Raw genomic sequence first — 72,089 nt, 5'->3', positions numbered from 1 at the left:
TTGAAATGAATGTCAGTGTAATGCTATCAGAGTTGCTGCATCTTTGGTCTTCAGGCACGAATGCAAGGAGGAGGGTGCAATGTTTTCCTCCCTCATTCCTTGGACAAAGGATTAAGACTAACTGACTTCTCTGTTGAAATCTAGAAAACCAAGTTATAGTGACACTTTCTGTGCATCCTAAACACAGAGATCAAGTGAATAATTGGTTCATTAAAAGTTCTCTGTATGGTTTTGTCTTTGCAAATCAAAGTTTCTAATTTATTAGAAATCGGTAATAAAAATGCAACAATGTACCTTTCACAGCAATAGAGAAGATAGGTACCAGAATACAGAATTAATTAATCATTCCATGGGGTTAATAATTCTGAAGTATTGGTGAGAAGCACAATTAGAATATGTGTTATGAAGAATAAAGTTTTGAAAATAAAGATGCTAAGAATCATTTACTTAAAAGAAGAGAAAGTCAAATTAAAAGCTTGAACCAAAGAGAAACTTTATATATAACATGCTGTTTCTTTTGCTAACAGCTGGCTTATTTCTGCAGTCATGATATAGTAAGTTACAAGCTGCTAAGCAGAGATACTGGAAACAAAACATATTCTGTGCAGCATTTCCAGAATCAGAACCAGAGGTACCTACCTATTAGCCACCTTAAAACTTTAGTTCATCTCCTTTAGAAAAATAAATATTATTTTACAGTTAGCACAGAGTTTTAACTGTGGGCTGGAGAAGGAACAATGCAAATAATCTGTAAAATGTCACATAGAAGAAATACTGCTCTATTTATCAGATGTTTTTGAAACCTGACTGAAAATTGCATTCTGGTTTCATTGACTATAGTCCTCCTTAAATATAACTACAGGTAGCACTATATGAAGAGTTATACATAAAAAACATAATGCTTCACATGAGAGCTGAGCTACAGAACAGAAACTGGTAGCTGAGTCCCAGTTACTCCTCCTCTCTGCAGGCGTGTTTGGCCCCAACGGAGAAGATGGAAATGTAGTATCTTTGCACCATTTTGTGTTATTTTTGGACTTCCATAGGGTTTATTCACCCTTGGTAAGGGTGTATGTTAATAGAAATTAATGTGGATTAGTTAGTCTATTTGCACTTTGCTAAAGGGGAAGGGTGAAAAAAGGTAATTCAGATGTTAAAGGATTTTCAGTGGGAAAAAGGGTTAATACAGGCTGAGTGATGTGAAGTGAAGAAAGGACTTTGAAAAAGAATGCAGTAAAAACACTGCAGACTGTGATTTTTTTGGCAATCACTACAACAGGAGGCATGTTCCAAAGGAAAGATTTTTCTAAAAGAGGAAACTAACAGGAAAAATGCTCCTGTCTGCCACACCACTGCCCTTCTGATGAAATATAACATTAATGGTAGTTGAAGAGATTTATTGCCCCACAGATCATGCATTGAATCAAAGCATTACTCTGTCACATTTTTTTAAAAACCCCACACAGACAATCTCATAGCGGTGTTTCAGAAAAGAAGGGAGCCCCTGAAGTAGCCCTTTAAGAGGCCTCTGGACAGGAGAGCTCTGCTTTTCCTGTCACTCCAAGAATGCCTGCCATTGGGCTCATCATCCATGACTGACTGTGTCTTGTCTGATCTGTTACTGCAGGTGCTCACAGACACTGGCGTTGAGGAGTCTCTCACAATCAGTCAAATCAATATAACATAAAACCACTGGTCTCCTGAACTCAAACAGACTTACTCTCATCAGCCTTGCTTTTTGTGTAGGATTAATTCTCTCCCTTTGTTTCCACATTGGCATGGGTCTGTGGCTGCCATGTTCAGGTGGCAGCAGTATCTAGGATCTCTGCCATGAGCACCAGACTCAGCAAGCAAAAAAGGGCAAGAGAAAACAGAGAATAGGCACTGCTTGTAGAGGTGTACAAATAGGTTAGTTTCCACTGAAACACCAGCAGTAGATCATGAGAGTTTATGTAAAGACAAATTACACACATTCTGCTGAGGGGCAAAGGCAGTCGTCACCTTAAGGTGGATGTTTCCAACAGTTGTTTACCTGCATTAAAACACTCATTATTTATTTTAAAATCTTCCTTGTGATAATTTTTCTCTGGAAATTATAAGAAATAAATTATCTCAGCTTTCAAATGTGTCTAAATATTCACTAACAACTGTCATTTCTGTTTCCTAAGGTCAGATTATTGAAAGGGGTCCTACATGGAATTACCTCACTCACATCTTCTGTAAAGGGGCAGGGATTTTTCCTTTCCTGCTTGCACAGCAACTGTTGAACCTGACCCCACACAGTTTACCTTCAATGTACTGGGCCTTGTACTGCAGTAGTTGCACATTAGCTAATGTGACTTCTTTCCAACAGGGATGAAAATGACAGCAGGCAATGTTTCAGCTTAACCACAGCTTCCTTATTTTGGAGGTGCTCACAGTCCATGTCCTGTTTCATTTTCTGAATATTGCTGGAACTTTTGGTCCTAACCCTGCCAGGAATATAAATTAAAGGAATAGTGCATCTTTTGTTCAGGCAGTCAACCTGCCCCCTGAAGTTACTTACCACTTACTTCTGCATGTTTCCTAAATGACCAACGCAGCCCTGTCTCAGACAGCCCCTACAATTACCTAGGAAATGATCATAGATGCATCATCTTTGTGTAGGACATCCCTATGAACCACAAAATATGGTCTCATATACTGAAGCAATACAAAAAGACAAATATAGCACCATTCAGCAACTTCACAATCTGTCTACTACTGCCTGTCTATGTCTGTGTGCCAGTCACTTGAATTAATATCCAGTGAAAACAGACATCTAAGAATTATCCTTCAGTCTGTGACTGAACAAGTTGCCACAAGCATCAAGTGGGCTGGAATTTTCCCATGTAGCTCTTAAATCCTTAAGCAGCAGAGGGAGGATCAATCTTTTCCAATTTACCACTCAATACTGAGTCACTCACTAAATACAAATGTTTGTAGTAACCCAGAACAATTCTAAGTTAGTCATCCATGAACTAGAATACTTGTGGCTAGAGGCTTAGCTCCTACAGTAACCCAGTCTTTAATTTTGGCTTTTCCTGTGTCTCCCTGTACTTCTGCAGATTTGCACTGATAATGCCAGACTCACTGTGCAAATAGCAGAGTGCAAGTTCTTTCTACCTTTCTTCTCAAGATGCTGCTGCAAAGACTTTAATTCTGCATTTCTTGGTTCAGCTGATATATTTTTTCAAAGTCTTATTACTCTATATAAAACAGCAGGGACCAGGTAATTATTAGAGTATTAAAGTATTCTGTTGCTTATACTGCTTCAAATGGAGTGTTGTAAAAGGAAAACTCCTCTTTGCTAGCTACTGCATCATTCAGCCCTATTAAGATCCAGTCCTGAAACTTGTTGAGAATTCTTCATTGAAAGCGAAACTCAAACTTGAGTGCAAGTGCACCACAAACTTGAATAAGCCATCAAACTCAGTGAGGAGAAAGATAAACTTTTGCTTGGTGTTGTGCATTATATATGTACATATGTATTTGTGTTTGTCTTAAACTTGGTCTTCCAGATAATGAGAATGAGAATAAAAATATGTGCACAGGGAGAGGCTGCAGGATAAGTAAACTAGTTGGTCTGTAACACACTTTTTTTTCCAAGTGGAATCACTCCTTTGCAGCACTCCTGCACATTCTGATTATTAGGTCTTATTTTTATGTATCAAATATGTCTTGTTCCTGCTCATGCTGTAAAAATCAGGAGCAATACTCCATGATGAAAAGACATCCTATGTAATCCTATTGTTGTGTAAATCAACCAGTGACTCAATTAGTAATTGCATTCAGCTAAATACAGGCCAGTATAGGATTAATTCTGACATTTGTCACTTAAACAAATAGCCTAATTTTATTCTGAGCACACAAAGCTGAGCAAATAGAGCTGATTACCTTAGTGAGGTAGGGCATCTGGCAGAGAAGGAAACTGTGCCTGTACCACTTTCATTTTGCCCTAGAAAAAAGTGAGAACAAGTTACTACAAAGGAAAACACCCCCATCCACACACACACAGACACATAATGCTGTGTGTGAAATGCCCACAGCCATTTGAATCACCATGCAGCACTGTTGCAGAAGGTTAACAATGGCTCACCCGGAGCGGGTCTTTCTAAACTAAGAGATGTTCTTGTTAATACTAGGCGAAGTTCTCCCTAGTGATAGGCAAAGCACTGCTTGAGCAACCAAATGTTTCCTGCTACTACACACACACAGCTGTCAACTCTTCCAGCCACAGTTCCAGAGAAAATTCCGGCTGTGAACACTTCTACTGGCTGAGGCCAACAGCTTCAGCCTTCTGATCCATGCAGAAACCTCTCTGGGGAAAGGCACTCTTTCTTTACAAAGAATTGCCTGAGAGGCCATCTTATAGAGCAGTTATTTTGTAGATCAAAGGGAAAAGACAGGAAATGTGCCAGCAATCAGAATTGCTATCTTATGATCTATGTGGTATTCTAATGAACAGGTCAAAGAAAAATTGTCAGAATATGTTCTAAGCTGTCTGCAGCACTTATCTGAACATTATTTGAAAAACAGTAATGAAACAGAAAAATTTAAAAAACCCAAAGCAACAAACCTACAAACAAAACAAACAAACACAAAATAAAATACAAAAAATAAAATGTTCCAAAACAAGGACATAAGCCAAGCCACTTTAAAAAATACCAATTAAAAAGTCAGGAGAAGAAGAACTCAAAACAAATTAAGAAACCTTGTTTTTTAGAATAAACATAAGGACAATCCCACCACAGTGAAATAATATCAAATACCAGCAGGACTGTCAAAAATAAACAACATGATTTATTTTTGACAAAGGAAGTCAGTTAATAATAAGTCACAGTGAAACACAGCCAATGGAGAAAGCTGTGATGCTAATGCTTGGATTAATGACTTAGGTTTATGAGGATTCTTGATGAATGAACATTTATTGGAGCATGAGAAATATAAGATAAGCATATTCAAATACACAGGATTGGGACTTAATAAAACAAATTCATATTAGTAATTAAGCTTATTAAAATAAAACTAAAACCTTACACAAAAGGATGATATGTGATTGTATGTGTATGTGATTGGATTGGAAAAAATAAGCCTACAATCAGACATAATGTGTGTTAAAAATAATTTGAAACAAGGGGAGAAAACACAACACAACCCCAAGAGAAGCTGGTAAAACAGTTTTTTGTTTTTTTTTTAACCTGACACCACAAGATTATAAAATATTACTTTTCATTAAGCCAAAGAGTATTTATATCCACTGGTTTCAGTGAGTTTTATTATAAGGAAAAGCTGACTTGGTCTGTGCAGTTATTTCCATCAGACATGGTGCAGGCCCAAAGGTCTGACCACAGCATTCTAGCTGTGAGCTGAGACTTGACAAGGATGGCCTGTGATAGTACCTGGCAGCACCCCCAAAAAGTCTGTCACCACTTTGCTGGTAAGGCACTGCACTCCTGAATCCTCAGTGTCACCTTCCAGGCTCTAATCTGGGACCTCTTCAGGTTTCTGCACATCCTCCCTAAACTACAGTTTAGTTTTTGCATAATCTTATATTGAGATTTGGATTCTGAAGTTCAGCTGTCTGTCCACTGTGTTTGGCCATGTCCAAGCTCTTTTGTTTCCCATTTGTGGTGTAAAGAAGTGAAACCCTCAGGTTCATAACTAAGCCCTTCAGAACACCTCAGTTCCACATGTGCAAACGAACTGATGGTGAATTTTCTTAGTATTTCTAGACACATAGAATCATGGAATGTTTTGGGTTGGGAGAGACCTTAAACACTATCTAGTTCCAACATCCCTGTCATGGCCATGAACAATTTCCACTAGATCAGATTGCTCACAGCCCCATCCAGCCTGGATTAAACACTTCCAGGGATGAGGCATGCACAGCTTCTTTGTTCCAGTGCCTCCCAGCCCCCACAGTAAAATATTTCTTTAAAGCATCTAACCTAAGATTACCCTCTTCACATTTGAAGCCATACACTCTTGTCCTCTCATTACATGCCCTTGCAAAAAGTCTCTGTCCAGCCTTTTTGGAGGCCCTTTAGGTACTGGAAGGTGCTATAATTTCTCCCTGGAGCTTTCTCACCTCCAGGTTGAAAAATCCCAACCCCTCAGTCTGTCTGTGTAGGAGAGGTGCTCCAGCCCCTCCTTATTGTCATGGTTCTCCTCTGGGCTCATTCCAATGGGTCAATGCCCTCATGCTGAGGAGCCAGAGCTGGATGCAGGGTTCCAGGTGGGTCTCACCAGAGCAGAGCAGAGGGGCAGAATCCCCTCCCTCCCCTACTGCCCACACTGCTTTGGATGCAGCCCAGGATACAGTTGACTTCACAGACTGCCAGCACACATTACTGGGTCATGTCCAGCCTCTCATGCACCCCAAGTCCTTCTCCTCAGGGCTGTTTTCAACCCATTCTTGGTCCAGTTTGAGTTTGTGCTTGGTATTGCAGCACCTTGCACCTGGCTTTGTTGAAGTTTATGACATTTGCATAGACCCCTCTCTCAAGTCTGTCCAGGTCCCTCTGGATGGCATCCCTTTCTCTCCAGCATGTTGACTGTACCACACAGCTTGGTGTCATCAGCAAGCTTGCTGAGGGTGCACTGCCTGTGTCACCAACAAAGACACCAATGGCCATCCCTGAGAAACACTACTCATCACTGGTCCCCACTTGGACATTGAGCCAGAGATCACAACTCTTTGAATGCAGCCATCCAACCAACTCCTTCTCCACCACGTGTTACATCCATCAACTCCAGCTTAGAGACAATGATGTCATGTGGAAGAGTGTAAAAAGCTTTGCATGAGTCCAAGATAGATGATGCCAACCATTCTTCCTTTATCCATAACTGCTGTAACTCCATGGTAGAAGGCCATCAAATTAGTGAGTTGTGATCTGCTTTTCAGGAAAGCCATACTGACTTAATTTCTTTTTCTTCAAAAAGGGAAGTGAAAAACATTAGAATTACCCTAAACTTCTTTCAGTGCAGTTTGTTTTTCCTTATAGCTCCCTGGAAGCTGAATTGCTTTCTTCTAAGAACCAGAATTCCCTTCTCTCCACCCACATTGAGATGCTAAAAATTGTCTAAGAAAGCAAATAATCTGACTCCTTCCTTTTCATAACAGTGCATTTCCCTTCTCGGGTGATTGATATGGTGTGTTTACAGACCTCTTCCACAATTTTCTGCTAGTGAACACGTGTTTTTCAGAAACAGTTAACTTGCTCTTTTCCAGCACATATTTTGTGATAGTGAACAGAAATCAACAGATTTTTATTACCAGTCTTATGCCAACAGCTCTGTGGAGTTTTACTGTGATATCACAGTGAGAAGAAAAAGCAGCTGAAATGGGACTGCAGCTGAAAAGATTTTTATAAAGCAGCATGCAGTGGTTCTCTTTGTAAAAGCAATTCAGGCCAGTACTGATGCAACTAAAAATCTTTTTTTAGTCACTGTTACCTAATTTTATACAGTGTCAAAAGGATTATTTAATTTTTTTCCCAGTACAGCTACATTTCACTGAGGTGTATTTAGCTATAGGAGTAAGTAATCTTCCACATTCCTTAATCTACATCATTCATGGCAGCAAAAGCTTTTCAGTGTTGAGCACACAAAAATAACAGACAATCTCATGATCTGGCTATTTCTATTTTGACCGTGTTTCCACTGCAGCAGTGGTAAGGACAATTCACTGTATTAATTTTGTGGATTCTTCATGCTTTAACTTATGTATGTAATATACAGAAAACCAACAGAAAAAACATAGAAGGAATAACTGTGCTATAGTCTTCATAGTAACACATCTCAAAATAAGTTGATATATGGGGAATACTGATTGTAACATCTGCACAACTAAATGCAGATGGTCAGAAAAATTTGTGACTAAGCCAAGTGTCCACTTGTAATTTCTTATTTCTGTTTGATATCTCACTGATGCAGATCTTAAAATTGTTTTTAAGAAAGCCAAGCTCACAGAAAACCAAAACAAAAAGTTGAAATAAAGTCATTACCTTCTTCAAAGTGAAGTTTTTAATAAGTCTGTAATAAATTACTGGTGAGTACAACTAGCATAAAGGCTAGGCTGACAAAAATCTCACAACATAACATATTAACTAAGGTGCAGCCTCCCCTTTGTGCATTCACATACTTGAGCATACAAAGAACCGAAGGGCCAATGTAGACTTGAAGATTAATTAAAAAGACTCCTGCAACATTCTTCCTTCATTTGATATGCTATGGGTAATTGCAGACAAGGGCAGATCACCTGTGCCAAGCACAAAACTCACTGTTTCCATTCCCTGGTGCCTTTGAAAATTAGACTTATTTCTTATTTCTACCAAAATTATTTGTACAGCTTTGAACCATGTGGGCTCTTAATAAATGTATCTTATTTTAATGCAGTCTGAAGCATCCGATTATGAGTAGCCATTTATGCAGAAGAAATTATACATTCTTTAAACATCTTGTGAGCCATCCAGTATTCCTGTTCTTGTAATTTTCTTCAGGAAGCTTTATTTACCTGGTGTTCTCATAACTATGGATCTTGACTACAGGATGGACAATGAATGCAACAAAAGAAGCATTTCTATGAGGTGAAAAACACCACGGGGAAAGTGACTGGATTTCATCATTTGTCATGCTGTCAGCAGTGGTGAGAAGTAGGGCTGTGATATAACCATGCACTTCTTTATGAAGTGTGTTTATGAATGTCAGAAAAGACATTTCAAAGCAGGCAAAAATGGGATACTTTATTTTAGTGAGACTAAGCAAAGCTGGCATGCAAGACAACCTGTAAGATGCAAAGGACACTGCTGGGTTTCAGCTCCAGCTCAGCTGTGTCACTCTGGGAAACTACTTCTATGCATCCTGTTCCTCTATGCATATGTTCCTCTGCCATATTTCATCTATTTCTATTGTGAACTCCACGAGACAGACCTTTCCCCCACTAGTTTCAAGGCAGTTATCTGCGCAAATGAGCCACATTTCTAGCACAGGATAGGAATATTCTAAAGCACCAATGATCATTAATCATACCAGCTTTAATTATGTCCATAGGAGAAGGATCTAAATCTTGGGGAAAAGTGAATATCCACCAAAGGCTGAGAAATAGTGTCTCTTTGGAAAAAGAAATTTTAAACAAAAATCAAGGTACCATTTATTAAAACCAGGTTCCTTGAGCTTTAAAAGAAGTCTTGCAGCTTCAAATAATATATTCATTCAAATGTGTTTAATTGTTAGTAATAGTCATCAGGACTGCTGTCTTGTACAAGAATTTACAGAAATTAGTTGCAGCAAGGTTTACATTGGCATGTTATTAGTGCTTACATGCACTGCACCATCAAAGAGCATACTGGAGGTTGAATGTGTCTCCAAATACCTGAGAAATACTTCATTATTCTCAGGTGCACCCTAAATTATGCAGCCTCCTCTGTTGTGTTGTAACCAGGGTAAGACTCTTCAATCTTGCAGTTTACATTCTATAACATTTATCTTGTAATTCTGACATCTGTGAAGGAGGTAGTATAATGCAGCATATCTGTCCACAGTTTACTGTTCTGCAGATCTTTCAAGACAGAATATCTGTTATTCAAATAGGTGAAATGCACTCCAGACCTTCACAAAATTATTATTTCTCTTGGTTAGTGTTTATTTAAACATTTCAGGGTTAAATAAGGTTTCTCCCTTGTTGCCATGATACCCTCAACAACTTCTGTCCCCAAATGCTACCACATTTAAAGCTTGTGGCTTGGAACCCAGCTTAGGCTTTGAACCTACAGAAAGACCTGTCACCCAGATGAAACCTCAGTTTCTCTTTTATCTTACCATCTCTGCTTAGAAGATGTAGACATGCAGATTTATATTGAATGGAAAGGAAAAAGGATAGCTGGAGGGCAGTTGTGAATCACAAGTTGCCTCTCTTCCATCCTTCAACAAGTGTGACTTTTGTAGGATAAGAATGAATACCTGATCATACCCTCAGTGTCATGCTGGAGATCAACACTCTTCATACAGATAACTGATTTAAAATAGTTTCATTCACAGCATTCTTACAAACTCTTTGAAAGGACTTCAAAACAGCACTAGTGCTGGAAACAGCCTGGACAATTTCTTTCTACGTGGCCCTGCAATGACACATATGCTCGTCTATAGTGCTCTGTCTCAAGGAACCAGTTCCCTACTGGGAACTTGACAAGAGTTAGACAAAAGAAGTAACAATTTGTGATGGTACACTCTGGATTTTGTTCTCATGCAAGGTTATGCTAACAGGAACTAACAAGGGTGCTAACTACAGAGAAGGTCTGACTTTGTTCTGAAGTCTTCTAGATGAGGTGAAGCATAGACCATTGTGACACCCTTATCATCTTGGAAGGACACAGTTTCATAGGTAAAGAACCAGGTCAGCTACATGTTCAGTCCTGTTTATGTAAGATGTGCTGGAGGTCCCACGGCGTTCAGTAATACTGAACATCAGGAAAGCCGGACTTGACCCTAAGTGTGCATTGTTTGAAAACGTTAACTCTTTGCCATGAGTTTGTTTGCTTGTTTGTTGTAAGTATGTGTGCATGTAATTCTACTGGAGATTTTAAACAAATGGCAAGGTAACAAGAAAATCACTTCAGATGAACAGTGAATCTGCTCCAGACTTGATGAAGTTACCTTGAACATATCTATGACTATTCTTGCATGCAGAAAGGTCTGAATATGTGGACTTACTGGATTTAAATTTTAAAATACTCACAAATGTGAACTGAGTAAGTTACAACCATAACGATTCTCTCAAAACCCCATGTATTAGTACTTAATATTCTTCAAAATACTATTATTGTTAAAAAAGCTCATAAGTAGTTTCCTTAATCTTATGTCCTCTGGCTGGAGTTTTTCAAGATTTTTTTTCAAGTTTTTCATTTTCAGGTCCTCCTGAACATGACAAAGTATAATAAACCATTTCCTTCTGTCTCTCTGAGTTTACAACTGAGTTACCTTGATTTTAGCCACCTTCCCTCCCCACTGCTGCCAAGTACTTCTTGGTCATTTTTACAATAATAAAACAAGAAAAACTTGCCATTAATTAACTTCTTTCTGACACAATGCCCCTTCAAGCCTTCTCAAAAATAATTTCTGTTGATACAACTGACCACATTTTATATTACATAAGTTCTGAGAACACAGTTTGAAACCAGAGGTAGAAACATAAACACACTTAAGCCCAGTGTCCCCAGCTCAGAAATAAACTCTGCAATTTTGATCCAGTATCTCATAGAGCCTGAATTAAGTCCTTGGATCTCAGTACAAAAGACTTGCAGAATTAGGCTCTGGTCCTTAAAGTACTGCCCTTACCGTAAGATTAAAATGACAGCCTTCCAGTGCATTGTATAAATTTAAGTTCTATTTATAGCAAAATACAGTAGGCCACTCTTTTATACTGCATTTTTCATTCCTTCAGACTGCAAAGCGCTTTTGATACCCCAATATATTATAACTGAAATAAGATACATCCTCTAAATCTGAAGTCTTCATACTACGGTCAAAGGATATTTGTACTTGAGAACAATGGGGAATACATATTACCAGGTATTCCTACTCAGTCCAAAAGAAGGAACACAAAAAATGCTACAAGAAACATATAAAGAGACTGTGTATGGCAACTGCTTTACAAAATGTTTCAGTTGTCAGGCAGGAAGGAGCAAAAATGAAATCTGCTGGGAGCATGATGGATTGTTTCACTAGCCTGTCTTATCCAGTCAAACACTAGAACAGGCTTCCCAAAGAGGTGGTAGATTCTCCAAGCAAGGCACTTAACAAAATACTTTAACTTTTGGTTAGCCTTGAAGGGGCCAGGCTATTCTATTCTATTCTATTCTATTCTATTCTATTCTATTCTATTCTATTCTATTCTATTCTATTCTATTCTATTCTATTCTATTCTATTCTATTCTATTCTATTCTATTCTATTCTATTCTATTCTATTCCATTCCATTCCATTCCATTCCATTCCATTCCATTCCATTCCATTCCATTCCTATTCCTATTCCTATTCCTATTCCTATTTCTATTTCTATTTCTATTATTTCTATTTCTATTTCTATTTCTATTTCTATTTCTATTTCTATTTCTATTTCTATTTCTATTTCTATTTCTATTCTCTGTTGTTGCTTACCTGTAATAAACTAAAGACTCAGTCCTGTAGGCCAGTTGCTGGGCAAATATGGAGTGTGTGACTAGCCCTGCCCTGAAGAATGTGTCAACCTAAAGAGAAGCAAGAGCTTGGGTACACAAAATAGCAGACCAACAATGCAGTCGTTAATAGAGCTGTTGCAATTCTTACAAATTAAGATTTTGACAGATGTTCACTGCCTTTTGATAGCAGGATCAGAGACACCCAACTTCCCCAAATGAGCATCTTCTCATACCTATGTTCAAGTACAGTCATAGACAAAACTGATTGGTCATTCCATATAACTGTATGAGAAAAATGAGTCATCAAGAAAGAAAAAAAAACAGAGGGGAAAAGCATTCTCCTAAAAGCTGTGCCAAATCTCTATTGCCAGTTCCTATTCCCCACGCTCACTTCATCTCCTGCTGAATTATCACCTTTTCTTTAGTCCTAGGTCAAGTATTTGTAAAACTAATCTGAGCTGGTTGAAGCAATTTTCTTAAATAAAACTAAGGACACCTTTTTCATATTATTTTCTAGTTCAGCCAAAAAGGCAAAATAACTCCATTCTCATGTTCATTTTGCAATTTTCTGTTTCCCCTGACAGTTAGTTAAAAAAGCAGAAGAGAACTATGAATGGAAATATATCTTCACATAGACAGATGTAGCCTTGTAAATCTGCCAGGATTATGGAAGGCCCCCTGAGCAGAAATAACAGGGCTTATCAAAAGATCATTCAAGACAGTTATGAACAATTTGGTATACGAAAGAAAGCCTAGGTTTAAGTCTAGGGTATACACTGTTACCAAGAGCAAGTAGAAGCTCTTCCAATGGAAGAGGCATAAAACAAAGCACAAAATTACCAGATTTGGTCTCCGTCCTTCAGCACTTTTCTAGGCATTGAGAGCATGACCTGATTACAGACACAAACAGACACTATGCTACAGCCTAAAAAGTCATGGCATAAACAGCTTAGTTTAGAAACTACGTATTATTTAGATACACAAGACTGCAAGAAGAAAGATTAATCTTCAGAAATCACCCATATGACAACTGTGGCCTGTTTGTGACTACATATGACCAAAACAACGCGCAAACTTGAGTTCAAACTCTGCAACTCTGTGAATTCTTTGGTACTAATTCCAAAGAGTGGTGGAATAAAATTGTTAACTGTAGTCAAGAAAGACGTACAAGTAACACTGTGCAGTTACAAATCCTTATTTCAGATGTCCAGAAATAAAAGATACAGCTGTTGTTTCCCTGGCTAAAGCTTCTCTGCAGTTATGTGTACGCTGGTACATTTAGCTATTTACAAAGTTCATGTGAGATAATGCTTCTGTATCTGTTTGTGAAACAAAGCTTATAGAGCAAGAAACAATAATTTGCTAAGTATAATGTGGGAATAAACTCTAAAATCACACTGGAGCACCCTAAGTGTGTATACATCTGTCTAATGGCAAAGATATAGAAATAAGAAGTTGTAAACATGATACTCTTTCAAATTAATCAAAGTCTGTAAGGGATAATATGAATACTAAGAAAATAAAAATTGGCAGTTACCTACCAAAAATAGATTCTTTGAATATTTGGAAAGGAAAAAAAAAGGATGCTAGACATGCAAAATAAAGACCTGCTTCAACTGTTAGAGCCATGCACTGATAGGAAATTGAGTCCATTAATGAAACTTACTACCATAAACCCATTTATAACGCTGGAAGAATGTCAACACATTTCTTCAGGGAGAAAAAAAAAGGTGCTGTGTGATAATGATATTCCACTATAACAGTTATAGATGCCTAATTGGCCATCTTGGAAGCTCTGCTGTTTCCCTGACACTTCCAAATATGCTACAAACAAAAAAAAAACCCCAAAAAAACCAAAAAAATACCAATAAAACAAACCAAAGCTTACCACTGGAGGGTATTTCATGCCAAGCTGTAAAAGAAAGGGCACCTGGAGGTGCTAAGAAATTTATTACACAGGTGTTATGTCAAGATGTAGCAGAAAGGCACATGAAGGAGGTAACAAACCTGTTATACCCATGTGGTGCTGTTCACATAATTAAGTAAGTACAAAGGCTTCCTTACAGAACAGATGTGATAATTTCTCCACTATGAAGTACAGCAGTAGTCTCAGTTGAATAAAAAGAGAAAATTCACTGAGTTTTACAGAAGAGAAGCTGTACTAGAAATCCACATCACAAAATGACAAGATGTAAGCACAATAAATTAGTCTGTGCCCTAAAACAGGCAAGATAGATGTTTCTCTTCAGTCAACAACCAAGTCAGCTAAGAAACCCTAACCAAAGGATCTCCAGCAATCACAGTTTCATTACCAAAATTACTACATCCTGAAGATATTCTCATTAGCCACATAAGTACTCTTAAAATACAAAGCAAATAATGCAAACAAGCCATTTCCATCTGGGGAAAAAAATGGAGTGAGAAAAACATGAGACAGAGTGTTTTGATGTTATCCAGAAGGCTTGGGGGTGGAATCTCTTTCAATAGAAGATGCTATCACTACTCTGTGTCCCATGGTGGGGGGGGAGGGCGGGGGGAAGTAGGAATATTTCTTCATTCAAAAGCAATGTCTGCTCTTCCAACAGGCATTCTGCTCAAAGGAACCTCTGACCATTAGTTTTCTCCCAAACAGCCCTCCACCACTAGCAAAGATGAAAACCTTCCTTCTGGTTTCTCCTCATCTTGATATCCCATCTTCTTTCTGCCTTTGAAATAAACAGAGTGAACAGGAAAGACCCAGTACATCTCTGTCAGGGACCTTGATGACAAATAGGCTTTGGTTGCCCTGACAAGCCTCTGCCAGAGTCTCCATCTGGCATCTGACACCATCTGACTGGAGCCTAATTTTAACCTCCTGCCTATGTCTTCAGTTCTGCTTAGCTACATCATAGGTGCACTTGCCCCTACTGTGCCTGAATTATTGTTTGGATTCACCTGCCTTCAGTGCCAGGAGACAGCATTGTGTTGCCAAAGTCACTGCCTGGCTTGCCTCGTGTCTGCTCTCCTGTGCTGGTTTTGCACATTTGACATTTGGCGAGGTGGGAAGAAGCCATCCACGGAAATGATTTTTCTGAGAGGAAAAAGGTTTTTTTCTGAAACCTTCTTGTGGGAAACAGCCTCTTCTTGCTGTTACCTGACCCTCCCACGATGAAAAGACACTTGCCTTCCTAAAAAAGTCCCACTTGTCTTTAGGACTGTAATTTCTGCCTCTGGGAGCCCTCCTTAACAACAGTCCTTAAATGCTTCTCCAGTCTGTCACATCCAGTAACATCTAATAGGTTTGTAAATGGGGGCAGTGAGTACTCAATTCAGCATAATAAAAAAGCAATGAGAAACAGATAGAATATTCCCTGACCATCTCCAAGTATGTATTATGAATTAGACTAAGAACATACCAAAATTTTTGATGCACCCTCAAAACAGCCACCTCATTGGTGATGCATTACATACATATCCAAGATTCATACTGATTGGATACTAAGAAAAGGGCAATGAAAAAGACTAAGAATTAGATCTTTGCTGCCATACTCACTGCATGGACTCCTATTAAATTTTTCTACTTTTTTTTTGTCTCAAGGGCAGAGGGTGTCTCAAAACAGTCAGATACAGCAGGAGGTGTTTGGTACTATATTACCAGCATTATCCTGAGAGTTGAAACATCAAGTACTCCTCTTGCTGTGTGCCTGTGTTTTGTCTCCAGATCCTCTGCTCTGTGATTCAAATGGCTACCTTTGAACTTAAACATGGATTTGGGGCGATATTCTGGGTTTCCTCTGAACCCAGAATTTGGCCAATGCCAAATATTTATTTTAAAAACAAAATGTATTCACCTCACTGGGGATGGGGGGCTGTATATTCCAAATTTTACAGATTCTGTCAGTTCTATGCACTAATACAGATTTTGGAGCATAATTTTACATCCCAAATTTGCTACATTTTGCATCAGTGTTTTCCTTTAAGATCTTGGTAACAATTTAAAATTTTATATCAACAGGCGCAATCAGAATACCTTTCATTTTCTGCCATTCTTAAATATTACACACCATTTCAAGGCTCTTAAAATCCAAACTCTGTCTAAGACTTTTGATGTTCTCACCGGATCTTTTGCCACCTTCTAAAGCATCCAAAGATCTTGCCAGCTCTGGACTAAATTGAACAGGCTATAGTTAACAGGTTAGTTCTGCTGTTTCCAACACTAGTAATTTAGTTAGTACTTTCCATGACACAGACATATATTGCCATTTGCCAATAAATGCTATTTAGGTTTATTGTGATTAGAATGATTTTACAGTGACATCAGGAGATAAAACATGGTCTTGAATGGTAGGTGAGTCCTAAGTAAAAAACCATTTTCCTCATGTGAGGTTGTGACAGACTTTTATAGTGAAAAAGTATAGCTAAATTTAATGGTAACTTAATGCATGACTATAGCAAGAGCACATATATTTTAACACATTCTCACACTTACCAGAACAGAAATTTTCTGAGTTTATCTCAGGAAAGAAAAACAACCACCCTCCATTCCCGTGCCCCCCATAAAAGCAAAAACAAAACCAACCAACCAAACAAACAAAAGAAAAAAAGCCCAAAAAACAAAAACCAACCAAGCAAACAAAAACTCCACTGCTGCTGAACCATGGTCATACAGTGATTTCAGTCTCAACAAAACACAGGTTTCCGATAAATACAACTTTTAGTAGATTAGCAAAACAATTTCTCCCTTTTCTTTGCTGCCAGTAAAATTCTGCTAAAATTTGCATCCAGTTTTCCTCAATGCACCAGGCCCCTTAGTAGAAGACACAGAATGGTAAACCACAATATGCAATTGTCACTTTGAGTGGTTCCCTTAAAGAGCTGGCTTAGTCAGAGAAAGCATCTACTTTCGTTTCTCTCCAAAGCGATCAGCAGAGTCAAAGCTGCTGCCTGTATTTGTGACTCTCAGTGCAGCCAGGAGCTCAGTGGAGCTGCCAAGCCCTCCCAGGGTTTGCCAGCCTGTACAGTGCATGCTAAACCTGAGAGGGGCTGGACCATGGGAGACCCTGGCTGCTCCTTCCAGATGTCTGCTCAGCTACCCTACTGTACTAATCCTTACCAAAAAGATGGAGGAAGTTACTTCTCAAATCCAGTTTGTGGAGTGACTTTGCAGTTTAGTTGTACCAAAACAGATGAGAAGCTGATTAAATTGCAGTGAATTGCAAGGTTTAATCAGGACTGTCATTTCTTAAGCTACAGTCTCTAGTTGAAAGCCTTGTGTTGTCAGGCTGGAGCAAAGCTAAATGACCTAGTCAATGAGTACCCTGCTAAGAAATCTCTTAGGTGTTTTTCCAGGAAACCAAACAAAGAAGTTCCTACTAGAAGTGGTACTGTATAGTATTCTCAGAAATATAATGAATCTGGTTGCATAAACACAACATTTTACAAAGAACTGGAATTTTAGTAGGAGAATCACCTGAAAAAAAACAATGTATCTAATTATTTGGAGTAAATAGGAGCTACATAAAATGGATAATAGGTCCTCATTCAATAGAGAGCAGCTTAGAAGACCTTTTAGCTGCCAAATACTGATTTAGGTCATAAACACTCAAAACCATGGAATTACAATTACAACTCCAAAACCAGAAATTTTTGTTTTGCTTTGTTTTCATAGTGTAAGCAAGTGTTAGCAATATGGACAACAACAATATCAGTATGAGAAAAATACAGTAGGTGTTAGTTTCTTTAAACCTGATAGAATAACATCAAAGACAAGTAATTTTTAGTAAAATATGGTGTTGCTAAAACCAGATAAACATAGTCAGTTTAAAATAGATCAGGTTGACTAATTGCATCTGTCTACTCGTATTTGTATGCTGAGCAGACAAAATATTGTGCACCCAGGCCCTGATGCTATAATTGGATCTGTGCATACAGATCTCTGTTCTTCCTCGACATTCTGTTTAATTAAATTACACTATATACTTCTCTAAAGTAAACAAGACCATCATTCAGTTTATATGTCCGTATAAAAGAGGCAGCTGGAAACAACACATCCATTCAACACTATCACACACACCAAAGTTATAGACAGTACAATTCCATGGACTTCCCCTAAGTTGCAAGAAACAAGAAATTGACATGGTTTAGGAAGAATACAGTTTAAAGTAATGAGAAAAAGAGAAAAAGCAAGAGACATAAAGAATCTGAGAAGCAAGCAGAAAATATTAAATAGAATAAGTGGACCAATTAAAAACAAACGAAACCACAAATGAAAAAAACCTCCAAACCCCAAACAAAAAACCCACTAAAAGTGTGACAGGTGAAGTAGGAATATAACTCTCAAACCCCAAGTTTGCTTTCTAGAACTGTTTTCCCTCCTATCTCTCTCTTTTCCCTTCACTCCTTGCCTCCCAGGAAGGGAATGATCAAAGTTTTCTTCCTTTCTGTTGTTCCCTGCTTGTGTTAGCAAACAGCTCACAGGCCCTATCACAAAGGATTTATTTTCTTTTTCTATTATAACAATCTATCAAAATTTCTATTGGCTTTGTGAAATGCAGTTGAAAGTTAATTTAAAAGCATTCTTCAATGGCAGCAAAGTCTAGATTACTGGCAAAACACACTTCTTTCTATTTTTATAGTGTACAGAGCAATTACAGGAGAACCCTTATAGTATTTTAAAATTACATTGTATATTTAACTTGTAACAAGAAACATGTGTGCTAAGGGATGAAACTGTATGTCATTTTTCACAATCTGACCTCTAAAGAAAAGTTCTTTCAAAGGAGTCCAAAATCCTTAATTTTTAGATTTATACATGTATAAAAATTTAATTACTAACATATATAAAATATATTCCAATACATTGGAAATATTGAATATATTAGTATATTCTCATATGTGTGTATGTATGTTCTCATAGTAGCATATCTAAAATGGATACACCTATATTCTTACTTCCTTTTCTCATAATCATAATAACTGATCCAAACATAACCATTTCTGGGTCCGCTGTTACGTCTAAAATTTATTTTTGAGCCTTATGTTAAGACTAAAATTCATTTTATTCAAACAGCTACTCCCCAAAGTACTTCTTTGATCATGGTGATTTGTCTTGTTCCTGTAGGTTGTGGGGGAACAGAAAAGCAACCTCCTAGACACTCTTGTTTCCTTAGGAGTGAAGTCCATCAGACTCACAGGACACTCAAGGATTGTCCTGTGACTGTCATCCATTTGATTGAGGCTACACTTTTGTTTAATAACACAGCCCAGAAAAGGAGTTATGTCAGGGAAGTCCATCCTACACAGGAGATAACCAGAGGAACACAATTCCTTGGAGTTACATGAAACGAAGCTGTCTCTGTTTGGTATCTCCAGGGCACCTCCTGTCTTCCGGCGCTCAGTTCTAGGGAGCAGGATGTGTAGATGCAGCTCACTTGAACTGCACACAGCCATGAGTATGTCACCAGACCTTGCACGGCATCACCCAGCTTCCTGCTCTACTCTCCAGTCAGGGGACCAGACATCTGTCCACTGTCCCTCCTATGGGCCCCGGAAGCACCAGCTTGAGCTGTTACTTTGTTGTTTAGTTATTGCACCCCGAGAATGTGGATGTCTGAAACTCTATGGGAAACCTGGGGTCAAGATGGTGAGGAAATCTGGTGTGACTGTGTGAGTGGGGAGGTGAAGCTGTAAGAGGCCTTAGTCTCAGCTCAGGTGGTGCAAGAGTGACTGCCAGAGTGGCTCCAGGTCAGGTAGGGAAGTTTCCTTTACATATGGCTTAGCAAATTTACAAAGCCACATGTCCAGCTTTAACAGGGACAGGAGCTGACAACCTTTTAACAGCGCAACAGCCAGTACTGAGGCTGTGTCCCATGGAGAGATGGCACACCCAGCATCCAGCTCAGGACTGGTACCTGAATCTTGTCTGGTGGTGCTGGGTGAGCAGCCGGCTTTCCCCCTCTCCTGGCTGCCCTGGGTGCGCTGTGGGGACCCAGAGGCCGGGAGGACACTGGGGCCCTCAAGGGATTGTGAAATCCCTGACCTGTGGCTGCCTCCTGAACCTTGTAGGGCCAGGGCCAGGGGAGGAGTGGATAGGAAGCTGCCCAGTAGAAAAGGACCCGGGGGTGCTGGTCTACAGATAATGGAACATGAGGCAGCAGTGTGCTCAGCTGACCAAAAATGACAATGTCATCTTGGCTTGTATCAGAAATAGTGTGGCCAAGAGCACCCGGACAGTGACCACCCCTCTGTACTGGGCACTGGTGAGACTGTGCTTCAAGTGCTGCTTTCAGTTCTGAGCAGGAAAGACACTGGGGGTCTGGAGAGAGCCCAGAGAAGGAAAACATCATCGAGGGAAGGTTTGGAGCACAAGTCTGATGAAGAGCAGCTGAGGGAGCTGTCTGGAAGGAGGCTATAGCCAGGTTGGGGCCGGTCCCTTCTTCCAGGCAACCAGGGATACGACAAGAGGGAACGGCCTCACGGTGTGCCAGGGGAGGACATCAGGAGGAATTTTTTCACAGAAGGGGCCATTAAAGTTTGGAATGGGCTGCGCAGGGATGTAGTAGAGTCACCGTCCCTGGAGGTGTTTAACGAAGGACTGGACACAGTGCCACGGTTTAATCGACGCAGTGTTCGGTCACAGGTCGGGCTAGATGACCTCGCAGTCTTTTCCAACTTAAACGATGCTGAGGGACCGCTGCCGCGCTCCCGTACCCGGGGCGGGCGGGCGAGCCCACGGCACAGCCCGACCGCGCCCCACAGCGGCGGGACCGCCGCACTGCGCAGGCGCCGCGCAGGGAGAGCCGGCTGGGGGGCCGGGCCCTCCGTGCGCATGCGCCGCCCTCCGCTCGGGGGCTGCCCCGCCCGCGGGCGCTCCCCGCCCGCCGGGCCGGGCCGCGCACGGGGGTCCCGCTCCGCCGCCGCGCCGGGGCCGCGCTGAGGGGCGGGCGGCCGCTGCTGGCCGCCGGGAGCGCCCTGAGGCTTCCACCTGGTGCCGCCTGGGGCGGGGCGGGGCGGGGCGGTGACCAGCACATCCCGGCTCCTTCTTCCTCGGAGCAGCGGGGTGGAGAGATAAGGGCTGGGGGAGGTCCTCTCCGCCTCCGTCGGAGGGAGCGGAGCGGAGCGGAGCGAGGGGAAAGGTGGGTGTCGGAGAGGGGCCGGGTTTCGGAGGGGCCGGGCTTGGGGTGGGAATATTCCCGAGGGCTGCTCCGCCAGGTACTTGTGGAAGGAGGAAGCCGGCGGCCGTCACCGACCTGGAGCTGAGGGGCCGGGCGCTGCCGCGGGGAACTTTGTGGTACTCGGGGCGTGCGGGTCTCGGAAGCGATTCCGTTCCCTTCCTCTTTCTCTCTTTTTCTCCCAGCGCCGCCGGAGTCGCGTGTTGCCCAGGGCCGTGGCCGGGGTGGGTTTCCCGCCCCGTGGGGGCCGTGGCCCCGCGGCCGGGATGCGCCGGGAAGCGCCGGGAAGCGCCGGGAAGCGCCGCTCCGCGGGGCGGAGGTGGCGGCCGCCGCTCGGGGCCTGCGCTTGCCCGGCTTTTAAACTTTATTACGGAGTTACCCCTATTGAGGTAGCAAAAAAGGTACTTTGGCGCGCGGGTTTCTTAGCGGTGAGTTGCGATGAGTTTTTGGGTGTTTGCGTTTCACGTGGTAGGTGAAGTTTAGTACCCCAGGTCTGGGTCGTGCTTGTCTGTAGCAGAGAAAGCGTGGAGCCTCTGCTCCTTCCCTTGTCGCTGGTGCCTGGTGGAAGTGCATATGTGGAAGCGAACTGATTGACATCTATTCTGCAGGGTTAATCAATAATCAGAATGGTTATTCATGTAATGCATTTTTATAGACGTTACTGAAAGCCTTAACTATGCAGCAGATTGTTACAGGGATGAAGTTGCTACAGGATTGTCGTCCTCAGGAGATAAAAATATTTTTAACAAGTCTGAAGTATTGTGCTCCCATTGCTAGGATAGTGTTATGGTAGCTTACTGTCGTATGTCTTGATAAAGTTTCTCAACTTGAAACTAAGTTATAAACCCAAGTTCATTGTGTGTACTGCCAACTTCCCTCACTGCTTTTTAAGTGAAAATCTAGTTGCTGTTATTTTTCCTTTACCTATACATGTTTCAAAATCCAGAGTCTAGGAAGCATGGCCATGATGGGAAATTCAACTGTCCCAGGGAGCTAACCATGCCTAATGTTTATTTTTTTTCATCATAATGATATGCAGAGGTGAAAATACAAATGTTCACTGAAATCAGCTTCCAACTTCATGCAAAGATGTAGCTATTACATACACTACCTTAAACTTGCATCCTGCATCTCAGTGACATGTAAAATCTTTGCTATTCTTAAAATCTAGGTATTCTGATACAAAAGAAGGCTTCTTTTTCCCCTTGTGATTCAAAAAACTTCCTGATGTCTTTTAACACACTTTGTAGTAGAAACCTTTATAGGGAGACATGTTGACTAGACCAGCCTTTTATAAATGCTGATTAATCAAACAGCAAATAGTTTTAAGAGGTATGTTTTTGAAGAATTTAATTTTAAAAATGTACTGAGGTAATTCTGCTATGTTCAACATTTTTTCACATTTGCTTTAAAACTTCATGTTGCAAAATTTCAAGAGAAAATTAGGGAAGTTCTCACTGGAGTGAGAATCTTTTTTTTTTATTCATTTGTCAAATGTGCTTATGGAGGAACTTGTGATTTTGTTTTTCCTTTGTTCTATTTGAGAATACAGGTCTTTGGTTTTCTTCGTAAGTTGTGGAATTGCTGTCTAATGTAGGTGTATGATTCCTATGCTGTCATACACCTAGTATGATGAGTCTCTTTTGCCAAGTATTTTTAAAAATGTTCATGAAGTTTTTATTATTTTATTCGAGAAAGTAGTGAAAAAGAGTTGTCTGTCAGTTGAAGTACTGTCCTGAAATACTAATGAAGATAACTTAATATTGACATTGTTTCTGCTTTGGTAGAAATGATGCAAGTAAAGTATTCAAAGTTCTTAAACTGTACAAATCTAACATTGCAGAGTAGAACCTCCCTAATAAACTTCTTTTTGAGAGAGTAAAACAAAACTATAGATGCATTAAAGGTGAATCAACTGAGTGTTTTTAAAGAAATTTTTGGAAGTAGAGCCTTTGTGTTTCAGTGAGGATACAGGTGGTTGGTGATAACTGCAAGTTTGAGTATGCTCTGAGATGCTAAGTGCTGCCTGTGACACTTCAGGAATACCAGGGGTGATTTGGGGGTGTTCTTTTTTTGTTAGAAGATGCTAAATACCTTCTGAGAATTAAATGTCATTGGTTGATCACCTAACTTTTAGTCGAAAATGCAGGCTGTTAAGATAGGTGTTGATTAAAACTGCCCTAGTAAACCTAAAGTAAAACAAAACTTTTCATAAGCTGTTTTGTAACTTTTTATTTTTCAAGAGCATTTAATTGTTGGATGAGAATATGTTAAAGTAAACACAGAGAAATAATTTTTATTTTGATTGGAAAACTTCTGTAGAAAGCTGTCAGAATTACAGTTTTATGGCAAAGAAATTGTCTCTTTATTTAAGCTTATTGTGTTAGCAGGAAAATATGACACAAGTTAAACTGGTAAAATTCAAAGAAACCAGACTGGTGTGAACTTTAATTTTTTGTTGGCCATCAAAAGCAGACCAGATATGTACCTAGACCTATGGGTGTTTGTAGTTGAGGTTAGTGGCCTCCTTGTGGGTTAGTAAGAGGGCAGCTCAGGAACAACACTAAACACAGCAGCTACATTTTATTTTCAAATTAAATTCAGTCATTCTGGTACCAGATTAAGTCTTCAGGTTATAAGATTTTGGAATTCTGGAAGCTCAAGCTTTTGAAGAGTCATCAATAACTTCCTTATTATTATCCATAGATTTCTGGGTCAGAAGCCTTTATTTATTTATTTATATTCTATATAGAATTGCACAGTTTACTTTTTCCTGTTGTTTCATAAATACTTGTTTTTAACTCACATGTGCTTGTGGGAAACATGAAGTGTAGCCTAGTATGAATAAAGTTACCTCTCCTTCTGAGCTTGCTCTTCACTCCCCAGTCTTGTTTACTACTACTAGCTGATATAATCAGAAATGGAAATCATCTATCGCAATCAGACACTTGAAAATAGCAAAATATAAATGAATCTCCTAGTTTCCCTAGCAGCTGTCAAGTTACTGTTCATTTGATTTGGTCTGTAGTCAAGAAAATTGATCTGCTTTGTGTACCCTGTCTGGGGAGATAAGCAGTTGATTTGGGTTCTACCACGGAGTATTTGTCAGATTTTCTGTTGAACTAATCTGTGTTAAGTGATAAGCACAAGTATTTGTCAACTGTCTTTTAAAGGGTATCCTGAATAAACAAAATCTTGTGTCAATGCATGAGGATGAGAGTTAGTTATATCATAAAATTATGCCTGCAGCTGCTGTTTCAAGGTACAGTTCTTAATTATTTTGCATTCACTAAGTAAGAGTGCATGTAATTGCACTCTTGCTTTTGGTTTTCCTGCTTTTGACCATTGTATATATTTTGTACTTTTGGTTTCACTTGGTGCTGCATATTTTTAATGAAAGACTATATTTAAGAGACTTTTTTCCCTTTTTCTTTTCTCATTTCAGCATGTGAAAATTGTGCCTATTTCTTCAGGTCTGTGGACGCGAGTTTCACTTTGGTGTTAGAGGCAGCATTTTTGACACACTTTGCAGAGTGGGTAAGTGAAAAAGCATTTTGTCTACTCCTCTTGACACCACTCTTCCCTGCTCTTGCTGTTTCCCTCTTGGCTGAAGTTGTTCAAACTGAGGTCTCCTGCCAAAAGAGCCGCACCATCCTACAATGCATTTCTGCACCTCCCTCATAGTGTAGCAACTATCATATGTGAGCTGCATGGTAAAATAAATTATTCTGGTACCATGCTGCCTTGCAGTTGTTAGTCACTGCAGTGAGAGCTGTGAAAACACAAGCATGAGGAATAGCATGACTGCCTTTGCTCACTGCAGCCACAGATCAGCTTAAACTGTCCAGGAAACCACACCCTGAATTTCTTGTGAAAGCCAATGGAATGAATGCTCGTATGATTCAATAAACCAACCATTATCATTGCAATTAATTTCCTTAATCACTCTGAACTACTAGTAATTTAACTTGTTGCCATTCTTATTCATTAAAAGTCATGGTGTATTGCAATGGCTTTTAAAGTCAAGGGGAAGATAAATCATTCTTTCTGTAGTGAGTAGTAGAAGCAAAGGAATCAGAATTGTGTTTGCATATATACGCTCTCTGAAAGTGTGCATACTTCATACCAGTGCACAGTGTATGATGGGCTCAGTGATCTCTATTAGGATCTTGCCATTTCAATGAAACATTGCTGTTTTCTTGGAAGGTGGATTGCATTAATGATGGGAATAAGGAAGATCCAAAACCAGTTCACATATAGGCAGAAATCAACTCATACCATGTTGTCTGCTTTAGGTGGGACCAGACCATATGGCAAAATTGGGGAATGATAACCCTTTCCTTGTCTGTCGGTTTCATGGTAGCTACAACTGAAGTGGCACATGAGAAAGATGTGACAAAATTCTAGAATATTGCTCAAGCTTTTGATTCAGCTTAGTAGATGATTCCTAGACTGCACTGCTTTGGAAAAGACAATAAGCATTTTTAAAGCAAGAATTCAAAGCACATTTTTGCACATGTCCAGAGTGATAACATACCTCAAGTGCTGCATTTGAATGTGTAAATTATGTTTCAACACTTTGAGATACAGACTCTCTTCTCTTAAAAGTCATTTCCAACCTAAATAATTCTGTAATTCTACATGTCTTCAGGCTTTTAACCATTATGTTTTCTACGCTAAAAACAAATACTGTTCAGCAGTCAGCATGAAATGCATGATGGTGCAGTGATCCCAAATACCACTGAAAGTGAAAAGAATATAGCATCCAAGTATTTTATTGACTTGTAACATTAAGAGGTGATGTAATTTAATTAATAAGTTACATGTAATCCCTCTTGGTATTTTTAGGCCTTCTTTGTCTTCCTGATTGTGCTCAGCTTAATTAGGATTTTGTTTCTCTATTTTTTTTCCATTTCTGTAGGTTTTTTGCTGGTTCACTTCCTCATTTTATTACACATGATACTGAATTAATTTTCTTACTCTTTTGATTTGTCAGTTCAACTGTTTCTATTTTCTAGTCTCTAATTTGCCTTTCTTGCTCCATGTATACAGACAAGCTGTTTTTTCTGGTCTTATATTACCAGGAAAGCTACTCTGGCTTCATGTCTGTTCCTTCCCCTTCATCTCAGTTATCCATCCTTTCCCAAAACATAATCAGTGTTGGAGTAATTAATGGGAAGTTACTCAGTGCCATCAGTATAGGACCTTGGACATGATGGAAGTTGTAGTGCAAAACGTAACTAAGTTAAGTTTTCCTCTGAAGGAAACTTCTTGAACTCAAAAGTAGGTGATATGCTAGTTTTTAATTTGATTTCTGTCAGTGCTAGAAACTTTTTTTGTGTGTAATAAAATTTGGTAGAGAAACTGAGTTGTCTTAATTGTGATTAGTTTGAAATTCTGTCATAGAAGAGTCTTGTTCTATATAATTTTCTTTTACTGTGTACAGCTCTGCTTCTAAATGTACAGTGGTTTTCTAAAATAGAAAACAAATGCATGGAAGTAAAATTAAATGCTTTTCAAGTGTGAAAGTAGCTTGAAAATAACTCTATATTACTGAATATTTCCTGCAATCCTCCATAACATACTATCCGTAGGGAAATCAGACAGCTTGCTCATGGTAATTTTTGTCTTGCTGTTGATGTCACATATCAACTATACGTTATATATTTAAATGTATGTACAGTAATGGGACTTCTGTGCCTATGAAAAGGTCACTCTATACTGTTCCTCTGTAGCATCTGCATGATATAGCTTGTTTTTGGTGTATAATGGTTGCTCTCTGTAGGGCTGAACATTGGACAATAAATGCATTCTTTGGTGTAGAATCCGTAAGCAGTAACATCATAATTCCTTAGAATTTTTTTATTTTTGTGAACTTTATTTTGGACACAAAAGGTTCATCTATTTTGTGTACAAAATTGATATTTTTAGTGCATGTGTGTAACAAGTGTAGCCTAGCATGTTGTGAAGGATGTAATGTTCTCTTAGAGTAGCTATTTATCATGGTACTGGTTGCTGCTTCAGTGTGTACCTTCAGATATAACGAGAGCAACTCAGAACACACACACACAAAGCAGTGTCTCAGCAGGATCCAGGGTTCTCAAAGCATGCAATCCAAAGACTAGATTTGAACTGTCCTGAAACATGTTAGTCATTCAAATTTTAACCAAATGGTCAAATTTAAAACTGTAGACTATAGTATTTTATAAAGCACAGAGTATTAATAGGTTGCATGAATTTAATTATTGATAAAATTTAGGAGTTGTATTTGCTTCATAGGGTTTCTTCTCAAAATCATGTTTCTTGCATAGCTGGTTGTATGTTTTACTGTTAAATCACTTCATAGTATACTTTAATCAGGGAAAACTAATTTTTTAGTTGGTAACTTGTGTGTTCCATTGAGAGGTGGAAGAAATGAAGACTATTAGACGATATATCACTGTGAAGTAAGACTGAAGGGAAAAGTTCATGTTGTGTAACTAATGTAATATTAGATGAAGGAATGAGCAAGGGGAAGGAGAAGTCCTTGGTCCATATATACTGAAGAGGTGAAGCATTCATTTCAATAAAATATGCATGTTTTCTGGATACGGGGCAGAGTGTAAAAAAACCAGGGGTTTATTGATGCTGTGCTATCTCCTGAGTCTGCCAACAGGCTGAGATTATGACTTTCCCTTCCCTTAGTGTATTAATATGGAAACTTTCATCTAAAGGATGATCCTTACAGGGACTAGTTTATTAGTAAGTTTTCCAAAAGATGATGTGGAGGTGGGCCCGAGAAACACAGACCACTGCATGAGAGTATTTCTCAGAGTGAGAAACTGATAAGAAACATTATTAAGGAAGCAGAGGGGAAACCAAATACACTCAAGACAGAGAGCATTAGAACTGTGGGGTTCATAGGTGTGACCATGTTTTCCTTGCATACAACACTACTCTCCTAGAAAGTGTTAAGGAGTAATTAAAAATTCACCTTGTGAATAGAAATATTGAATCTACTGTTGATCTTGAGGCAACTCTTTCACCTGCTAGAACAAGAGCTTATTTAACTCAATTTGTGTGATACACTTCATCAAACAGACTTCTATTAGTTTCCAGCCTCTTTAGTCTGAGTGTGCAATTCTTGGAGTTTTTAGTCCTAGATTTAAATGATTGTTTGTGAATATAAATTTTCCTTTAAAAAATGTAAAAATTATTCTCTTTTGTATGAAATCTTTAATCATGAAGCAGAAAATTCTATAGTCAAAAACCATACAGTCAGGAATATGCACCTTTAGAGTGTCACAGTTAATTTGAGACTGGAAAGATTTTTTTTAAACTATTTGTAAGACACTAAAAATTAAGTTAGATAAAGTAGTTTCATGCTTTTAAGTTAAATGATTGATCAGTTAAGAGTCAAGTCTTTTTGGTATATTCCTGTGAATCTGTGATGGTTTTTGTATACATGGGAAGTGAGTTTCCTCCTCCCCTCACCCTCCAGTGTTATTTTCCTAAACTAAGCTGCGTATATTTGGTTCTGCCAAACAATAGGAATCAAAGTAACAAAAGCAGATGTCTTTTATGCTGCAAGGTAGAGCTGCTGATGAACACTATATCCTGGAATTTTTCTGTTTTCAGAAGGAACTAGAGTTAAAAATGAGTGCTAAAAGGGATGCTTTAGATAGCAATATTGCAGAAATTTTTGTGATCTAACCAGTTGTGTTCTCTTTCTTCATGTTGTGCAAGTTAAACTATTTCCTTTGCAAGAGGAAAAAAAAAATCCACAGTTCATCACTTTTTCTCTTTTATCACAGTGTTTTTCTTTCTCCCTTTAAGCTGCTTGCCATTACTTTTCTGTAATTTGCTAACATCTTTCTATTTTTTTTTTCAGTTTTTTTAATATGTATTGTTACATAGCATAAGTGTTGTTACAGATCTCTTAGCAGTTGATTTAAATGGAAGAATGTCTTTTATATCCTTTCTCACACTAGTTCTTTTGTTAAAACCCCTCTTGGGTTTTGCTGTTACCGTATTGCTTGGCATTAGTGTCATGGTTTTGTTCTGTTTCTTTCAGATCTACTCCTTTTTTTATTTTAACTTTTCAGAATAAATTATAAATCAGATTTTGCAGTTATGGTACTTTATAAGTCTATAAATTTTCTTCTGACCAAATTCAAGAGAGACAGCTTACTGGTGGTTTATTTGGGATCCTGGGTGTTAGAGCATGACTTGTGCATGGTAAAGTATAAAATGATGCAAATCACAGAATGGCATTGTATAGATATATTTGTGACTTTAAGTATAAAATCTTTAAATTTAAAGCCAAGTATCTTAATCTGTACAGCACTTAATTCTGTATAGTGTTTATTTTCACATATTCACTTTCTTATTAAGAATTAGAATGAAGACTTTTAGTAAGAAATGTGTTAAGTGTTCTATTGGTAGTTTGAAAAGATATATATGTGAAAGAAATATATTGCATAACGTAAGCAATTTTCTTCACAAAAACCTGTGTTAACTCCTGAGAAAAACTTAATCTTCTTATATTTAAAGCTTAAACTGGCTAGGAAGCATAAATATCAATCTTTGTTTTTAGTAAAGTTTGCATTTATACTGCCAGAAAACAATATTATTGGAAATTGTAAAAGAATGATGATATCACAAAGAAAAGCAGTCATCTTTGATGACAGTTTCAAAGAAAGCTCTGCCTCTGTAATGATGCCTGCTGGATCTCTGGATATTCAAAGTTGTGTTTGGGTTATTGTCCTTTTGGATGAGCTTAAAAGCCTTCACACTAAGCAGAGGTATTTCTGACTTTAAGAATGAAAATGCATATTTTATATTCATTAAAAAACTAAGCTTGTCACTCTTAATTTTACAGTTCTTGATAATCAGTTCTCAAGGTTGCTTTTGCATGTTTTGCATCTTCAAGAGGAAAATGTTCTTTCCTTATGTTCTTGCCCTGTAACTAGCATAAATGCAAAGTACATAATATTTTTCTCTTAATATTTTAATTACTGTTCCATAACTCTTTGAAAGTGTTCAGTACCTTGTGACTGGTACAGGAGGGAGACTCAGTAGCTGATAACAGAGGCAGTGGAGCCAGCTGTGTTTCTGGCAGACCCAATGTGCGTTCAGAGCTACAGAAGAGCAGCTATAACTGCTGAGACAATGTTTCTGGGGTGGCTGGTGACCAGCAGCTTGAGCCTGTGCTTGGGAGTTCTCTTTATAGTGAAGGAAAGGAAGCTTGCTTGTTTGTGGTCATTGCCTACAGTATCCTTCTTCAGCTTACTGAAATGGTGGGCTTTTTCTGTGTAGGGTCAGTTTATTTTTAATACGAATATATGGTTTTGAAATTTCCTGTAGTTTGCCTCCACTTTCTTTGAAATATTTTTATTTTGGCATCAACAGCATTGTACTTCACATTAAATCCCCATTTTGGGAGTAGGAGCTGCATATCCTTTGCAAACATGAAAGAGGAAGAAAGAACAAATGAATATAGCAATTATCTAGAGACATACTGCAGAAGTAGAAGATAATGGAAATTTTCACTCTCTTCATGACCCTTAGCTTTTGTTTCCACAGTCAGATTCTATAAAAATTAATAAAGTATGCAGCAGTTAGTTTAAATATAACTGTGTTTTATTACTGGTATAGCTTGAAATTATCATGTTTTGAAATTTGCCCTTTTGGGGGAAATTTCAAGTAATTGATTTATTTGCCACGTAAACTCTTGTAGAAAAAATGTGCAGTTTTAATTTACATGCATAATTATTTTCCCTTAAAATTGCCCATGCTCTTTTTTTGTAATGAAACATATGATCATATTCTTCCTTAATGTTGACTTAAAAATAACACCATAGAAAGATGACTAGCTAAATTCTAGGAAAACCATTAGTACAAATATAGGTTTCCCTGGAACTATCCCATTTCTAGTTGAACTGTACTGAGTAATTTTTGACTTCTAGAAAATAAAAGAGGAATAAAATATTGCAGTTGAAAGCTGAGGGGAGGGTAATAAGGGTGTTACAGCTTTTTTTAAAAATTAAAAGATTGTTTATAGGATTCAGTGATTCCAGAAGTAATGCTAAATAGATGCCTGCCATAGTTTTAACATGTGGACATGTTCTAAAGAAGAATTTTGCAGTACTAGACTTACCCATCTGTTTCCAACTATATTCAACTCACAAAGATTTTAGAAGCCTAGAGCTGCTGACTTTCAGATGTTTGTTTTATGCTTTTGCTATGAATGTGGTGGGTTTTATCCTGGAATTGCAGTATCATTTGCATAAATTACTATCAGACTTTTAAAAATTGTAGAACAGCTAAAGTAGTTTCAGGACAGGCACCTGTTGCTGTAGTCAGTCTTGTAATGTGCCTTATTAGTCAGGGAAATTGATCTGGTAGGTACAGAAGAATACTTTTCTTTAACCTATCATTGAGTGCCACACTTTGTGGTGGGCTCTTATTGGACAGTTTACTCAGCACTATAGATGTTACCTGTTTTTAAAGAAATGTCCAAAATCAAATTAAGCTTTCTAAGCAACTGGTTTCTAGTTCCATCTCAATAATACAAGGAAATAATTAAGTTTATTCTAGATTAAGTTTATCTAGCTGTAGCTGTTACATTTCTCTTGCCTTACCTGTCATCAAGTAATAATTCCCAAAAAATGCAAAGATGCTGCCTTGAAGTAGGAGAGGTAGAAAGTCTTACGGTGTAAAAAAACGAGTCTTAATATGTTAGATGATTCATGTGGAGTGATGGAAGGTGTGCAGGAATAGAGGAGGATATTGCAGCCTTGGTTTGGCAGCTGTCCTTGTTTTGAACAATTCCATTTGCCTCGTTTAGCACAGTCTGAAAGAAGGAATATGCACCATGTAATTGGTCCAGTCCTGGCACTCAGAAGACAGGTGCTGCTTTCTGTGAAGTAGGCTTTGTGCTGGAAGACGTGTTTATTGGGGAAGGGTTAGGCAGTGTGGTTACTTTTCCTGCCTGCCTGTTCATTTTCACTGTGTGGCCTCACAGAGAACTGATGCAAGCAACTCACTGAGGTTAAGCAGCTGCCTTATCCCACGCAGTTGTGCTGTGGAAACTGCTGGACTTAAATCGTGGATAACTAAGAAGTAACCAGTGGAAAACTTGTATACAGAGAGAGATTAGGAACATGGTAGGACTCTCTAGCCTTGGTAGAAAGATTCAGTTGGAATCCTGCAAGCCATTATTTTGGGCACACTACCTTCTTGTGTGGACTTTTTCAGCACTAAAGGCCTTGCAGATTTGTTTACCAGAACAGCCTTTAGCAGATTGTTGTCATCACATTAAATGCTTCATATTACAAAGTATTTTAAAAATATCTCTTTCATCTCTATGTGGGAAAGAAAGAGATTGAACAAATGGTCTTAAATTTTGTAATTTCTTTGTGTGTTCTGTATGAGCAGAGTTGTGAAAACACTGAAGAGGTAAATGTCATCTTTTTCATTAATCCAGAATATCTCAAACATACACATTTTGTACTTCAGCTTGCACAACAGCCATGATGTCAGTTTATCTTTGCAATCTCTTAGAACATTTTTGCTTTCAGTCAGTGACTGAGAAGGTTTATAATTTATAAGCTGGCTAAATAAGGAGATGATGAAAAACATCTTTTTGGTATTGTACTTGAGAAATACCTTGGGTAGCCACTTGCAAAAACAGTGTCATTCCTAGTAGTTTTCATATACTACATCCTTCCAAGGGGTATGCTATAGTTAGTAAATGCACTGTAATTGTGCAGGTAGGTATATAACTTAGTATGGATACAAAAGGTTAAAAAATGGAATAGTGTTTCAGGGGAACATTTAGATAATTAAAAAAGTATAACCAAAATCTTCACGTAAGATTCTAAGTTCTTCTGTAGAAACTTGAATTTTGTAGTCAGGGTTCTAGAGTAGGCAAGCCTAGGCCACACCAATTACTCAACAATGTCTTGATTTAATCTTTGTTTTATTTTGTTTTTTAATGCAAACATAGTTGAAAGTGTGACAGTTTTTAAATAATCCTTGTATCAGGCTGAAGATAAGACAGTTACTCACTGGAAATGATGATGGTTCCCAGTATTGTAAGAAGGCCAAAGGTTTGTTGATCTTTTATTAAACCAAGTAAAACAATTGCATAGGTGATGAGCTTGGGGTTTAAAGAGTTCCTTTGTGTTTTGGCTACTGTAGTGGGATAATGGTTGTCAGTGTAATAGCAAAATCTAGGCAACTGTCCTAGAATATAGTGGCTGAATGATGTGTCAGTTTTAAGTAAAGGCACATGTCATGGATGAAGGTTGTAATCTTGGTATAATTGTTCTTCTGTTGAAGCTGTTTAGTCCAGCATCCTGGACTAGCAGTTCATTGTGTGCTGCAGTGAGCTACAGCTTCAGTTTTATGGATACAGGCCAGTTACACAGAGAGGTGTAACACAGGTCACTGCAACCATCTGAATTGTGTTTCTTTGTGTGTGTGCTAAAAATGGAAGAGGTTGGAAGATTATCTTCTGAAAATGTCTGAGGTGTGGTTTTTTTAATACCAGTGTATATAGAATTAAATATGAAATTGAAAGGCATGTTGGACATGGTAATACGCCAGATTTTTTCACAGCCTTCTGGAAATAGTCAGCAATTTCTTCTCTTGAATGAATGGTAAGCTAAAAACCAAATTAAAGCCTCCACACCAGGAATTGCATCAGTAGCATCTTGCCTTTTAGTAGATAAAAGGAAGGTTTTGTGTAATAAGGGACCATCATTAGTACTTTCTACTACATCTGCACATACAGCTTTTGTTTAATTAGCATGATATGCATTTTGCAATCAAAATATGCTCTTTTGGTGCAATACCTGAGTGCTGGTATACTTAATATACTGCTAATAGGTGAAAATTGTATCACTATTGCACGTTAATTATGTTCTAGTATCTGTGCAAGTACAGTGTGATGCGCATAACATCTAGTAATCATTTAACTGATATTTGTTTAAAATACAGGGTTTATAGGTTTTAGTTCCCTTAATGTAAAAATTATTTTGCTGTTTTCCACAATTAGATATTGTATTTAAATATATTGTTAAGATGCAGTTTTATGGTTAAAATAAGTCTCTACTGTTGCTAGAGAGGAATGAACACACTCATGTTTTCTTTCATCCCACATTAACACCTGTGCTCCTTCATGAGCAGCTAAATTTGGCTGAAAGGGTTTTTAAGCACCCTAGCCTAGTCACAGTCTTCTGTTGTGAATGACATTCCCACACTAGGGAAGCAGCAGGAACACATGATTAACAAGCATGAAGAGAACCTAATTGCTCCTTAAAGCACAGACCCCATATAAGCCAATACTCTGAGCAGTGTTTTTGCAGCCAACACAAAAGCATGATGGCTTATTCCTTACGCCTTTTTTGCAGTGGATCCTGCCACTTCTCAACCTCCCTTTCAGCTGAATAACTAATCTAACTCACCTTAGAATGCCGGTAGGCTGGAGAATTGATTAATCTCGTAGGAAAACTCTTTGGCACTGGTCTTCATGCAAGATACACAGTTCATGTGCATGTGGGAATACTGGACCAAGGGCTATGGCTCTTTCCGCCAAAGTGATGACAAGCTGTTTGGATTAACTTATCCCGTCTTGTAGAAACACTCCCTTGGTCTCTATTTTTCATTAAAATACTTTTATGGAAGAGTGTGGTGAAAGTTTCAGGAAACTTAGCTGCCTTTTAGACGTGTTGTTCTACCTTGTTTCTTTTTGGCATTTTGAAGATGATGCTTGGCTGGAATATTACAGCAGTCTTAATGAGTAAACGGGTGTAACTGGGGCTAGATGCTGACTTTTGAATGAAGGACCTGTAGTACTCTTCTCTGTCAGTAGTTAAAGCCTCAAATTGTTAATACTCTTAAAGCAAGTACTTTGATCTTAGTCCTAAGAATATGATGGTAAGTCATATGTATTTTTAAAAAATGTTTATTTCCTTAAGCATTTGTTATTCTTGGTCTTTTAAAATGCGAACTGTAGTGGGATAGATTTAAATATGAAGTGTAGCACAGCTGAATTTGCTAATTTTTTGTTGGGGTTTTTTTCCCTGAAAAATAAGTTCCTGGCAGCTGTGAGTAATGTGTATAGGAAGGGGATGTTCTTGGGAAGAATAAGTAAAGCTTTTATATTGAGCTTTCTCTATAATAGCTTTTACTAGTAATCTTGTCTTTTATTTCTTAGTGTGGTCCTGTCAAGCTTCTTCTGGTGTCAGTAACAGACCTTTTACCATGAGCAATTCCACTCCAACCACAGGTATGCATTAAAAAAAACCATCAAAGTTCTTCAACTTTTCTTTCTCTCTTTTTTTTTTCCTCTTTGTTTTGTGTGTGTTTGTGTTGAGGGAGATGCAGATATGTTTATCTGTAGATCAGACAAGAAGTTGAAAGTGAGAGAAAGCTGTCACGGCTTTTGTTAATATTACTTCCAGCATTAGGTGTACATGGAGTGTTACTGACCAGTGGTTGCATAAATCAATTTTATGTCAAAGAAATTAACTAAATCCTGACATAGACAATTGCCTGTCAGCAGTGGTTTCCAAATAAATTATTTTAAATCAGGGCAAAGGATAGAGCAGATTATCTTTTGCTAAGTGTCTAAAACTTGCTGTATGTTCAGTAGGGAAGAAGGAAGAGTCTGAGGAGCTAGCTTGAAGATATTTCTTTTTCATTTCTTTGACTTGCGCATGTCAGGTTGTTTATACTTCTGCTGATAAATTCAATGTGATGTCCAAATGTTTCTGCTTGGCGTGAAATAACATTAGCTTATAGCTCAGCGATGTAATATCTGAAATATATATTATTAATTAACAGAACAATGACTGATCCTTCACAGTGGTATCCAAGATGCCTAAAAGATATAGAGGTTTTTGGGATATATTAGTAGGCATTCTGATTAATAATAATATAAATCTAAAATTAAATATAATCGCTATTGAAATGCTTACTTTTACTTACTACAGCTGCTTCAACTGCAACACTTAGATTTTGTTGTTATGTTTGGGGTTTTGAGGTTTTTTGGTCTGGTGGGTCACATACCTAAAATGTGTACCTCTCTACCTCAGGCTCTTCAGGAATACATTTGTACCAGTCATGAACTGCAACTGTAATTAACTTCCCTTTGTACATCAGGAATCAATTTGCACTTTGTTCATTAGGCTTCTTTTGGTCTGTTTGAAAGTGTTTTTTACTTTTACTCAATTGAGTGTACAATTCAGAAAGATGATCACCTTTGGCTTGCTTTAAAGAATTGTTGAATCAGTTTTGAAATTTGGATGCTGGAAGATAAAGATGGTTATCACTCTGCATCAAAATTAGTATCAAACCACAGCTGGAGAAAGGAGCGTGGTTTAAAAAACTAGGAGGTTTTATATTTGAGATGTGCTAGTGTTTATTGCCGATTTCATAACTTAGCTAAGGTTTTGCAAGAGAAGGACTGCAATGGTTTGCCACTTTGCTCCATTTTGGCACCTCTGACAATGTGTCAGAGCACAGAAGATACTGCTTCTTTAAGAGTCCCTCATATTAAACTAAGGGCAAAATTCATCCTGGGCTTCATTTCCTGCTTTCTTTAGTCAAGCATTCCTTGACTTAGACTAAGTCAGGGACATCTTGCCCATTTTGAACCTGAAAAGTAACAAAATTGGTTGTTGGAGTTTATTAGTAATATGTCCTCTCATGGCTTGATACCAATATGTGTTTAAGATGGTCATGTTTGCCCTAAAGTTCACATTTTTCAGAATGCATACAGAGCATGAGAAATTTCTTGATGGAAAAAGCAGCACATAACAGACTTTAAAGTTTTGCAGGTGGAAGAATTGTTACATGTGGTATATCTGGGGTTTTGATCATCCAATTTGAAATTTTGCAGGCTTCCACTAATGAAAAGACCCTCTGTAAATGTCCTTATGTAGAATGACTTGTGTGAACCAGTTCTCAGCCTTAGACTGTATGCAAAATCTACAGTAAAATCTGAAATTTCTTATAAAGCTTATACAGAAATTACTTCCCAATCTTTTCTGTTTCTCAATGGAAGGCTAAATGCAACATATTAGGTATTAAGGCTATGTGTCCTGCAGCTGCTTCTAGATCAGTATGCTTGTTCCAGATGTGGTGTTCTGCTTAAAAGTGCTCTCAAGGATACTGAGTAATGTTCTTGAAATGTAGTCATTGGTCGCTTACTAATCCAGATCTGTCGCTTACATGATCCAAATAGGCATATATTAAAAAAAACTCCACTTTTGGCAGTGTGTCAAAGTGGTAGACTTAAGAGTTTGTATGGATTATTTAATGCTATCTTTTTCAAAGACTATAAAATAACTGTATTGCCTCTCAATTACAATTTTCCCCTCTTCTGTGTAACTGATATTTTGTAAATATTTTATGTAGGCTTTTGGGAAGAAGTTCCTGGTTTCCCATTTAAAAAACCAACAGCAAACCAAAAACAAATCTCCAGAAAATAAACATGTCCAAACCAAAGCCAAACATACTCCACCCTCCCCTTGGTATCAAGATTTGGAATAGCTGATGATGTCTTCTTACACGGTTCCTTTGATAGATATGAAATATCCTTTCTTAAGGTTCAAAGAACTATGCTTAAGTCAACATCAGTGCTGAGGCAGTAGTTTCTTTCCTTTAGGTTTTGCTATGTACACTGTGCAATGGGTTTGTTTACTTGTCTGTTTCCCTCCCTAAAATATTTTAGATAATGAGAAGAAAAAAAGTAAAGGAAACAGATCGCCATGTTCTCCTTCACGTGTGCTTCATATTCGTCAAATTCCAAATGGTGTTACTGGAACAGAAGTTGTTTCATTAGGTCTCCCTTTTGGCAAAGTAACCAATTTCTTGATGCTAAGAGGAAAAGGTCAGGTATGTTGTTTTCAGTGTTTCAATAGTGAGCAAGACTGAAGATGTGGTTCATATTATGATAATTTTGATCTTGTGCTTGAGTGAAATGATTGCAACAATGTCAAAATATTTCATTGATAGCAGAAGATTCTAATATTTTTAAATATGAAAGGATGTTTTGAAATTTATTTTAAACTTAATATGCTTTTGGATTAAATAATGAACTAGAAATTTGTTGAAAATATTGCTGAACATTGTATCTACTTTGTGAGAACATATAGGTGATCAAGAACATGTCTTCAAAGAGCCTGCCTGCTTAAGTTACTAACATGTATGTTAATTTTTTGACGTCTGTATAATACTGTTAGATGTGACAGAGTAGTTTGTGTCATGAAGAAACAAGAAATCTTGAAAATAATAAAAGTTCACTCAAAAAATTGTCTGCAGCACTGAGTTGGATTAATAAAATGCATAAACTGATGGATGCTTAATGTTATGTTCCAGCTTTTTCAATCAGTATCAATATCAGCTATCTAGGTAATAGTGCTTGGTTTCAGGAATTTAACAAATTGATTAGCAGTGTGGTACTTTAGCAGCATTGCTTCCCATATGTCATACTTATTTCATGTCTTCTTAAATGACGTAGTGTACTTACAATGTAAAACTTTCTAAGAAAATGCACAAATTGAATAAAACAGCCCCATAAACATGCGCACTTCTGTGTTATACTTTCATATAATCTTTTTCTAGTGGGAGTGGAATTGGGAAAAAATGATGCTTTTTTCTCTCTTGTACACAAAAAACAGCATTGAAATCAGCTATTTATTGGTTGTAGGCATTTTTGGAAATGGCTTCCATAGATGCTGCTGTTTCTATGGTGAACTGCTACACTCCTGCTCCTCCTCATCTCCACAATCAACCAGTTTATATTCAGTATTCAAATTACAAGGAACTTAGGACTGACAATCAACATAATCAGGCTGTAAGTACAATATTTCCATTTAACAGGATATAATTGTGTGAGTTGTGAATGCACGTATTAATACAGAAAGTATTAAGGCCTTTTCTTCTTCTCACATTGTCCTGCCAGTGAGAGTGCACAAGAAGATGGAAAGGGTCTCAACTATGACAGTTGATCCCAACTTACCCAAGGGATGTCCCACACCATAATGATGTAGGGCTCAACATTGAAAGCTGAGGGAGGGATGTTAAGAGTTGTGGTCTTTTTCTTTCCAAGTAATTGTTATGGTCAGTGAAGTTCCTACTTTCTTGGAAATATTTAAACACCTCTCTGCCAATGGGGGAGGTATTTAAACACTTTGTTTTGCCTTAATTGCACATGCAGCTATTGCTTTGCCTCTTCAACTGTCTGTAAGTGAACCCATGTAACTGAAAACTGAGTTTTCTCACTTCCACTCTTCCAATTCCCTCTCCCATTGTTCTAAGGGAAAATGACTGAGCAGTTGTGTGGCAATTTTCTGCATACCAGGGTTAAACCACAACACTAGTAAATAAACAGGCTACTCTTCACTATACCAGAAGACAAATTCTGATATATATGATGTCAATAACTTCTTATAAGCAGAGATTTCTCAATATCTGTAAAATTATTGTGGAGGAGCTCAAGTTCAAAAGTAGTTAATCATGATGACCATGAAATCAGGTGAAGGTGGCAGGAGGACTGCTTATACGAACAAAGATCTCCTGACTGGGCACAGAAAATTTGGAATCATGAACGGGTGCCCCAAGAGGATTATAGAGGATTATGTGAACATGCAGGGATATGGTTAGGAAAATCAAATGCCACATGGGTATTACATCATGTTTCTGATGACAGATGTAAAAAGCAACAGGTTTGGTTCCTTGAAGTGTATCAGCAGTAGAAATGAGATTTCTTTTTTTAAAAAGTATGTAGGCCTGCTGCTGAATGGGGGAGGGACAAAGAAGGTGGAAAAGGCTGATTTACTGAGAGCTTCTCAGCAGCCTTTCGTTGATAATACTTGCCTTTGTTTTGTTTTTACCAAGCATGTTAGAACAGTGAGAAGTCTTGATGAAATAGAGAAGAATCACATTAGAGAACATTTAAACTAACTGGATAGACAAAAAGTCCATGGCCCTACTAAGGTACACTTATGAATGCTGAGGGAGATTGATGTCACTGCAATGCCACTGTACAATCTTGAAAATATTGCAGCAGTTGTAAAAATTACTGAGGACTAGAAAAAAGAAAATCCTTCCCTTCTCCTATCTTGAGGACGGACAAGGAAGATGAAAAGAAAGATCCTGGCAACCACGGCTTGATAAGCCTTACTTTGGTCCCTGGGTAAGGAATGGAGCAAGTTATTCTGGAAACTATCTCCAGACATTCTAAGGAGAAGAAAGTGATTAGTCATTGTCAAGCACAGGTTTTTAAAAGGATGTTATGCCTGACCAATGTGATAGGCTTTTATTGTCAGATGACTGGATTGGAGGACAAGACAAGAGGATATTGTTTATCTTGACTTTGGCAAGGCTTTCAGTGTTGTTTCCAGTAACATCCCAATTTATGAACTGACTAATGCAGTCTAGTTAAGTGAACTGTGAGGTGATTTGAAAGGCTAAAATGGTTGTGACCAGTGGCATAAAGCTGGGGTCCAGCCACTGACAGAGTACCCTAGGGGTTAATACTGGATTTTTGATTCCTGGATGAATTTCAATTGAACTTCCATTTAGATACACAAGTTATATACTGTGATGTGCATATCGTGATTTTGTTTTTTTCTCTGTAAGAATGTTGACAGTAGTGATTTGGGCATAAATCATTAATTTGTGCTGACACAAAACTCACTGAAGTCTTGCAAGCTTGTCAGTCTGATAAATATTGTTTGTCTCTTTCCTCATTTAAGATTGCTGGATTGGTTTGTTATCTACAAAACCAAATAAAAAACAAGATTTTGGATGCTGTTTGCATAACAGCCTCAGGAAAAGTACGTGTGTGTGTGTATGTATGTGTGTGTATATATATATATACACAAATAAGACTTCTCCAGTCTCTGAGTATTTTCAGTTTGGTATGGGGCACTTGCTTTCTTCTTTAATAGCATTGTCTGCTTTTGAAAATAAACTGTTTGGCACTTATATTTGAGTTTAACCTAAGTTTTAAAAGAGACCTTAGTAGAGCAGCTGAATACTGATACTGTCCTAGTCCCTAGGCTGAGCCCTGAAGTACAGATTATTTTGCAGATTATTGTTGTATTATTTATGTTTTTCTGAGACTAGGTAACATGTGCTGTGTGCCCTGTTTAATCTGTTTTCCAAAGAAATAGTGTAGCTGAGACATGACTTCAAGTCACAATACTGCATTTGGAAAAGAACATCTCTCCATAATCCTGCTACTCACAGGAGGTATGAAGGCCTTTTTGGGGAAAGCCCATGAAAAACTAGTAAAGAGACTTGTGTAATCATAGAAGTCTCATTTGAGGAGTGAGATTTGAACCTACTTTTTGTGGTTGATCACTTTGCTCTGAAAGAAGAGTAAGGTGGGCACCTTTAAGCTTATTCCCATCTTAGTTTCTGAAGAGAATGAAATCCTAGTAAAGCAGAGCAAATATTTTTGGTATGCTGAGTGGTTGTTAAACTATCACAATATTACAATATTGTCATCAATATTGTCGTTAATAATTTTGCTGGAAAAATGTCTAGAAGACAATAGTTTACTGAATCAAAGAAAAATTGTGTCTATAGGACATTGCAAAGCAGTAGCAGTTTAACAAAATAAAGTGGTAATTCTGTGAATTGCACTGACTAGTTGTAAGGGACGAGCATGGAAAATGAGAGTTAGGATTTATTTATTAATGTGGGATTTGAATATATAATATAAATAATAATAATAATAATAATATAAAGGAAATATGGCTTTTTGAAGTTATGTTTTATATCTTTTTCATTTAGGAGAACTTTGTTTCAGTGTGAATAATTTGTATATAAAATAACCGCCCTCTCTGCTATGACTTAATTTCAGAGACCCCAAGCTGCATTGCAAGGTGTGAATGCTGTGCAGCATGGAAACCTGGGTATTACAAATGCTCTTGCTGCTGAAGGTGGGGTCCTTCCAAGTCATGGTTCTGTTCTTCGAATCATTGTTGAAAATGTTTTTTACCCTGTCACTTTAGACATGCTGTATCAGGTAATGAGGATTGCTTAAAAACAGTCACAATCTGTTCAATTGTTGTTACTGTAAATCCATTAATGTATTTTTTGAAGTACCTGTGTTTCCTGAATCTTCTGAGTGAGGGCTATCTCCTTAAAATAATTTCCTGCATCTGGGGATCTAGGTTTGAAGTAGTTCTGTGTAAATGAAATTGAAGTAAACAGGGCTTCAGTACTCAGATTGTCATGTTGTCTCATTTAGTTCTTTGTTGTGGAAGCAGCAACAAACTTGAATTGTTACTTATGCTTTATGATCAGCTAGTGAAATATTGAATGTTACGAACTTGTGAATCCATATTTTAGCACTCTGTCTGCTGAGTAACTTCGTAGTTTAGATTTAGGGTTTTGTGTTCACTTTTATACCCCAGTGCAAGTGATGTAATATGCAAATTTCATGGACAAATGTTTTTGGTTGTTCATCTTTGGAATGGCATTTGACTACCTCTGAAAGCTTAGCATAATGGTAGGCTGTAGTTATGAAAGACATTACTGTAACCTGCTAGGTGTTTGGGCTGTGCTGTTGAAAAGCTCTAAGTTTAAAAATAGTAACTTTGAGACTATTTCTTTGCATCCAAAAGATTTGTTGAAACTTTACAAATATTGCAAAGCTTTTCATACTTTGTAATTAGTAGAATTTATGAAGTAAAAACCATGCCCCACATTGAAGTTGCTTAAATAATACAAATTAGAATAACTGGGATGATTTTGTAGGAACCTGCAGTCCTGGAAGATTCTTTTCCTGCTCTGCTAAGATCTCAAACCATAGTTGTTTTTAGCAATGCACTGTTTTTCCTCTTACCTCTTAAAATTTTGTTTCTCTGTATCTCCTCACCATGATACTGATTAACTAGTGTACAAATTAATTGTCACTTGGATGTGGCGATTTGCCTGATCTAAACCTTCTTACGTGACTTCGAGTGTTGCTCACTCATTACTGAACCTGTGCAAATACTATGTCAGCTGCTTAGGATTATTATTGCATTAAGAACAAGCTCCTGTGGTTATGGGAGCTGTACTAGTTCTAAGAATGCAGCAGCATATTAATTTACTTTTATTTGATTTTAGTCTACTTCAGGGCAGCACAATTACATTTTCGGTATTTGAATTGCTCTCACTCAACTACTTTACCAATATGTCTTGAAAATTTAGCAGTGTTTGGAAAGGGATCTTATTTGGAGCTCTTAATAGGGGACCATCTCCTTTAATTAAAGCAGCACTTTGTGCCCAGTAGCTACAATCTAGCTTTGTGTGGTAAAGTTAATGGAAATGAGTATTTTTACTGACAAGTAGAGCGTCTTATGGAACACTAGTAGGCAAGCTGTTATCCCGTACTTGGATTGTATTTTGTAAGTTGTCTTGCTTGTCAAGAAATTAACTTTTTTAAACCACAATTCACCTTAAAATATTTATCGTAGGCTGAAAATTCAGTGTTATCCTTGCAGAAACAAAATTGATATATACAGTGTGTTTTGGTTTAAAATCAAACAGGAAGGAAGGAGTACATTAAATTTCATTACCTGAAAAAGGTCTGTTAAATTTTCGGGATGAACGTGGAAAAGCCTGCATTGAGAAACTGTAAGCATTTCTTATGAGAAAGTGCTTTAAAAAACTAACTATAAATTGCTGTGAAAAAGTTTCTGTTCTGTTTTCTATAACTAAATGATGATGATCTTGTTTCTGAGAGATGGAAAAACTGGGTACAAAGTGTTGGGACATTAGTCTTACATTGTTGATTCTAGACCTAAGAGACTGGCAAAAGATGCATATACTTACCTACGGCCTTTCTTTCCATTGCAGGTTTAATAGTTCTTTAATATTTCTCAGGGGTTTCTGCTTTCCTGACTTTGCATTGATTCTAACAGTTTGTTTGAAGCTAGTGCAGTTCCCATCTCACCTGACTTTCAGTAATAAGGACTAATATTGATAGAACTAGACAGATCCATCAGGTCAACAGCAGGACCAAGCATTACAGAGTTCCAGAAGCCTTTGGACAATGCTCTCAGGCACATGGTGTGACTCTTGGGGTGTCCTGTGTAGAGCTGGGAACTGGACTCAATTGATGATCCTTGTGGATTCCTTTCAGCATGTTCTCTGACTCTATGACTTGTGAAGTCCATTTTTCATACCTCAACTCTGATTTATTATCCACAGTTTATCTGCAGACACTGTTTGGACTGTCCTTCCCTTTTCTTAGTTGATTAGACATTGCTAATTCTTTAAGGAAATTTTATCCTATTTTCTCATCTTTTGTTGCCTTTCTTGAATTATTTTTTTTTACCAGAAATGAAATTCTGAGTTCACATAGTTTTTGTTCAGCCCTCACAACAGAAATATTTTTGAGAAATGTATTTGTAATATTAAATGCTAATTTTAGTGTGCATGAATTATTCACTGTTTCTTAAAGCCTATGTTTTTTCCCTAACAGATTTTCTCTAAATTTGGCTATGTCTTGAAGATTGTCATGTTCCACAAGAACAATCAATTTCAAGCTCTGCTCCAATATGCTGATGGAATGAATGCATATTATGCCAAAATGGTAAGTATAATATATTCAGTTTGATTTTGTTTGTTTGATGGGGGCAGTTTCCCTGCTTAGGGATAGGGGAACCATTCGGAATATTTTCACAGTTAACTTTGTGATTTCTCATCATTCTAACACTCTTATTGCACATTAATAACTTTGACGTCTCTTTAGTTAAGAGGACAGCACTCTATCATCAACTGCAAACAAATGTATAACATATACTCCAAGGCCTGTCTATCAAAATGAAAATCATTGATAATATTCCCATTCAGTTTTCTCAAGGCTGAACAGGCCCAGCTGCCTCAGCTTTTACTTGTGAAAGAGATGCTCCAATTGCTTCATCACCTTCATAGGTCTACACTGGACCCATTCCAAGAGCTCCATGTCTCTTTTAGGCCGAGGGGCCCACAACTGAACACAGCACTCTGAGTGTGGCCTGACCAGTGCTGAGTAGAGGGGAGGATCACCTCCTTTGACCTTCTGGCACTGCTCCTCAGTGCAACCCATGATGCCGTGGCCTTCTTGGCCACAAGGATGGTTTGCTGTGGTCCACCAAGATCCCCATCTCCTTCTCTGTAGAGCTACTTTCCAGCTGGTCGGGCCCCAGTCTGTGCTCTGCATTTGCCTTTGCTGAATTTCAGGAGGTTCCTCTCTGCCTGTCTCTCCAGCCTATTGAGGTCCTTTTGAACGGCTGCACAGCCCTCTGGGGTATCAGCTACTCCTCCCAGCTGTGTGTTGTCGGTGAAATTGCTGAGGAGGCCTCTGCCCCTTCATCCAAGTCATCTTTAGTTCTCATATAAAGGGAGCAGGAGGTAATAAATAGTCAGATGTGTAGAAAGGCCTCAGCAATCTTTGCATGAAACCTGTGATTCAAGTCCCACAGAGGCAGACTGGAAACCATTCTAGACCAATGGTTAAGTCAGCCAATGGGTGTCTCTTTTCACTGCAGCAGGGCATCACCCATAACAATTATGTGCCATTTCTGGGTGTTCTTGGGCACAGGATCTGTCTGTTCTGTGGTTTCACTTGAAGTTATGCCCAAGTCTGGGGACTTATATTGGAAAAGACGCTTAAGGTTATTGAATCCAGTGATAAACATAATGCTGCCAAGTTCACTTCTAAAACATGTCCTGAAGCACAACATCTGCACATCTTTTAAATACCTTCAGGGATGGTATTTAAAACCCTTACCATTTGGCTGTTCCAATGCCTGATAACCTTGTGATGAAGAAATTTTTCTTAATATCTGGTCTAAACTCCCCTTACAGAACACGAGCCCATTTCCTCTTGTCATGTCACTAGTTACATGGGAGAAGAGACAGACCTCTGTGTTGCTACAGCTTCCTTTCAGGCAATTGTCAAGAGCAATAAGGTCTCTCCTGAGCCTCCTTTTCTTCAGGGCAGACAATGCCAGCTCCTTCCAGCACTCCTCGCAGGACTTACCTTCATTAGAGTTCCTCATGTAAGAGTCAGCTCATTCAGTTAAAATTTCCAAATTAGTATTCCTATTGCCATCTGATATTGTGTGTTCAGTGGGAGAGAAGTAAGATTAGAAACATAGGAAGTTAAGTCATGCTTGAAGCTATGTTTTGTCCAATTTGCACAAGGTGATATAATACTAACTAGTGGACTACACCAGAACTCTACATAGGATGTTTAGGTAAGGATAGTGGCAGCATAATTGTCTAACTTGTATTTAAAAAGAGGGCTTAATACCAGAAGGTGAATTACTCTTTGGATACAATTGCAAGGTGAAAACTGCATGGTGGTGGAATGGTTTGAATTGGAAGCAACCTATAAAGCTCATCCAGTCCTATCCCCTGGGGTGAGCAGGGTAACTTTAACTAGATCAGGTTGCTCAGAGCCCTGTCCAGTGGGCATCAACTTCCTCTCAGGCCAGCCTGTGCCAATGTTTCATTACAGTCATTGTAAAAAATTCTTCCAGTAAAAATTCTTCCCTCCCAGTTTAAAACAATTACCCTTTGTTTTATGACCAATCTGCCCTACTAAAAGATCTATCCTGATCTTACCTTCAAGTAGTGAAAGGCTGCAATAATAATATAAACTTACAGTGGTGGCTGCCATGATGTGTTTTATCTCTGAATATGTAATTATTTTTGTTCAGTCTTTAGATGGTTATAGTATCTACACTGGATGCTGCACTCTGCGTATTGATTTCTCCAAGTTAACTAACCTAACAGTGAAGTACAACAATGACAAAAGTAGGGATTTCACTCGCATTGACCTTCCTTTTGGTGATGGCCAACGAACCGTGGAGACATCCTTATCTACTCCCTTTGGTAAGAAATATTCACTTCTAGTGCTAAATACACAACTGAGATCATAATTTAACATTTATGCTCTGGCTTCATATCAGATTCATAGAAGGGTACATTTTGTGTATGTATTTGTTTGTTATGTCCAGTAAAATTTGTATGGAAAACATGAAGTCCAAGTCATGGTAAATGAATATCTGAAACAATAACATGAGGACTACTCGTGGGCAAATTTAAAGTGTTGTAAAATGTACAAAATATTACTAAAATGCTGTGAGATGGTATAATTGATATAAGTAATGTAGTAAATATTGCATATCAGAATGGAAGTCATCACAAATTGACACTGGATGCTTAAATCTGCTTGAAAATAAGTATTTTAAGGGTATTAGCTTTTATTTGTTGATGTTTCAGGATAATTGAGTGCTGCAGGAAATAAAACTGTAAGAAAATCTAAAATTCTATAGTTATTTATATATGTCTGTACTCATCTTCTAAAATAAAAAATTAACAAAAATTTCTTAAATTTTAGAAGTTATTTTGGTGTAGAGGAGACAGTGTCTGCTTGAAGTGACACTGTAGAAATGCTCACAATACAATTTGAGCAATTTTCGCTAATTTTCTTTCTAATGACAACCATTAGCAATAATACACAGTTAGGAACTGTCTTAGCTGTTGAATAGGTATTAAGTGCTGTGCAATTGATTAGCACAGTAAAATGTGTGGGAGAATGATTCCCTGTCTTCCTTTATTTTTCTGTGGCAGCTAGGGCAAATACTGGGCTTGGTTTGATTTTTTTTTTTTTGGATACTTGAGTTAGTTTAAATTAGAGTAAGAAAGTGAGTTGCACTCAGTACTTTCTTGATTTTGCTCCCCTTAAGCCCCTTAAGCCTTGGATCTTTATGTAATGGACAACTGTCTTTACAGTCTGGGGCAGAGGAGGATGGTGGAATTTGCCATGCAGCATTATAGAAATGTGCTTTTACAGGTCTAATATATTCTAATTAATTAGACTTGCACTATTTGAAATGTCAGTGGAAGGGAAAAGTACAATTAGAGTAGTTTATTTCTGATCTTGCTTGTAGGCCAGAAATAATGCTTTTTGAGAATAACACACAAACACATCTCCCTATCTTCCCCCTTACTCTTCCAAGCTTCTCATTGTTAGGTGCCTTGTTGTATTTTACTGTAAGAGTAAGAAGTGCTGGAATAGTCTGATGTCTGTACCAAAATTTGTCTGTATGCATTCACAGTGAACAACTGCAAGATATTTAAAAAAAACAATAAAAAATAGATGTAGACAGGGAGAAGCATGCTTCCTAGCCTTTCTGTAAGTGGTGGCAATATGCACATATTGCCATTAGCATGTTTTGAAAGGCTTAATTACAGAACATGAGGAAAAGATATTCTAATCATGTGAGTATTTCCACTGCCTCTTATTACTAGTGGATGTAGTTTTGATTCAGAATTACAAGAAAATGCTGGTAACTATCAGAATAATACAACTGTTTTTAATAGACTTGAAGTTATCTTAATGGCACAACTGAAATGCTCTTGACATTTGTTTTTCTTCTTTTTTCTTTAATTCTCTCTTGCTTTTTGTAGAAAAGGTACTGCACTGTTAACAAACAAATTTTGTGCATATTTAAAGGGTTTACATTTAAAGGGTTCTTGCATCAGTGAGCAGAAATACATGAATTGGCTTGCTTAGAAAGCTAGGCTGAAAGCCATGAATCAAACAAATTTAAAAAAAATCTAAAACAACAAAACAAAAAAACCCCAAAAGAATTCCAGGTCTTTCTGCATTAGCTCAGTTTGACAATTTTTACATTTGTGATTTTGATATCAGGGTGCAACATGCAGGTTTTATTTGACAGAATACAAGTTCTTAATCTATTTCTTCAGTAATGTTTCCATTACAGTTCTTGGATTGTGAATAAGTGATTAATAACTGTATTGCTGGAACTTGTCAGTATAATGTCAAGAATGTATTTACTGCTTTGGTGTGATAAATGTGTTCAGTTTTTTGTATGAAAGACACTTTGTTGCCACAGATAAGAGGAGGTGTAATGTGATGCAGTATTCATGAATACTTGATCTGTGGTGTCTGTTCCATTTCTTTTTCTAATTCATAATAGATACTTCTTTTGGTATTGTATTATCCCTATCAATAACCATTTGCTTGTAGCTCTGTTTTAGTCAGTGATGTGGAGGTTTGAGTAGTAAAACAGACATATAAACCAAGCTTGTAGAATGTGTTTTCTGATTATACATGCCCCATTTAACAAAATTAAAATCTGGTGCATCCTTACAAATGAACGAATCCACAGCTCAAGCTTGTATCTAACTGCTTAGAACACAGCCTTGTGTGCTATCCTGGGTACTTAACTCCACATTCTAGTGTGGAAATCACTGAGCTTTCTTTCATGCTGGGACTCCCCATATGGTGCTATTCCCAATCTGATTAATGCTTGTTATTTCCAGGAGAACTATAAAAAACAGTGGTTATAAAGTTGCACAAACTTGGAAAGTACATCTCCTTAAAAAGCAGAATATGTATGCTTTATGCATTTCAGCAGCTAGTAAAATTTAGAACCTCTGATTAGTCGTAGAAATTTGCTTATCATATACGGGTCTTAGTATTCAGGAGTTGTACCACATCATTGCAAAACATCTTTGACTGTATTTACTTGCAAAAAATTTCTAGAATACATGGGTGTTGTGTGAATATTAACTATTTTATGGATAGTAATTGCTGCTGTGCTTCTCTAAGTTACGTTTTGCCCTGACTTCATTTTAGAGAGGAGTCTTGAGGCTGGCTAGAATATTTGCCTTCAAAAATGGCTGAAAATTGTCTCTGTGAAACATAGAATCTTAGACTTCAATGGGAGTTTTAACCCTACAGTTTTGTAAACATCTGGAGTCACAATTAAGGTCAAAACAGCAGCACTGGTAGCTGATTCTTATTGCTGAATGAAATCTCTTCTGTTTTCTAAACCTTTTAAAATCTTCTTTAAAAAATTATATCTGTTCTCTCTAGCCACCCAAAATACCATCTTTCCATCATATACAGGGCCACCTGGGTTTGCCCCGCCTTTGGGCTTTCCTCAGGGAACAGGTAAGTTTGTTTTCTAAAAATGTGGTGTTTATAGTTATGGCTAGTGGCCCATCTGAATACATCTGTTCAGAGCCATTTGTTTTAAAATATAGCAATCTGAACACAGTATTAATTTGAGTAATTGCAATTCTTTCTCATATATATACTCAATAAAATAAGTTTCTGTTATAAGAAGACAGATACTGATGTAGTTTATTATTCAATAAGCAAAGAATCTAAATGCCATGGTAAAGATTACCTGCAAGAGAAGAAATGAAACATTTGTTTTTCTCAGAATCATAAAACTGCTATGACATCCAAAGCAAATAAAGGGAAGCCTCCCCTTTTCTGGCTATCAGGTGAAAAATAGATACTTTTTTATACGGTGATCTTTTCATTTCTAGCACAGGATAAACTTGTGTGCTGAATTACCTTTATACGTTCTTGGGCTGCAATTTATGTCCTCTTTTGTTTGAGTCTGTCTTTGTACTTGAGCGTTTCTTTTTTCTCTGAAAAGGAGGTCCTTCGTGCTTTATTGGTCAATTTCTAGTAATAACTAAATTCCTTAAAAATATTTTTTTATTGAATATTGATGTTTTTGCCAAATATAACCTGCTTGTGTATTCTTCCTTTCCACTTTGAGATGTCAAGTGATACTATTTATACCTCTCTAGGTCCTTCTGTTCCGCCTGTTCCTGGAGCACTTGGTCCTCTCACAATCACCACATCAGCAGCTCCTGGACACATGGCTATTCCTGGTATTCCAGGAAGCTCTGTTTTACTAGTGAGCAACCTCAACCCTGAAGTAAGTTTGATTGGTGGAACTGATGCAAATGTCACCTTGTACCAACTGCCAGAATCCTTGCAAACTGGCATTAGCTGAAGGAATAATAGAAATTCTCTATGCTGATAATATAAAAACAGGACAGCTATATACTTACTTTAAGGTAATTGGCAATATTGCTGAGGTTTAAAAACTCCAGTCATCAGTGAAAAGCTTCCTAGCACAATTTACTTTAGGAACCCTATATTAGCAGTGTAACTAGTTAATTAGAGAGAGTCTGAGGTCAAATATAAGAAATGCTTGAAGGTGTAAACAACATGCATATGATAATTTACTGGTATCTCTGTTAGTATGATTCTTCTGTGTGCTGTTTTATCTGTAAAGGCCAAGGATATTTCCTTACATTGGATAAAAACCAAGGAATTAAATGGAAAGGAGGGAACAGAAAACAGAAATAGAAGCATGCCAAATCAAGTACCTTTCTAAACATGTGTAGGATCTTTCTAGTTTTGCAACTTTTTCATGATTGAAGAAAAAGAACACAGGTACATTGTTATTGACATTACTCGACACTTATTTTTAACAGTTAATAAGTATCCATGTTCAGATTTCACAGTACTACACAGATGCTTATTCATATGGTGGCATAAATTACCGAGGACAACTTGGAAAGTTATTTTTGTAGTGGAAATGACATAGGCCAGTCGATAATCTTACTCGTGTTGTTCGAACACTGATCAGTGCTCAATTAAAAGCAATATACATATTCTTAAAAAATTAAAATCAAGATTTACCAGGCCATGACTTCAAACACAATTCTTTTTGACTGTTGATAAGCAGTCCTATTGCAGCAATGTAAAATTCTTGTTACACACACCCAGTACATTTCCTTGACTGTAAAACTGTTAGGATTTGTTGGCACAATTGAAGTTACCTTCATATTCTGAGATTTAAAAATCTGTTCACCAGTTTCTTTAAGTAATTGTTCTGTTTCTGTTTTCATACTAACAGCAAAATTCACAGTAAGCATCAAAAACCCAGCTCTAGATAGGCTTTAAGACAAGTCACTTTTTCTTTGATTTTTCAATATATCAGGGACTTTCTGATGATGCGATGGATGTGCTTTCTGCTGCTGACTACTTAAGATGATTTTCTGAATCTGAAAGGAGTTTGACTCTTAGGAATAAGCACATGTGAAGCATAGGTCAGAACTCTTTTTAGGACTGATTGACAAAGTACACATAATAGCTAAGATTTCTTGTAGAAATTAGTGCTGTAATGCATGATACAATATAAATATATTAAGTAATGCTCAGCTTCTTAAAAGGATTAAAATAAGAATGTACTACAGCATTAACTATTGGAAATATGTTTCTTGGAGTTCTGTAACACTTGTCCTTCAGTATTGGCTGTCTGACTCCTGTCACTCCCTTTTTTTCTCTGTATAGAATATCTGGTTGACCTTATTTCAGTTCATATTTCTCTCCTGTTGCAGGGTTTCAGTGTGCATTTAAACATTCCTTCATGACTTTCAAATTATCGGTTTTGTCTTTTGTTCTCCCCCACCCCGCCTTTTTTTTTTTTTTTTTTTAAGTAGAAATATTGCAGTGTCATTTGAATAGGAAATTTCATTTTAAAAGCAGAAGTTTCCTTCCTGAATTAAAATATTTGGGCTAGAAGAATAAACTCTTGATGAAGTTAAATTTTACATTGGTAGTAATTGTTCTCTGCCACTAAATGCTGATGATAAATGGGTGTGGCCTTTCACTTAGGCTGCAATGTCTTCTATTTTTGAATAATTTAGGTATGTTTGGTACACATTTGAAAAGTTGTGTTGAGAAGGAGTAGGGCTAGAGAGTGCAAGTAGTGCTTCTGATACGCACTCATTAGTGGCAAAACCTTTGCCTCAGTTGAAAAAATTTTGGCTGCATTAGATTGTAAATTACCTTCTTTGGTACTTGGCACAAAAGAATTTAATTGAGAAACACTAAAGAAAAATAATTTCTTTATCAATATTTAGCTTTCTGTTTACAGCTTCTAATTGAATACACTTTAAATGCCACTTTCTATATGCTTCATACATATGCTGTTAAATTCTCAGTGTCTCTCTTTAGAATATCATGGCCATGTAGAGGGATGGGACAAAATTGATGACAAAGCAAACACATTTTGAAGCAATTTGATTTAGTTTTGTTGATATTGTTTGTTGTTTGCAACATACAAAGGAGTTTTTTAATGTTTTATTTTTAATTTAATAAATGTCTTTCATTTTTTTCAGGGAATGAGCTTCTAGCTTAGAAAGGATAAGGTCAAATAATGAAGCTGCTTAAAAAATTAATAGCTCCTTCAGCATGACAGAATGACTATTGAGTGATGAAAATGCATGAGCTGAAGTGTTTGCTTGTTTATGTATTTTACATGTGCATAGCAAATTGTATTAACAAGAGTGCCATGCACTGTGGTTATTGCAGGGAATGGCTTTTGGAGAGACAGGTTTATGTATTAGTATCTCTTCCATTCTTTTTGTTTACCCATGCACTTATGGAATAGATGTCTTTAATTGCATGGCTTTAGAAATAATGTACTCATTTTATCATTTAAACAGGCCATCACACCTTATGGACTTTTCATCCTATTTGGTAAGATATGTCAAATATACCTTGACAAACCACAGGGCTAGTAGTTCTTTTTATTTATCTGACCCACGCTGGTTAATTCAAACTCCATTGCTCTGTGCATGTCCAGGAAGTGCACTGAGAGAATGCACTGGTTTTAAAATGGCAGTAAGTTGAGTCAGGATTTAAAAGCCACAGATGCCAAAATGGAAAAACTATTAGTGTCAGAAGAATTTTGGTGTGTGGTCCAATTTGTTTTCTACAAAAAATGGGAAAGCAAAGTAAGATGAGAAAACAGAGATTGTGTCAGAGGAAATGCTTTACAGAATTGGCTTGTATGTTGGTTGCAGGGGACAGTGTTTGGCAGAGTAATATTTTAATATGCCTCGGTTAAGAGGACTTTGACAGCTGTTGCACTGTTTAAAAACTGAACATGAACTTGCAGTTGTATGACTTGGATCTGGGGGATTTTCCTCCACTTATGAGCCCTGGAAAATAATACACAAACTTTAAAACTCTCCTTATACTAATATTTTTACCAATCTGTTTAATGAGGTAATTATTCTCTGTAACACTAGTGGTTAGTCAAAAGAAAGACTTGGCCTTGTGCTTTTCACAGTAATGCTCTGAAAAAATTTCATTTCTGGATTTCCACAGGTGTGTATGGTGATGTGCATCGTGTGAAGATCATGTTTAAGAAAAGAGGAATTGCTTTAGTTCAGATGGCTGATGCAACCCAGGCTCAATTAGGTATTGATTTTTAAGGCACAGTTATGCTTCAAACTAACATAAGTTTACTATAAAGGAGGAATTTGTCATCTGTCAGTGACAAGCATGAACAAATTAAATTCATCATTGTGCTTAATTACTACATGCAAACTTTGATAATATCTTAGTGGTTTAGAAAAAAAAAGTACTGTCAATCTCAATCTAGTAAATATTAGAATTAAAACATACAACTCTCCTGTCATTTATTTTGATAATATATTCTATTGTTTTTCTGTAATTTATCTTTTATCTACCTATTTAAGAATAATCAACTGGTCTGTATTGAAATGTTGTTTTGCATTTATTTGGCATTTGAACTGGAGATTATATTATGTCCTTCTACCATTTTTTTAAATGCAATGTTGTGACATAGCCCACCTGGTAGATGTGGAAGTTGCAGTTTAAATTTAGAATTTGACACTAAGTAGAAAACAGTATTCAGAGAATTGATTTTTCTTCCCCTCCATTAATTCCTGTTCAAATTACTTTTCCACGGGTTAGCTATCAACTACCTGAATGGACAGAGGCTTTATGGAAGGGTTATGCATGCTACTCTTTCAAAATATCAGACAATTCAACTTCCTCGAGAGGGACAAGAGGACAAAGGTCTGACAAAGGACTATAGCAATAGCCCTTTACATCGCTTTAAGAATCCCTGCTCTAAGAACTTCCAAAATATCTTTCCTCCATCTGCCACCCTGCATCTCTCCAACATTCCGTGAGTATTTGCATGTGTCATCTTCTTGGAAGGATGTTTTTTAGGTTATGTTGTCAAATTTAAAAGTCTGACAGAAGTTTTGGGTTTCTTTCCTTGGCCTTTTACAATTCACTCTGCTGGGTCATTCTGGTATGTAATTAACAATAAGTGAATCCTTTAACTGTCCCGTTTTTATCATTAGCAATGAGAATAACAGAAGGAATTATCGTCTTTGAGTTTTGATCAGCTTAAATTTTCTTGAGAGTGTGCTTTTGGCTTTTGAAATATTAAATCATGTGTCACAAATTTTCACAAAGGTTAAAGACATGTTTTTTGAGGTAATGTATTCAACAATGAATTCATCATTGGCATTGCTATTTTATATAGATACAGTTTTTAGTAATTCTAACACTTTTTACAGAATTCAGATCTCTTATGTGGAGGGCAAATTGTGAGAAAGAAAATAGTATTTAGTGTGCTCTTTAAGACTGAAATAGCATTTTTTATGTGTAGAATGTTATCAGTTGTGTGTAGAGTAACAGCCAAATACAAGTTTTTACAGGCTTCTCTTCTTTGGCAACTGTGCAGGAAGGGAAAAAAGGAAATGATGGAATTTTGCCCAAGTAAGAAAGGAAATCATAAGACACTCTGAAAACAGCTTTTTGAGCAAAATGAAAATCTTTCTAAATTGAAAATATGTGAGGTGCACTTGTACAAATTGCAAGAAGAAATGTATTCCTTAACATTTTAGGACATTTTTATTCAACCTGAATTTTACTGAGAAAGAAACGGGGTCGGATGAAGAACAAATAGGGTATTTCTAAAATATTTTTGTAGCACAATATGAACTAAAATGTAGAGTAAAAGGCAAGTGTTTTGGGCTGAAGTGTTGACATGGTTTGAGTTGATGGAGATTTAAATTTAAACAGCAAAAACTCGTTTAGAAGCCAAAATTGAGATCTTGATATTATCACGGAACTCTACTTTTCTATAAGTTGAGGGGAGTTTGTTTTGTTTGGTTGTTTTTTGTTTTTTTTCCAATTAGGCCGTCTGTTACTGTCGATGATTTGAAGAACCTTTTTACAAGTAAAGGATCTACTGTGAAAGGCTTCAAATTTTTCCAGTAAGTTCTCTTGTAAAATTGCTAAGCAAGCATTCATCCTGAAAAATAGCTAAATGCTTTTTTGTGACTTTCTATATGTGTATAACTACAGGCAGAATTTCATGTATAGCTATAGGCCAAAGTGGTACACCTGTCATGATTTTTATGATCCTTTCAGTCTTAAAATTTTAGATTGGATACTGGGTTAGCATAACTAAGCTAAAAATGCACAGCCTTTGACAGATTCCATGTGTGTTCAAAGTAAAACAAGTTTAAGTAAAGTAAATGCTCACTTCTTGAAAAAATACAAGCTTTGTGTATGTAAAATGCCATATAAAAATGACAGCGATGATTCGGGTTAGTTGGCAGCATTATTTTAGTAAAATCATACCTGCTAGAATAATCCCATCTATATGGACAATGCAATTATTTTTTAGAGGTCTTCAAGCCTTATTTTGACCTAGCTTTTTGAAGTCCAGTGTAATGAAAGAATGACATGACTTCAAGCCATAGATTTGCAAAATTAATGTAGTTTTGTTATCTTTACATTTTAGCAGATGGATAAATAGCTGTGATTCTTTTGCTGTTGAAGTATGTGTGATATAGCTGAGAAAAAAAAAAACACGCCACTTTTCTGTGTTGGTTAGTGAAAATTTGATTAGGATTAATAATAGTTTTTATTGTTCTCCAGGAAAGATTGCAAAATGGCTCTTATCCAGCTGGGTTCTGTGGAGGAAGCAGTTCACGCTCTCATTGAACTTCACAATCATGACTTTGGAGAAAACCAACATCTCAGAGTTTCCTTCTCAAAATCTTCAATCTGAATTTTCTGTGAATTTTCCCTTTAAGGCAGCATAAAGGTTTTAGATATAGAGACTGAGGCAGTTGTGACCAGCTCTGTCTCTTGAAAGAAAAACCTCATTCATACACAAAGAATTAAGTGATGATTTATTCTGATTCTAGCTGGAAGTATGTCATCCATATAAAGATTCTTCTGTGAAATAGTTTTAGCAACAATATTTATCATCAAATTTCCTACTTAAAATTACATGTTGAGAACATCCTTTCAGCTTTTGTTTGAAATTAGCCTTACAAAACAATTTAGAGTGCTTTTACAATGTACCAAATGAGTATGTTTAATGAAAAAGTAAATCTACTCTGTGCAGATTGAACACTAATTTGAATGTGAAATAGTACTTGGGTTTCTTGAGGAAAAGCAAACAGTAACTGTGAGTATCATCTAAAAATAGTATTTATGTTACCAGGGTGTGTGTCCATACTTTGGTGAATCTTTACAAATAACTTGTTTATAAGAATAAAAAGTCTGTGCTGTTCTTATAGATTAAATTATTAGAGAAAAGGCAGTGCCTTCTCTCTGTGGAATAAAAGGTATTTGACAAGTTTCTTCAAGATGTGCTATTGGAGAATTAGTTTAACTTGACTGTGGATTGGAAGCTTGATTCCTATTTCTACTATGAAGAGATGTGTACCTTGGAGAAAATAAAACAAGCAAATGGCCTTGATTTAAAATATTTTTTTTACATTTCTCTAAATAATGAAATGTTTGCAGTCTTATGGAAAATATTCAGGTCTATGATGGTTTCTCAACTTTTTAAGAAGCTATTTTTGCTAAGGTCATCTTTCAGGGCAAAGAAACTAAACCTCGGTTTTTTACCACTCTGAATCTAATACTTAAATTACTGTGTATTTAACTAATTTCTTATTATGTGCCTTACTTATGTGTGTATGAAACAATAGATTAGTGTTGTCTGAAGTATCTTTCAAAAATATTGTGGGCTTTGTGAAAATTCTTGTCTTGCTTTTTTTGAAAATGTTTTCTATTACACTTCTATATTTTTTTCATTAATTAATACTTCAAATTCTAATTTCTTGTGCTTTCTTATGGAGATTGGGTAAAGATGGGAATGAGGTTTCATTTGTTGTGAAATCACATAGGAATTCTTTAAATTTACCTAGTTGCACTTCTCTGATGGTAGTTCTTCACTGTTAAAAAGTTCACACCCAGAAAAAATACACTACAAAAATGAAACAAACCTATATAGGAAGGCCAAAAAGCAAATCCTGTTCATTTCCTACACTTCATCTGACTTTTTGAGAGACACTGGCTTTATCAGAATATTCTCTTCCGCATTTCTGCATTTCTTTTTTTTTAATACTTTACAGTATTAAAGTTAAGGTAGTAGAATGCTATCATTCTTTCCTTTGTGAGTATGAAAAAATGTTTGATACTGAACCTTGATTCCTCTTTGGAGAATGAGCTGAGATGCAGTTAGGTTTTGCCATGAGTGTACAGATGAATACTAATCAGTTTTGATCGTATTTTAATAAGCTGAATTGCATTTTAAGAACTTTTCTTTCCTAGTGTTTTCTTTCACATAAATTAATTGAAAATTGATTTAATTTTATTTTACATTTTAAAAATCAATTTCTATCAAACATGGTATTCATTTACTTCTAGCTATTGCAGAATTTGTTTCTGCTGTAATATTTTGCCATTCATAACTATTTTTATTCATCTGATTTGCATGGCTTTATCTTTCTAGAAGAAAGAGTATGTTTCTGCCATGATCTAAGTATTCTGTAGTGAGCTTTCTCAAATTTTCCCTCTGAATTATTTTTGCAAACTCAGCCTTATAGTAGTTTGCCAGATACTGCCTTGATGTACGTGAACTGATTACAGGTGTAGTGTTAAGGAAACTTCCTTGCCTGACCATGCAGGAGCCACTCTGGCAGTCACTCTTGGACCACCTGAGCTGGGACCACCTATAGCTGGACCCTTCCCAGCTATGCCCCCTCACTCACACAGTCACAGGAGGTTTCCATCCTCAGGTTTCCCATAGCAGTCTCAGGTGTCCCTGCCATTAAAACAGTTTAATCACAGTGCAGTTACAAACTAACAGCTCGAGCTGGTGTCTCTGACTAGGGACCCAGAACAAAGGAGCTCCTGGGCTTTTATCCCCTCCCCATTCTAAGGTGGAGGTCTGGGGCCGTGGGCTCCTGCCGTGTCTGTGTCCCATTCCCGGGCCTTGTTGTGCCCAGGGTTGGCTCTTCACGGCCTCTTTGCCTGGGCTGCACCAGCCAGAGCTCCACCTGCAGCTCCCACTGCAGCTGCACCCCGAGCTACCTCAGTGAACGTGCTCCTCAACAGTAGCAGCCAATCTGACTGCACAGATGTAGCTATAAGTGCTGTACAGCACAACTTTATAAATATGCAGAATGCACTATGTACTGGAAAGTTCAACTGGCTTAGGAATAACATTCCCCTAAGGGATGTTACCTTTTGTATTTCACAGAATCCCGGAATGGTGTTGGTTGATCTTCATGTCTTTCTTACAGGCTTGCTGCTCAGTCTGTCCAGGTCCTTCTGTATGCTATCCTTTCCTTCCAAGTGTGTTGACTGCACCACAGAGCTTGGTGTTGTCAGCAAACTTGCAGAGGGTGCAGTTGATTCCACGGTCCATGTCACCAGCAAGGGTGTTTAACAGTTGTGGCACCAGTGCTATTCCTTACAGAACACTGCTCATTATTGATTTCCACTCGATCACCAAGCTGTTGATCACAATGAATGTGGCCATCCAGCCAATTCTTTTTCCAGCTGGAAGTCCTCCTATCATATCCAAGAGACAAGGAAGTTTTGTGGGACAATGTCATGCTTTGCACAAGTCCTGATAGATGACAGTTGCTCTTTTCTTGTCCGCCATTGCCATAACTCTGTTGTAGAAGGCCGTTCAATGTGTCAGGCATCATTTACCCTTAGCAAAGCTATTTACTTCATCTTGCTGGGAACCAAAGTGGGACTTCCAGACTTACAGTTCCCTGAGTCTTATTTCCCTTTTTTCAAATGTAGGCTGTATTTTCACTTTCCAAGCAAAGCTTTAGCTTTCAGAGTTTCATAGACTTGGGCCACTCAGAAAACCACTTCCTCCCAGGCTACATGTTGTTACTTCCACTCTCTGTAACTTTTCTTTTAGTGTTTAAGTTCATCCAGAAATTCCATGTTCATCTAACGCATCCTGATTTTTTGCCTACTTTCCCCTACTTTGTTGGGATAATCACTCCTGACCTTGGAGAAGGTGATTCTTGGATACCAACCAGCTTTCCTGGGTACCTCTTTCAGGCCTTTATCCCATGATACTCTACGAGGCAGATCTCTGAGGAGGCCAAAGTCTGCTGTCCTGAAGTCCAGGGTAGTGCTTTCTGTGCACCTTCCTTGCTGTCCTAAGGATCTCAAACTTCATTTCTTGGTCTTTGCAGTCGAGGCTGCCCTCGAGCTTCACATTCCCCTCCAGTCCCTCCTTGTTGGGAGAAAAAGGTCCAGCATAGCATCTCCTGTCCTTGGCTCCTCTGTCAATTGAAGAGGGAAGTTATCATCAGTGCATTCCAGGAAGCTTCTGGATGGTTTATGTGCTGCTGTGTTGACAGATATTAGGGTGGTTGAAGATCCCCATGAGGAGCAAGGTTTCTATATGTTAGGGTTCCTCTCTCTGTCTATAAGGAGCGTCATTTGTCTTCCTGGTCAGACAATCTGTAGCAGACCCCCACTATAAATGCTCCTGTCCCTTGCCTGTCTTGAATCCTGACCCATTAACTCTCAGTCAGCTCCTCATCCATCCCCAGCTGAAGCTCCATGATCTCCAGCTGGTCATTGACATAGAGGACAACACTACTTCCTTGTCTACCTTTCAAGTCTTTCCTGAAGAGCTTATATCCTTCCATTCCAACACTCCATTCTTCGGAGCCATCCCACTATGTGTCCATGACATACATGCCAGTGAGGTCATAGGCATCCCCACATCTCTAACTCTTCTTGTTTTTACCCTTCTTATGTGCTATTGCATAGATGCTCTGCAGTTTGAAACCCTAATGAAGCTGACTTACTGGCTGGAGTAGCTGGAATTCCTTTGTGGTGTTCTGGTGCTTTTGTGATCCCTCTTCAGGATCTAGGAATCTATTGCTGGCACTGGCACCAAACTGATAGGGGTGGGATGGACTAAGGTTCCCTTCCCCGTGGCATCTTTAGTTTAGAGCCCTTCTCACCACCTTGGCAAGCCTGTGGCTGAAGATGCTCTTGTCCTCTTGTGACAGATGGACCCCATCAACCCTCAGTAGACCCAGTTTCTGAAAGCAAGTCCCATGGTCAAAGTAGCCAAACCCCTGGGACACAGCCCCAGAAGCATTTTTGATTCACCAAATTTGACTGGCCCTTTCAAACACCTTCCCTTTGACTGTGAGCATTGATGGAAAGATTGCCTGCAGGATCATAAAGACTTTCAAATTTTGAAAAATCTGGAAGTCTACTTTCCAAATTTTGAAAGATCTGAAAATTTATAATGTTACCTTTTTGGTTTTTTGATACAAGTATTGTGTATCTTTTTTTATTCACCTTCGATGTTCTGTTTTTGCAACCAAATTATTCTTGTCAACATACTTTTAGATTTATGTGTATCTGAAAGATGCTGCCTCCTGGGGAGATCGCTTTTACAAGTTATGCAGATAAGCTTTGGAATCTGCCAGTACATCTTAACATTTGCTTAGCAGCATGAAGTCACTAGTTAAGGCTACTTTTTCCCTTTTAATGTTCCACCTTGAATAATTGAAAGCACAAACATAACACCTTATTATTATTACAATGCATTGTTAGAAAAGAATCATGGCAGAAGGAATATTTGTTATACTTCATTCTTGACTCAATAGTGCCTGGTGCAAAAGCACAGCTGCATCTCAGTTCTTGATGTTCTAAAGCCAGTAATAGCAGATCCCTTAATATCTGTGAAAAGAGTAGGATTTGGGAAAGAGTGATATTATTCTAAGAGTCTTACAGTGATGTGGATGGAAAGGAACCTCAAAAGGCTTAGTCCTACCTTTCAGTCTGATTATGGACAACTTTAAGCAGTTACTCAAAGAATTGTCCATGTGAATTAAAAAAAAAAATCAAATGGAGCATATTTTCTGTTCCTCGCTGTTCTCTTTGGCAGTCCTCACTGTCAGTTTGCTTCCTTAATATATAACTAGACTTTAAATGTACTGCATTCTGTATCTTTTACCTTTTTCCCCTGTTAACTGTGTAACTGAAGAAAATTCTGGCTTCATCTTCTCTATACCATGGCCTTAAGTTGTTAAAGATAGGTTTGTAATTTCTTTAACATGTATTAGTAATTTCTGAAGTATCTGGTAATGTACACGGTGTAGGTTGCTATTTGGGCACATGGTGTGATTCCTTGGGACTGTCTTGTGCAGGACCAGGAGTTGGATTTGATGATCCTTGTGGATCCCTTCCACTTTTGCATATTCTGTGATTCTATGACACGGTTATGCCTCTGTATATGTCATGTCCTTGAATCAATTTTGAGTTACCTCCTAGACCATTTATTTTTGATAGATGCACACTTGCTTCAAAGCTTAATAAGGCCTTTTTAGCAACCCAGGAGCAGCTAAGTGCCTTTTCAGATGATCCTTCATTTATTATATAATGGTAAAACTGCTTTTTTAATTTCTGCAGAACTCTTAAAACATCAGAACTAATTTCTGAAACTTTGACTCATAATTTGACTCGGCTGCCTTGTCTGCTGGTCCTGTAAGTTGCACTGGTTTTGTGTACTGATAAATTGAGGTCCTTTTTTGGGAAGAGATTCCACACATCTGTGGAGACTGGCTTATTTGTGACATTTTCTGATTACAGACAGCAAACCTGTTTGTATGCCAAGAAAACTATTAGTCTTTGTGGATAGTACTGCCAGTGAGGTCTGTCTGATCAATTATCTTGCCCTCCTCTCATTTCAGTTGGAAAGTGGTAAGTTGGGGTTTTTTGTAAGAGATGTAGACCTACTACTTGCCACTTTATGCTGTAGCTTATACTTCTGTTTTTGAAATGAGAGGCCAGCTACCTACAAAAGGATTTGTTTTGCCTTAACCTTTGCCCCTGATACTTTGTTAGAGCACAACTGCCAGACTTAATCTTGGTAGTGTTATGCTGAAACAATACTAGTCAGATTGCACAGAATTTTTTCTTTAAATTAACTTTATATTCTGTCTTCTGAAGTTTAGTTTGCTATATACAAGATTGTTTGCTTGCTCTTTTCAAAGCAAATCCTAACAGAATATAAAATTTCTCAAGTATTTCACTTCAGAGTTTTATTGACTGGGGATGTGATATAGGAACAAATTGGACCAAAGTTTTTGTGCCTTCAGGAGTTTTATATGTAGGATTTTTCAAATCTGTAGGTGTCTTAAGTATAATAAATACATTTTCCCCCTCTGGAAAATGTATATTGTGAAATATTAATGTTGTCTACTGACTATACAAGAAGTGAACTACAGTTGTTTCAATACAGATTTAATTATTCTACTGTCTTTCCCATTACAGTTTTTTCTTTTGTACTGCAATATGCAGGAATCCAAGCATAACTCATGTCATTTCCAATTTCAGATAATAATGACATGTTGTTCTTGGAGCAGTCCCAAAGAAATTAAATGCTTACATAATTGAAGGTCCTTGATAAATGAAGAAAGCTTTTACTTTAGCAGATTAGTGTCATCACTGTAAGCAATTTTCCAGTTCTTGGAAACTCTGCTTTATTTATGAGTGGGAAGCTACTACACATAAACTTGATTTGAAGCACTTTCCAAATCTTTTTGAATATGTTACCCACTCTCTTCAGAAGTTCGCTATAGAACTGCAGTAGCACAAGATAAAAGTTGCTAACCAAGCAGATTCTTGCATCAGAATGTCACTTCACTCTCTCACCAAAGACTCCTGGTTTTACTGAGATATACAAAAATCTGTTTTCTCTCACACTCCTTTCTGACTGAAGACCCAGTGCAAAGTGGCCTCTGTTTGAGACTATTACTGGTGGTAGAAACAGTGGAAAATGAAATCGTAATGTGAACCAAATGATGTGAGAGAAGCGAAGAGTTAATATGTTGCTTTTAGTACTGTACTCAAGTAAACATCTCTAAGAATTGCTGTCATTCCTTCATTTCACATGATCTGTTCATAAAAGTTCCCTTTCAGTTTATAAAAATGTTCATCTAACGCAAGAAACACAAGAAAATACTGTAAATATTTGTAACATCATGTTTTGTTTGGTTTTTGTTTTTTTAAATCCTGCAAAAGAGTGTTTGGGGAAACAAATGGAAATGTAAAATGTTTTTATATAAAGATTGTCTGTATATTTTAATAAGCAAAAGCTTTCATTTGTAAAGCATCTTGTGGCATTGCATGAAAAGTATTCCATATTTGTGGAGATGACTTAAAACTGAAAAAAAGATATTAAGATGTATTAAAGAAACCTATTTTGTGACTGTGTAGTGCATGGTGAACTTGATTTTGTTTGTGCTGTAATATATTCTGGTTTTTTAGGTTAGTGTGTTTTCTGATCACATGATATCTATACCTAACTCATTTCCTAACTATAGTTATTGTAGCATGTCTTTTAATAAATGTAATTATGGCTGTAATCTCTTAAATTTTCCTGTGTTCTTGTTTATTGCTTCAGTTTTTTTCTGGTCTTATAATTGTGCAGCTAATAACATCTAATTTTCTATTTTTTTCCTTCAGCGTACATGGACATCTAAACAAAAGCTTTTCATATCAAAAGTCTTTTAAGAGGGTTAATATTCAGCAAGAAGTGAAAGTCAGCAGCACCTAAACTGTTTCTTGAACAGGGCAGAAGTTCTTATTTTCAGTAGGATGGAAATATATTCTACAATTCTAAACCAAAGTAGTTGGTGACTGTTTTGGTTTTTGAGACAGGGATGAGAGACTTCAGTGATGAGAGACTTGGGGCCTTATCACTGAGAATTCTTTTATCTTTTACCATGCTGTACTCTTTTATAGTCCTAGGATCAAAATTCATATCCTTTGCACAAAGATTTAAAAAATTTAAATAGCAGCTTAAAAAGATGGTCTGCTTTCAGCTTCCTGTTTCTCAACTGTCTTGTTGGTTGCTTTTCTTTCATACTCCTTTGGTTGCCCTTCTCTAAATTAGTGTTGCACAACACTAGTTTAGACCCTCTAATTCTTGGATCCAAAATTCAGGATTGATGGTAAACAGATAGTCAAAGGCCATAAATAAAAACATTAGAGGAGCGCAGCACCTCTTTCTGAGCTAAAATTTTCAGTTAGTCTGGCAAGGGTTTAATTGTCTGCCACCTAGTAAATTATGCTATTACAAATCTCTGAGTGTAGATGCTTTTGTAGGGAGAAAAAATCTGATTCAGTTTAGACTGAATTACTGGTTTCAGCAAAATGCTTATTGTCCAAAGGCTACATATGAAGTTGCCATGTATAACTGTTGATTTTTGTCCTTGATACTTAAACACTTGATGAGCATTCTGAGGAAACTTGTAGCTCTTGGTGGCCATAATCTGGCTTCTTACTTTTTGATGAAGTCTGCCTGAGAATGTATGAGAAAGTGAAATTCCTGACTATTGTCTTCTCCCATTACTCCTTAACCAAAAAATAAATAACATCTTGAATTCTTGTCTCCTGTTGTTAACCCTGCAATACGATCACAGTATTTTTTCCTTAAGCAGTTTTTATAAATGTCTGTCTTGAAAAATGAAAAATAAAATACAACTTTTAAATAGCACAGATATAAAATTTTTGATACCAGAACTTGCTCTGTTACTTGCAAGCTGAAAGAGAAAGGGCAGTAACTGGTGAAGTTGCCAGCATCTTATTCTCATATGGATTGGATCAGTCCCAAAAGATTTCTTTATAGCACCACGGCTCAGCCATTTACAGAGGTGGAAAGAAGATAATTGTATGCTTTGAAAATAAAAATTCACACTTCCATTTTCTTAACTGTGCTGAGATATTTATACTTGAGTTCTTTGGCATGTAGCAAGTTATTACAAGGATGTCTAAACAAAAGATAATGAAAGCAGAAATTTGGGTAGAATGTAGGTGAGAGAAGGTGTGGAGGGTAGAGGCAGATGGAAGAGACCATTTCCAGACCAATGCCTTTGCTGTTAACCAAAAAAACCTGAGAGAAACAGTCCAGTGACAATGAGAACAAATGCCTTTAGGCTAGTGCTAAGGTAGCAGTATGAGTTGTCTGGCTCCAAAAAAGCTCTTACAATGAGAGTAATACTTTAGTCTCAGGTTAGAGATCATTCTTTTTCCATAGGATTTGCTGCTTCATCGGGATAATACTTTTAGGTCCAGTGTTTTATTTCCAATCTGCTTCAAGTACAGCTACTCTGTCCTTTTGTGAGAATCAGAGCTTTTAATGGAAGCAAAGTATACTTTCTGTAATTACTCCATTAAATCTTCTATGTAAAGTGTTTTTCTAGCTGTGCACCACAGGGAGATACTGGAGGCTGGAGAGGGAGAACAGTACGACAAGAGCAAATGGCCTTAAACTGAAAAGAGAGCAGGTTTAGATTAGATCCTGGGAAGAATTTCTTTACTGTGGGGGTGGTGAGACACTGGAACAGGCTGGCTAGAGAAGCTGTGGACTTCCCATCCCTGGAAGTGTTCAAGGCCAGTTGGATGGGGCTTTAAGCAACCTGGTCTGGTGGAAGGTGGTGTTGCCCATGGCAGGTCAAACTATATGGTCTTTAAGGTGGCTTCCAAGTAAGACTGTTGTATAATGGTATTAACTGTTTCTCTTGTGTGTGCATATTAGTTGTACAATGAAGGGTTTGTAAGGGTTTTTATTGAGGGTTTTCTGTGGGTTTTTTTTCTCTCCAGAGCCCTTCTTGGTCTGCAAAGCCACATTGCTCAGTGCTTGGAAATTTTTTTTAAAGGACAGTGGACTAAAGGATATTGCATAATGCTGCAGGCTTGCAGCTCTGTGGTTGGATACAGCTTCCATTTCTACCATGTACTGCCTAGCACACACCTAGAGAATATATTCTGTAAGTATCATTGCCTGTAAAAATAAAATTGAAGCTCTTTTTAAAACAAAACATTAAAAAAAAGGCAAAGGCTAAAGAAATTAGGACAACTGCTATTCAGTACTCTGAACTCTGTTGATGGTCTGGGAAAGACTGTAGCTCCATGGTCTATTTTAGTCAATGCAATGTAGGTGGGTGCTGGAAAGGAGAGTTGTGGGTTCTTTTCTAATTAAAAACGTCTCACAAAAATCTGAAGTTGTCATGTTTGGTTCTTACCAAAAAACATGCCAATGTTACTGGCTGACTTTTCAGCATTACTGTTCACCTCTCTTTCTTTTTCTTCCCTCTTCCAATTCTCTCCTATGGCCAAATTGTCCAAAAACAATGTGGGATTTAGTAGCAGCAATACAGTACCTTCAGAATGTCCTTTCTGTATATGCAGAATTTGACTCATCTGGTCTTCAGATTTGAAGTATCTTGTGAATTGTGTAACTAAGGTTCCCCATTTTGAAAAGCTCTGAAAGTAGCTTTTTTATTTAAGGTAAAGTAAGAAGTTTACTACACAAGTAATGTCTTCTATCACATCTATTAACTGAAAGTGGCTTCTATAAGCTTTTCTTCATGCGTGATGTTTGGTTGGGTGATGTGCTCTTTTCCTTTTTGTGTGTATGTTTGCATTACGACTATAGAGCTTAAAATTCTGTCTTACTGAGGCTTTAGTTATCTTTTCAAAAGCATACAGGGTTTATACTGTTGCTGTTTGTGTTTCAGCAAGTTTATCTGCTCTCTCAGAGCCTTCATTGGTCTATCAGATACTGAATTGAAGATTTTTGATAGCAGACCTCTCACTATTAACTCCATCATTGTTTAATGTGTTTGTTTCAACAGCAAATAACTATGCATTATGTTCTTTGAGCGTTAGATCTTTCCATGTTGATTTAACCACAGAGACACAAAGGTTAATGAACAGCACCACACTTCTTGATGCTAAGACTTATAATGGTATACATGTCTTTTTTTCTGCTCTGGTTTGGCACTGCTGGTTACAGCCTGCCTGACACGAGATGGCCCGAATTAATTTCTCCTTCAGGGCATGCTATATGTGTTTGTAAGATTCCCAAAGAACATCTTAGAACCCTTTGTGGAGCTCCTTATTCACCAGTGCAGAACTGTGCTATTTATGTGAACAGTTTTTCATTGAGGAAGTTGTTAAATCACTGTGTATCTCTAGCTTTTACACAAACTGCTTATTCTCTAGGGCTTAGTTTCTCCCAGTTTTGTATTATGGGAAGATTGCATTTTTCATTTAGGTTTTTATTTTATGCATACGATTTTAATCGAGGCCCTTCAAAAATATTTTTAGGTCATTGTTGCCATTCATAATCAGGAAAATAGATAAGGGAGAGGTTACTTTTGAAGGGTCTGACCATATGATGTTAGCAGCAGCATTCTGTCTTGCTTGGGATAGCTCGCTCACTTACTGTCTCATGAACAGGAAAATTGCTTATAACTTTGCAGATCAATTGCCTAGAAACACTGGGCTTGATTAAGATGCTGAATGTAACTTTCTCAATCCTGTTGAATAATCTTGATTCTGTCCCTTTTGAAGTCTAGCGTCCAATCTAAACAACCACACTTTTAAACTGAAATACACATAACTTCTTACTCTCCAAATGATGGGGCTGTACCTTCAGCCAAAGTCTGGTGTGCATCTGGTTGCGCATCAAATGGGTATAAAATAAAAAATTTGTAATTGTAATTAGACAGTGGCTTCATGTAGCACATAGCAAGAAAAAATTTCTCAGCCTTGTGCAGGCCTAAATGGTCAGTCATCATTTAGTTCTCATGGGCTTATATTATTTGAATGCCAAGTCCTTCTGCTGTTTGGAGAGTTCATTAGCCAGTGGTGCCCTTGAAGCCAAGCAGGCCCATGGTATCCTCGGTTTCATGGGACGGAGAATAGCCAGCAAGTCCAGAGAGGTGATACTGCCCCTCTGCTTAGCCCCAGTGAGGCATCACCTGGAATGCTTTGTCCAGTTCTGGGCTCCTCAGTACAAGAGAGACATGGAGCTCCTGGAATGGGTCCAGTGAAGGGCAAAAAAGATGATTAAAGGACTTAATCTCTCTCATGGGGAAAGGCTGAGAGAGCTGGGTGTGTTCAGCCTTGAGAAGAGACAACTGAGGGGGAACCCCATCAATGTATGAGTGTCTGAATGGAGGGTGTTGAGAGGATGGAGCCAGGCTCTGCTCAGTGATGCCAAGAAATAGGCCAAAAGGCAGAAATGGATGCACAGAAGTTCCACCTGAACATAAGGAAGAACCTCTTTACAGTGTGAGGGACAGTGCACTGGAATAGATTGTCCAGAGAGTTTGCAAAGTTTCCCTCAATTGAGATATTCAAGAACCATCTGGATGGAATCCTGTGCCATGTGCTGTCAGATAACCCTGCATGAGCAGGAAGGTTGGACCAGGGTCCTCCAGTGCTCCCTTCTAACCTTTCCCATTCTGTGGTCCTGTGATTGTAAGACAAACTTGATTTCTTGCAGATACTTTTTGAAGATAAATAAGGCTTTCAGCTTTGCAATTCAAATTAAAAAGGAAAAAAAAAAGACTAGATGGCCTTTTATTTCCATAGAATTGCCAATCTTAAGTCTTTATTACAAATTCTAAGAACACAGAAATGCCATCACCCAGGGTGTATTTCTCCTCTGATTGCCAGTAAATGTAGAAATAATAGTTACACCTAATTTAATTTTTCAAGACCAAAGAGCAGAGCTTGTGCTGGTTTTATAACAAAACAAAAGGACTCTCTTTTTTTATGACAATGAACACGTAATTTTATTAATTGTAAGTCATTCTGTTGGCTTTGTATTCCCAGAGTCTAAAAATACAGTAATTTAAGGTAGTTTCTAATTGAGATAAAAACAGCTACTTTAAACTCGATAAACAACTTGTATAAGTTGTAATTGCTAACAGAAAAGCTCAGAGAGTGAAGGTTGAGGTATTTGCTATGAAAGGTTTGGTTACTAGATTCCCTTTTCTTTCCCACTACACAGTGTTGATGCAAATCCAAGATTGCCTAGTGACAAAATACAACTGGTCCACAGATAAAGAAGCCATGGCAAAAGAATCCCCAGCTGCCTAAACAGCTTCAGAATAGTTTGGTTTATTATCTCTGGTCACAGAACCACAGAATATTTGGGGTTGGATGGGACCTCTGGAGATCATCTGGTTCAACTTACCCGCTAAAGCAGGTTCACAGGAACGTGTTCAGGCAGGATGGCCAGGAACTCATAAGATGCAAATATGGAATTTATCTTCATAGATAATACTATTCGAGAAGTTGCCGTATTTTAGACTCACTTATAGACTCATCTTGCCCATAAATACAGCAAAGCTGAGAGAAGGATAGTACAAGGATAATTGTGTAGTCAGTGGAATTTGGGTTTTTTCCTGTACCTGTCAAAGACATTGTCATTAAATTTTGACTTATTAACAAGCTGTTAATAAGTTTTATGCAGCTGCAATAGAAAGGCCAACACCCCTGTGGGTGAGCTTGGGAAGCCTGGCAGAGAAGAAAGCATTAATATTGTTGCCAAGCTCTTTTTCTTCAGAATTTAGCAGATATTTTAGGATCTGAAAGGAAAAGATGTCTAAAATCACAACATATATTTTATTTAGTTACCTTTTTTTTTTTTTAATGTATGAAAAGGATTCTGTTAGTGTTCCTTTCTGAACTTTTCCTTTGTGTCTGTCTGTTTCGTTCCTCCTAACAATGGTCTTCAGTCAGCACAACTCTCAAAAAAACACAGCATGAAACAATCAGAAGCAGTGGCTATCCAGCCGTATTCTTGGATGACAGTCCAGGATCTGACAATACTAGGACACCCCCCATAAATATACACCAACTCCTTGTGGCTTCAAGACTTCTAAAAAGGGCATATGGAAAGGGGGCTGTGGTATGAAAGCTTCTACCAGAGGTTATGTTGCACGATAAATACTTATGTAGGAATACTATCCCAGTTACATGTCTAAGTGGGAGGGAGAAGTGAAAAGAGGCAGAGAGGGGTTATCTTATCAAAGCTCCCAGTGGGTTTGTGGCAAAGCCCAGTTTGGTCTCCTCTGCTAAAGCCCACAGATAGCAGCCCTTTTGCTCTGGAGAGCTGCTTTTCTGATTAGAGTAACTGTCAGCTCAGCAGGCTCTATCACTTACTATGCCTTGTTATGAGATGTACAGGGCATACTCTGATATATGTTACATCCAAGGGCTGTCCTCTAGGCAAATTGTAGAGAAACATTCAATATTTAAAGTTCAAAGTCAGGTATCCAATGCTTTTGCAGAAACATTTTCATCTTGACTTCATCTACTGGGAGTAGAGACAGTGGCATAGACACCCTGAGAGTACAGACAGAAATACTGCAAAAAACTTGAGTGATAATATTTCCTTCAAAAAAAATCGTACAAGATACTGCTTTACTTCTGCATAGCATTTACTGAAGCATTTTCAATAGAAACTTCAGAGGGTCAGCCAATTTTTTCAGTTATTTCTGAAATTTGGAGTTATTTTCAACAATTGGTGTTTCTTATTCTGGGAACTAATTAGGTAACCAGAAACAAGTTATTAATTTGATTAATTTTAAATAGGCAAGAGAGACAAAATTCAGATAGAAGGAATTTTCCATCAAGCTGTAGTTACTCTTTTCACTGCCAGTTGGAAAGAAGCACTTGATAGCAAGCTGTTCGAGAATGCAACTGCACTATGAATAGCTGAATGATCTGTTAACAAGGATGAAATGCATTTACTCACTCTGGCTGAAGATGTTTGCTGTGGTTTTAAAAATGTGTTTGCTGAAAGAGCTATTAGTATCAAATATTTTGTCTTCATGTGTCAAAATAAGCAGTGTAATCTATGCCAAAAATCTTTAGGAGAAAAAACCAAAGAGATTTAGATGACATGGTGATA

At 37.6% G+C, this 72,089-nt stretch overlaps 1 protein-coding gene across 3 annotated transcripts; it reads left to right on the top strand.

Moving 5' to 3' along the window:
- The first annotated feature begins 21,051 nt into the window (after positions 1-21,051).
- PTBP3 (polypyrimidine tract binding protein 3) lies at positions 21,052-67,286 on the top strand. Of its 3 annotated transcripts, none has more exons than XM_056513930.1 (15): positions 21,052-21,309; positions 24,791-24,882; positions 35,549-35,620; positions 38,069-38,232; positions 39,047-39,193; positions 42,212-42,376; positions 44,825-44,935; positions 47,049-47,223; positions 50,240-50,317; positions 50,971-51,101; positions 53,686-53,719; positions 54,353-54,445; positions 54,965-55,181; positions 56,206-56,283; positions 56,954-64,740. In XM_056513930.1, exons 3-15 carry the CDS (start codon positions 35,596-35,598, stop codon positions 57,084-57,086), a joined length of 1,551 nt encoding a protein of 516 aa, XP_056369905.1. In that variant the 5' UTR covers positions 21,052-21,309; positions 24,791-24,882; positions 35,549-35,595; the 3' UTR covers positions 57,087-64,740. The 3 variants fall into 3 exon arrangements, with proteins under 3 accessions (XP_056369905.1, XP_056369904.1, XP_056369906.1); XM_056513929.1 differs by lacking the exon at positions 21,052-21,309 and adding an exon at positions 21,386-21,464; XM_056513931.1 differs by lacking the exons at positions 21,052-21,309; positions 56,206-56,283; positions 56,954-64,740 and adding exons at positions 21,386-21,464; positions 66,980-67,286.
- Positions 67,287-72,089: the final 4,803 nt, after the last annotated feature.

This window comes from Oenanthe melanoleuca, chromosome Z (assembly GCF_029582105.1).
Source record: "Oenanthe melanoleuca isolate GR-GAL-2019-014 chromosome Z, OMel1.0, whole genome shotgun sequence".
Taxonomy (NCBI): Eukaryota; Metazoa; Chordata; class Aves; order Passeriformes; family Muscicapidae; genus Oenanthe; species Oenanthe melanoleuca.
Note: the sequence above shows the minus strand (reverse complement) of the source record. Positions and strands in the feature narration are given on the sequence as shown.

What these genes read in the sequence shown, in the direction of transcription:
- PTBP3 (XM_056513930.1), top strand. Translation starts at nt 35,596, where the DNA reads ATGAGCAATTCCACTCCAACCACAG. An exon ending in TGCTAAGAGGAAAAGGTCAG is followed by an intron (nt 38,233 to 39,046) that starts GTATGTTGTTTT and finishes TATTGGTTGTAG; the next exon opens with GCATTTTTGGAAATGGCTTC. An exon ending in CTGCATCTCTCCAACATTCC is followed by an intron (nt 55,182 to 56,205) that starts GTGAGTATTTGC and finishes TTTTCCAATTAG; the next exon opens with GCCGTCTGTTACTGTCGATG.